Source organism: Hordeum vulgare, chromosome 4H, assembly GCF_904849725.1.
Source record: "Hordeum vulgare subsp. vulgare chromosome 4H, MorexV3_pseudomolecules_assembly, whole genome shotgun sequence".
NCBI lineage: Eukaryota > Viridiplantae > Streptophyta > Magnoliopsida > Poales > Poaceae > Hordeum > Hordeum vulgare.
In genome coordinates this window covers 129,394,792-129,466,880 of record NC_058521.1, presented here as the reverse complement: position 1 = coordinate 129,466,880, position 72,089 = coordinate 129,394,792, and the positions used below count along the sequence as shown (strand labels likewise).

General features: G+C 44.8%; 2 protein-coding genes across 3 annotated transcripts; both read left to right on the top strand.

Annotated features, from left to right (window-relative positions):
• Positions 1-39,417: 39,417 nt before the first annotated feature.
• Positions 39,418-44,023, top strand: LOC123448124 (probable receptor-like protein kinase At5g18500). Of its 2 annotated transcripts, none has more exons than XM_045124899.1 (8): positions 39,418-39,655; positions 40,651-41,327; positions 41,459-41,563; positions 41,697-41,819; positions 42,268-42,438; positions 42,578-42,707; positions 42,861-43,070; positions 43,353-44,023. In XM_045124899.1, the coding sequence occupies exons 2-8, from the start codon at positions 40,669-40,671 to the stop codon at positions 43,494-43,496; spliced, it is 1,542 nt and encodes a 513-aa protein (XP_044980834.1). In that variant the 5' UTR covers positions 39,418-39,655; positions 40,651-40,668; the 3' UTR covers positions 43,497-44,023. The 2 variants fall into 2 exon arrangements, with proteins under 2 accessions (XP_044980834.1, XP_044980836.1); XM_045124901.1 differs by having other exon boundaries at positions 39,655-39,865.
• A 1,154-nt stretch (positions 44,024-45,177) lies between these two features.
• On the top strand, positions 45,178-47,352 carry LOC123448123 (pentatricopeptide repeat-containing protein At3g06430, chloroplastic). The gene is made up of 2 exons (XM_045124898.1): positions 45,178-45,870; positions 45,997-47,352. The coding sequence occupies exons 1-2, from the start codon at positions 45,397-45,399 to the stop codon at positions 47,104-47,106; spliced, it is 1,584 nt and encodes a 527-aa protein (XP_044980833.1). The 5' UTR covers positions 45,178-45,396; the 3' UTR covers positions 47,107-47,352.
• The last annotated feature ends 24,737 nt before the right edge of the window (positions 47,353-72,089 follow it).

Sequence of the window (72,089 nt, the reverse complement as noted above, 5' to 3'; positions counted from 1 at the left end):
TGTACCACTGCAGGAAGCTTGTCCCCTTGCAGACAATCACCAATCCTTCTTCTCAATTCCCACAAGCGCATGATCATGATCCTGATTTTCTCAACCATGTCATGCACAGGCATGTTTTTCAACTGCTTCACCTTGTTGTTAAAACTTTCTGGCAAGTTGTTGTTGATATGATCACACTTGATGGCAGTGTTAAATCCTGACCTATACCATAATAGAGAATGGTAGGTGTTCACCCATGGACCAAATTCAGGGCATGTTGTCATTATCTTACCAAGATGATATGAATATGTATGTTTAGTGTAAGATCTTGCTGCTGGCCACATGCGACCAAATTCTGAACTTTTTGATCAAATTCATCCACATATGGCCGAAGCACTCTCTCTGCTCACAATGGGGAACACATTCTTGACTGCATTTTCTGGCCCTTTGCATGCATATGTGTGGACTGCCAAAGGTGACACTGGACCCATGCATCTCTTCAACTGCATCATGAACCATGTCCATGAGACCTCTGTTTTTGACTGAAACAAGCCAATAGCAACAGGGAACATCCAGTTGTGTCCATCTAAAGCATTGCAAGCTGCCAATTGACCATTCCACTTGCCGGTCAAAAACGATGTGTCTATGCTCAAATATGGACGACAACCTGCCTTGAAGCCATCGATGCAAGGCTTTAAAGCCATAAAAAAACTTTGAGAAAAGGATTGTTCCTTCCTCTGTTACCTCAGTATCTATCTCCACAACACTGCCAGGTGACCTCTTCTCCACCTCTGCTTTGAAATTATAAAGCATCCTAAATGTATTTGCCCAATCACCATATAATTCTTTCATTGCCCTTTGTTTTTCCTTCCACACTATGTTATACTTCACCTTAATTGGGTACTGCTTTTCCAAGTCTACTTTAAGTTTCTTTGCAGTAGTATTTGGTTTATTGGCTAAAATAGGAGTGATATTTTCTGCAATCCAAAGTTGTGATATCATGGTTGATACTCTCTGTGAACTTGTAATACAAGTATGTTGGTGTGGGATTTTATTGACCCTAATGGTACGTCCATCAGGTTGGCGTCTAGCAGATATGTACCACTTGCAAGGCTTGACACTTCCATCAAAACCTCTGCATCTTGCATAAAACTTTTTTCTGTCAGTCCACTTTGTCTTGGCATCAAACTCATGTTTGACGGCATAAGTCTTGAAACACATTCTAAATTCATCCATGTTTGGGAACAACTTCCCTACTGCAATAACAGGGTTTTCCTTGTCATAGACATTTACCAACTCATCATCATGTGCATCATCAACATCATCTGCAGCATCTTCCATCAGCTGTCCATCCACATCTTCACATATATCTCTTTGAGCATCAGTAAGCGAGTTAGTAGTTTCATCATTCTCTTCCTTATCTTCATCAGGTACTGGAATGCCAAAAAATTTGGCCATCTCACTGTCAGCCATTGGTGCAATGACTAAATCAGTTGGTTCATTTAATTAAACCGAATTCCAATCAACAGAAAGAACCCTTGCAACACCATCACAGCCCTCTTGTGCATCTGCATCAGCCCCCTCATGTAATATTGTCACCTCACCCGTACACATGGGCATTATCTACCTCTCTGAAGCCCAATCATCATCTACCATTTGTGCAGCCAATTTTGAGGGAACATATCCAACCTTAGAATCTGATTTCAGATCAACCAGCTCTGCACGAAACGTAGTTTGTTCGGTTGTCCAGCCATTTTGTTGATCAATTTCATCAACCATCTCTTCGCCATCCTCAATTCTCACATACTCTCCTTTCCAATTATCAAACCATAACAATGCTACCTCCTGCTCTGGACCCCAAAAAATGCTCTCCCCAATTTTTTCCACCACATTCCTCACGGCCTTCTCTTCCATGCTATGTAGTTCTTGTGGATCGATCTCTGATAATTCAACCTCCCATTTCACAATAGTATCTCCCTCTATGTCCCGCAAGCTACCATCACCTAGCTTCGCCTTAGAAGGAAAGAATTCGATAGTGAATTCAAATGTCCGAGCATCGTCGGCCCTGTTTTTCAATCACGCGCACTGTGAGCTAGCGGAAGCAGACGAGGCATCGCATAGGATGGAAAGGATGCACAGATTACCTAGTCAACATTGTTGTTGTCTCTGGAGGCTCCATCACCTTTAGCCCCCTCCGCCCCACCCAAATCTGGATCAAATCGCCCAAAAAACAGAGGAGGGAAACAAGAACTGTAGTGAGATGACACAGAAGGGAACGGGCTCAACAAGGGTTTCGGATTCACTCACCACAGCCGCCGCCATCGTCGAGATCGAAAGCTCCGCCGCTGCAACAAAAGCGCCACCGCCGTCTTCGGCTCACCGCCGAGAGCAACAGAGCTTCAGACGGGCGGTTCAGACAGATAGGCCAGGCACGGGGACAGATGCACTGTCAAGTGGGGCCTGTTAGTAGATGCACTGTCAAGTGGGGCCGTAAGTTGACGATCTGCCAAGTAGGACCCACATGTCTTAAACATAACCTCACTCTCGTTGACAACCATTTTAATTGCCCGAGTGGGCCTTTGGCTATTTGGGCCAGAGAAACGTCGCACATGATCCAATTCGCATCAAATATGTCGCATAGGATCCAATTCGCATCAAATGTGTCGCACAGGAGCTATTGACCCCCCCCCCCCGTCCATGTCGCCATCCGAGCTGCTCTTGGTGTGGGAAATGCAATGGGGGCCGACTTCAAAGATCAGGTCTGGTCTGCCATCCTACGGCCAATTACTCCATTCCGCCACAAAAGCTCTGGAATCCACCTCATGGCACGAATAGAGCGTGTCGGCCTAAAAATTGACAGCCTAATGCTTGGTTCTTATCTCCATGGCTGCTTAGGAGGTTAGTCCAACATGTTCATGTCCCTCCAGCTCTCTCCTTATGAATTTCGCTTCACCGTCTCGTCGGTTCCAGTGGCTCTTGCTATACTTCGGGAGGCAAAAATTGACACTCCTCCCATTCACATCTCTTTCTTGCCTTGCTTGACTGAGAATGCCGCTAAGGTACCCACTGCGAACATCGACCCACGCATCCTTGTCTCCCCGCTCCATCAGCCTGCGCCGCCGCTTGATCTTGCTCGCTCTGCTTTCCAACCAATCGACATCGGCGATCGCATGCAACATGCATTCAGTTACATCCATCAAATGCTCAAACTTGGTCCCAACATTGGACTCTTGTTCCAGTCTGCACTCTGGCGGGCAAAACGCTCCATGGTCTCGCCGCGTTGCCATGCCTCATCGGGCCCTCGAGACACCATCATCTTCTTCCACAATTGCCACCTACCTCTAGATTGCTTACTTGTAGCGGCTCTTCTGCAAACCAGGTTTGGCGGTAGGGCTGCATCTTTCGACGTCCAACGTGCGTCATCGTCGGCCTACTCCTTCTGCATCGCCTCGCCGGACGCGCAAGCTTGGATCACGGCCTGCTCTCCGCTATCATCGCCCTTTTTCTTCGCCACCATCATCGCCACCCCCCCCCACTTGAACATTGTGGCCGTCGTCCCGGTCATGGTTCCCGTGTTGCCTCCCGTCTCATCCGCGCCTACCTGCGCCCAGAAACTCCTGCCAGACTCGACAATGGCGCCACCTGTCTCTGCATATGAGGTTAGGCCTTTTCGTCATGGATTTAAATTCTTTAATCATGTTCTAAGCATGTACCACACAGAGGTCACTCGCCCTATATTTACACCTCGCCATGCACCGCAAATTCCTTTCTGGATAGTTTGCACTTCACAAAAGGTTATCCCAAATGAACTACTCATCTCCACTGCACTACATCACCACTTCTCGGTTAAACCAGATTTCCAGGCAACTAAGCTCTCGGACAATGTGTTTTGTTCCTCCGTTCTGACCAAGGAGGTTAGATTCGAAATTTTAAAAAAGTCATCGTTGGTATTCAACAGTTTCTCCTTGTACTTCTTTGACCAGTTGGACTCGGCCACTGTTTTCGAACATCAGCAGCTCCTGCGACCGGTTTTCGAACACCAGCAGCTCACACGATCGTTAGTGATCGCTCAAACAACGACCATGCAACCATCCATACTTGGACCACCACCTCCCATGCCTAACTCTCGAATCCTACCTCTGAAAATGCCCAAGCGAACTAGCACCACTTTGCCCAACGGTTCAAACCATGCACCCCACATCGCCAAACATTTACCATCAGCTGCTCTCTGCCTCAAACCTGACAAGAATCTAGCTACACCCATGGTCAAAACTTCTTTGACTATTGATGAAAAGGAGGGCTGTCACAAAAGCCAACACGGCGAAGATGACACAGCCAACCCATCCTGCTCGCTGCTGGCCTGCGTATCGATGGACAACCATACTGCAGGTCGCCCCCAACTGCTCCCCTCTCCTGCCATGGACGCAGTGCATACACCACTCCCACCTGCACATGGGCCACTCACTACGGCTCACACATTCGCCTCAACCGAACCAGTTGTGCATGCATGCATGCTTGCACCCATGCCGCCACTTGCCGCCTACATGCCTCCACAATCTCCGCCACCTGAGCCACCCGTCATAGAACCATGCCCTGCAAATCTGCCAAAAAACCAAGCCATGACCGACAACTTCTGTCCCAACAATCCTTTGACCGGTTGCATGACGTACCAAGCCACCATTCATCCAAAATCCTACCGAGACACACTTCTAGCTCCTCCCCCGCATGCACACGCTCTCCTCTCCACTCCTATACATATGGCATGCACCACCATTCCCTCCTCACCGCCCCCCATCTCCCAAACACAACGCTCCCCTCGACGCCGCTGTTTCCGCTCCCTAGCTCTCGATCACCAAGTCCAGGCCTGCCGTGACCCGGTGCGATGTGCTCGCTGCTGGCGCTCCGGCCACAAAGCTAGGCAGTGCACCTCGGTTCGCCTCCTCCCTTTCTTCCCATCCATGCCTCCAAACCCCACTTCCAACCCAGCTTTCTCGGTCCCATCCAGATCACCACAACCTGCATCAATGCCCAACTCCATCTCGCATGCTACTGAGAGCCAAGCCGCTGCTGCCTGGCCTCGCGCCGGAAGCGGCCCTTTCACGCCTCTCCTCGGCTTTCCCATTGGCCCCATTATTCACCCACAAGACAACTCCGCTCCGGTTCCTCCACCACCCACGCCTTCCACCCAAGCTGACCTTGACATGCTCCGCGCTCTGCTAACTGAGGCACGCACTACGGCACCAACCGCTGCTGCGCATTCTGCTCGCCAAAATCACCACCTCCTCCAGTCAAGTCTCCCACTATACGCCGCTCCCCTCATCGTCGCCCCACCATGCCTGGTCAATGACGTGGGACACCTCGCTTTCGCTCACCTTCGCACTCCTATTCACAACCCGGCGCCTTTCATCCACGCGGTTGTTCTCGAACACGCCGGCAACATCAGTGTTAGCATCGCCGGCTCTTGACATGGGGCTGGTTGCGTCACCTTTGAATCCGCAAGTGTGCGCGAGTTCCTTGTCGGCCTCGGCTCCATCAACTTTCTCGGCAATCAGATCACCTTCGAGCCAGTTGAACTTGCTGATCGAGCATCCCCTATCTTCGATCAGCTTATCGAAGTCAGGGCCGAGGGATTCCCTCACGACCTATGGCATGACGCAGGCATACGGTGGGCTCTCAGCCGTTTGGGAGATGTCTACTCGGTCGACCAATACTACGTCGACGGACGCGACTATATGGTTGTCCGCGCCCTTATCATGGTTAACCGCAACATACCCCTGTCGGACTCTCTCACCATCCAGCTTCTGCCGACCAACGACCTTAAAGTCATCAAGATCTCTAAGCTGGCCACGGTCCTCGACCAGATGGGTCCCAGCGACCCGTCTCCCTTCGAATCCGACTTGGCTCGGACAACATCCCCGCCATTCGCGCTCAACCTTTCCGCACGCCACCTGGAGTTGATGAGGAGCTTCCCCGGGGGCCGCCGTCGTCCCCCGTCTCCTTCCGCGCGCACGCTCAACCAAACGGCATTGTCGGAACGGTCAACATGCCTATCCTCGTCCCATCTAGGGACGAGGCTGCTGCAAACCAAGGGCCTCCCATCCTCAATGTCTCCTCCGACAGCGACTCCGCTCCTTTATCACAGCGGGCGCCGCCGCCGTCGGCGTTCTCTGTGACGGCCGTCGTCGACTCGTCTGACACCCCCTCCCGCAGCATCAACCGACCCACACCACGCCTCGCCACTATTGTCGGGGGGGTATCCCCCCCCCCCCCCCCCGCCTCCTTCCCGGGTGCACGATTAGGGCAAGGAGAATACCTCTCCTCCACCCTCCGGTGCACAGCTGCCGTCGGCATTCCACCCATATGAAAACTCCAACGCATCGGCTCTGGACTTTGACTCACCTATCGTGGCCTTCTCGGCTGGATCCTCCTCTGGTAAGGCTTCACAACATCCACCTCCTTCTCGTTCCGCAACCAATGAACCTCCTCCCTGCCTAACCATAGACACCCCGCAATGGAAATTGCAGATCCTGATCCGCACGAAGCTGTGCTTCGCAAGCTGCGCCATTTTGACAAACGCTTGACGGATAAGACCATGAACCTCCGCCGAAGCTCTCGCCTTGCAGCCAAAGAACCTAGAAGCTTCACCGACATGACAACCAAGGCTATTCGAGCCCGAGCAGCACGTCTCTCTGCCAATGATGTCCAAAGAGCACTTCAGGAGGCCATTCGCTCCACCCAGCTCGACATGCCAGAGGCTCCTCCTGCCTCTGCCGCAGCCCTCGTAGAACTTGCGGAGCTCTGCGGTGCAGATGCTGCGGCAACTGCGTCCGTCGCCAATGCTGACGATAACTCCGATGAAGAAGGTGCGGACGTCACTCCATGATCACCACAACCAAACCTCGACGCCTTGATGGCGCACGGATGGCGTCTCGCCGTCTCTACCATGGCCCTATCTCGCGGGTCTATATATTTCCCTGCATGTGTGTCTCCAGCGATCTCGTGATCTGCTTTGCCTTTCCTTTAATTTTCTCCGTAAACCTAGGTTATCCAACTACTATCATGTCCTCTCTCAGATGGCAAAACTATGAGTATGTGTAGTGCATCTTTATCTATTTGCTCGTGGAATGTAAGAGGACTTGGCGATGAGTCAAAATGTACCGATATTCTCTCTGAACTAATCAATATCAAGCCTCACTGCGCCCTTCTACAAGAATCAAAGCTAGACGACATCTCCGAACGTAAATTTAAATCCTTCTTACCACACTCTCTAGACCAAAGAATAAGTCTACCAGCAAATGGCTCGGCCGGCGGAATCATTTCTGCTTTTAACTCAAACCACCTCTCGGTTCTATCCCGCTCCCAGCATACTTTTGCCACATCCATTACTCTATCATCCCTCACCCACCCCCTCCCGTTTATCATCACCAACATCTATGCTCCATCCAACCAAACCCTAAAACAGGCATTCCTAGACGAACTAAAATCAATAAAGGTTGACGACGCCACACCTTGGCTCATTATTGGAGATTTTAATCTAATCCGCTTCTCTCATGAAAAATATAATACCAATTTCCACCAACGAGAAGCTGATGCGTTCAATAACTTGATAAATGAGCTAGCATTAATCGAAATACCCCTTCTTGATAGATGCTTTACTTGGTCCAACAAACGATCAACTCCAACTTTAGAACGTCTAGACCGAGCCTTTTTTAACCTAGCCTGGAATACCTGCTTCCCCAATACAACCTTGTCATCTCTGCCTCGTATCATCTCAGACCATGTTCCACTCATCCTCACCATCCAAACTTCTATTCCACGCCCGCCCCATTTTAGGTTCGAATCCTCCTGGATTACCTCCACAGCCTGTCATGACATAATTAAAAAATGCTGGACTAGTCAACACCGCACGCTCCAACCCCAAAACTCCGCTACTGCCCTATCAAACGCTCTAAAGAAAACACGTTGCGCTCTTAAAAAGTGGACCTTCACTCGATCATCTGCTCGCACTCGTGAGGCAACTGCCAAACAAGTAATCAATCTCATTGATTTAAAAGAAGAAGCTAGACCACTCTCAAAAGCCGAGAAAAAATTACGATCTGTCGTCACGGACGCTCTGCACTCGGCTATTTTCGAAAAAATGGCCTTCTGGAAGCAGCGTGCAAAGGTACGCGCCGGGATTGAAGGTGAGGAAAACACTAAATATTTCCATGTTGCACCCTCTCAGCGGCTTTGTAAAAACACTATCTCATCTCTCCTCTCTGAGGGGACTGAATTCCATTCCCATGCCCAAAAAGCGGAAATTCTAAAAGACCACTTCACGAAAATAATCGGCTCCCCCCCAAACACATCCTGGTCTTTCCAACCACAACAATTCTACCCCCATACGCTCCCCCAACTAAGCGCCCTTGACTCCCCCTTCTCAAGTGAAGAAATCAAAGATGCATTCTTCCAAATGAATCCCCTAGCCAACCCGGGACCGGATGGATTTGGGCCACAATTCTACCGAAAATTCTGGAGCCTCGTTAAAAACCACATCTTTTCATTCATGACGGAATTTCAAGATCAAAAAACCCAAACTGAATGTCTAAACCGAGCACACCTCGTCCTTCTGCCCAAAAAAGACCATGCAAACACACCTGACGCTTACCGCCCAATCTCCCTTCAAAACTGCCCAATCAAAGCGTCGCAAAGGTTCTAACCAACAGACTAAAACCATTAATACCACTGCTCGTCCACGGAAACCAGACTGGATTCATCTCTGGACGCTGCATCGCGGACAATTTTGTCTATGCTGCAGACCTCGTTGGAACCTGCCACAACAGAAAAGCCCCCACCATGGTCATTAAACTAGACTTCAGCAAAGCCTTCGATTCGCTCTCGTGGGACTCCCTCTTAGCTATTCTTCGCTGCCCTGGATTCCCGCCAAAATTTCTATCATGGACCCACGACTTGCTATCCACCGGAAAACAGTTGTTATGCTAAACGGGGTTCCCGGAAATTGGATCAACTGCAAAAACGGTCTGAGGCAAGGCGACCCCATATCTCTGTATCTCTTCATAATCCTTGCTGATCTTCTTCAGCAAATGCTCCAACAAGATTGCAACCTATTGCACCTAAGCCACCCCCTGTTTTCCCATCTTCCTCCAACCATCCTACAATACGCGGACGACACTCTTATTATCGCCAAGGCATCTCTGGACGGTGCTCACCATCTCAAAAATATTCTCCACAGTTTCGCCATGGCAACTGGCCTCTCTATAAATTTCTCAAAAACAACGTTTGTTCCTATGCACGTGACCCCCGACATGACCGAATCAATCGCATCCGCTCTGCAATGCCCAATCTCAAAATTTCCCCAGATCTACCTAGGCCTTCCCCTAGCTCCAACCCGCCTTTCTGCATGCGCCTTTCTTCCTATTATTGAACGTTGTAAAACATTTTTAACAAGTTGGCATGCAAAACTCCTCTCCAAAGGGGATAGACTAATCCTCCTATCGGCCATCATTGATTCTATCATGATATATTTTATGTCTGTCTTTCTCATCCCCAAAAGCGTAATTAAGACCATTGACTGCATTCGACGAGCCTTCTTCTGGTCTGCGGATGAAACATGCACTGGTGCCCAATGCTTAGTTGCCTGGAAAAATGTGTGCAAACCAAAAAAGTTTGGTGGTTTAGGCCTAAAAAACCTTCGTCAACAAAATAATTGCCTCCTAATGAAATTTGCTGCAAAAGCACTTGTCCCCGCTCAAACACCATGGTTAGATTAGCTAGACCTTCAACACCCACATATTTTCATTGCTCCACAAAACAGCCACTCCGTCCTTGGACGAATAATAAACCAACAACTCCCAGCACTTCATGCCATCTCTTTTGTCCTCACCAATTCTGGCACTCACACATACTTCTGGCTAGATACCTGGCTTCACCAGGAAACCATTGCTTCTGTATACCCTTGTCTCTTCTCCCACACCACTTCACCTCTTGCTCTTGTGGCTACTGTTTTGAATTATGGTTTAAAATCAATCCTTCGGAATCGCCTAACTACTAATGCGGCTACCGAGTTGTGCCCCTTGTTGTCTCTCCTGCAGGATTTCCAGGTGTCTCCAGGGTCGGATGAGCGCTATTTAAATGGTGGAATCACATTCACCACAAAGGCAGCATATGAACTAACCATGTCAGATGACAACGACACACACTGTGTGTCTATATGGTCCTCTTGCGTCCCCAACCGTGTGAAGATCTTTGCGTGGCTGCTTTTTCATGACCGGCTTAATTCCAAAAGCAACCTACTTCGCAAGCACATCGTCTCAGATTCAATTTGCCAGCAATGTGGGTTACATGGAGAAAATTGCGCACACATATTCATACACTGTCCACTCTCGAAACGTATATGGAAACGACTGGGCCTCTCTCCTTCGGACGACATCGCCAACCTTTGGGATTGTTGTTTACCTCCCCAAGTAGGCATGGGTATATGGCACTCAATCCTTCTTATTATTCTACGGAAGATTTGGGACTCCAGGAATGCCATGACCTTCAGACAGGAAAATCACCATAGTATCTTCACCATTAGGCGAATCATTGATGATCTCACACTCTGGACAAATAGGATGAAGAAAACAGAGTATAAACAGGACGCCTATTCTTGGCGATCTTACTTCTTATCACGTTTACACGTGTCTATGTAATTCACTATGTAATCTGACACTGGGTTACAGACTTGAGAAATATATTCAGGTGGGGAGCTCCCCCCCGGTGATTTTTCAAAAAAAAAGACATGTTGGTGTCTCCCCGTGTCTCGTTCGGTCACGGCTCAGACGTCGGTGTGCTTTATCATCAAAAAAGCGTACTCCCATAAGACGCCTTTGAGGATCATCCCGCCAGCTCATGGCCGAGCCATTGGATTGAGCCCAGTGGGCCTCGCGTAGCTAACTCGCACCCACTATGCGCTGCTACCATTCCAGTTGGCCCATTTGGTACCATTTCTTCTCCTTTTCTTTCCCAAAGACTTGTAAAATCACTAGTTTATTCATATTAGCTCCAAATTGATAGATTCAAAATCATACACTCTTCTAAGATCATGGCCTATCAAATAGTGTGCCATGCACAGTTTCTACGTAGACCTTCCTTCTCAAATAAAAATTTAGCCCATATCTTTAGTATTTAGGAGTCCTTAGAATCTTCATCTTAGTTCCAAAATCAGTGATTCCAATTTGTGTGTGCATCTAGTTCATAACTTAGTTGTGCACATTTTCCCGAGCACTGTTCCTTCACCATATACAATTAGGCCATTTTCACGCGTATAACCAACCTTGCAAATCCCTAGAAAAATTATTTAAATTCCAAATTCACTGAAACTAATTTCTAAATGTTTTTAAAATCATTTATTATTTAATAAATGCCTCCATTCATTTTTTACAGAAATGTTTTCTATAAATTTCTTATGCACTTTTACTACCCCACTAGTTTTTTTTTGAAACGGAGGCAAAAATTGCCTCATCTATTAAATAAGCAGAAGAGAATTGCCTAGTTAATTACGAAAAATCAGGCAAAAATTGAAACAACAAGGACAAAGCTCGCTCTCATAGACTAAAACACTCAGGGCAAAGCCCACCCTAAACTACGACATGTCGACCCGCGGCCAAACAACGCAGCTCTGACTCTGACGGAGAAATCAGAAAAACAGAACCAGGCACGGCTCACGCCATGGAAGGTCGCCGAACGGGCCACCTGCAGCCAGACATCATACATCAAAGGACCCCGTCGCCGCTACTTCAACTCCACAGCAACAAACAATCCGAGGCAATACCGTGGACACGCCGGAGAAGAGCCGACTACCGCAACCATTGCTGCGTTGCCGACCTTGCTCCCACCATCATCATTGCCACAGAAGTCTAGACGCCATAGTGATTCTCTCGGGGCCGCCACCCAGACATCCATCGCTTCGTCGCGCCCAGAACAAACAACCGGCACCGCCTTCCAGGGCCCCCGCCCCGACATACAACCGCTCCCCTCGAGAAGCAACACCGCAAAACCCAGCAGCCGCAGCCGACGCTGCTCAGGGCTAGTGCTCGCACACCACGAACGTCGCACCACATTCGGGGTCGCCGCCCCGATGTGAGGTCACACCGCCCCCTCTAGAGCGCATCGACCGAGCCGACACCCCTACCGCCCAAGTGGGACAAGGATGCCACCCCAACCAATGACGAGATAGAGCCCCACCTCATAGAGCTGACACTCACATTGTTCCCGAGATCGCCATCTTGATGCACAAACAGAAACCACCCGGAGAAGGAAACGACGTAGCCGTCATCGCCCGTGTAGGATCGAAAGTATGTCTAGAGAGGATGATTAGACTACTTGACAGGATAAGAACTTAGACTTTTTCCATCTTTGTTGAGGGCACGTTTTGGCAGTTACGACAAGTCAAGTACACCCTACACATGCAGAGTTAAGAGTATAGCAGCGGAATGTAAAACATCCAAGTGTAATGTAAAGAAGTAAGGTAGGAAGATCAAACGGATGAGGTTGACACTGCGATTTTTGGCATGGTTCTGATAGGTGGCGCTATCGTACGTCCATGTTAGTGGAGACTTCAACCCACAGAAGGTAACGGCTGTGAGAGTCCATGAAGGGCTCCACCCACAAGGGGTCCATGAAGAAGCGACCTTGTCTATTCCACAACGGCTTCCGTCCACACAGGACTGGCCTCACTCATGGTAGATCCTCACGAAGTATGCGATCTCTTTGCCCTTATAAACATCTTGGTTCAACTCCACAACACGAAGTAGGAGGCTCCCAAGCGACACCTAACCAATCTAGGAGGCACCACCCTTTAAAAGGTAACAGATGTGGTAGAACGATGAACTCATTTCTCTTGTGCTTCTAAAGATAGTCTCCTCAACACACAATCACTCTCTCACAGAATATGCATGGGTAGGAGAGATTGATTTGGTGGAACACAACTTGAGGAGGCTAGAGATCAAGTTTCAAATGGTTGGATTGGAATATCTTGATCTCAACACATCAGTAGGTGGATCTCTCTCAGAAAATGGATTTGGCAATGAAGTGTATGTTCTGAGTGCTTCTCTCTCGAATGAGAGATGGATGGAGTGGTATATATATGCAGCAGCCAAAATCCAACCGTTACACCTAAATTGGCCAACTCGGTGACACAGGACTCATGAACTCGATGGTGTCGATTTGCACTAAAGGTAGCAACTTTCGAATCTCGATGGAACAGATATACACAACTCGATGGCCCCGAAAAGGTGGCTAACGGTCAGATGATACAACTCGATGACACCGATACCCAAACTCAAAAAATCCTATTTTGTGTACCAAGGCAACAGAAAGTTGATCACCTAAACTCGGTAGCACCAACACGGTTTCGGTTGCACCGATTTGGTGGCTATGGCTAGGGTTATGTCTGATATGAAAATCGGTAGTGTCGAATTGGGAAAGTTGGTGGCACTGATTTTGTGTATGTGGCTTTGAACAGAATGATTATGTGGGAAAATGACTGAGTATTTTTGGTGGCTATCTCTGAGCACTTGAGCAGCCAGTTCATTTTAATACCTCACCGCCTTTTAATAGTATTGGCTTTCCTATGAACTCGAAAGTAATTTCTCATAAATATAAAAATGAAGAGTTTTCTGGCTTGAAGCTTGGGCCAATCTTATTCCTTTGTTGCATCAAGGGGCATCTCCACATAAGCCTTTAGCCAATGCATCTTTTGAACTTTTCTGAAATATACTTGCATAAATATATTAGTCCAGTGATGCATATGTCGTGATTAATTATGGAAACCATCCTAGGGCGCAATTGTGCTTTCAACCCGCTTCGACCATCCGAAGCTAGAGATTTCTCCCGAAGAGCCGTGCAATGGAGCTCCACAGCAACGCCTTCAAAAAGGGAAACGATGCCATGACGCCGCCGTTGCCGGCATCGACCCAAAGTCAGGGCTGGGCTTTTGCCCGGAGCTCCACCACACCTATGAATCAGAGAAGATACGAAGCACTACCCAACACACAATCCCATGATCGACGTCCACCGACTCCACCTCATGGTGCGGCGCCCTTGGCCTGCCCGCGAGCAAGCCCATCCAGCACAACCCGACAAACGCTTTCTTTGCCCCGCACAACACGCACGCACCTGTGTCCCGCACCAGATCCACCAGGGCGAGAAAATCCATCCCTCGCAAAAGGGGATCGAGATCAAGTCCGCCCCCACCGCACTGCAATAGCGACACCACATCCTAGCCATGGTGCCCCCGGCCTTGAGCCCCAGCCGAAATCACCCTCTTCTTCCTGGTCACACCCTCGCCCCCCAGCGCCACCGTGCGCAGGTGGTGACTGACCTTGACGCCGTGGACGTCGGCCGCATCACAAACCCCGCGCCGACCTGAGCCGCTCGCCCCTGAACGCGCCGCGACCTCCTTTGCGTGCCCTGCTGCCCGGAGTAGAGCAGCGGGGACGAGCCTCGCCAGATCAGCGCCGCCCGGTACCCGGGAGCGCCGACGCCGCCCCTAGCCGTCCAATCGACGAAGCTTCGTCGAGCATCCGCGGGGCCGCACCTTCAGAGGACCGAGCCGGCCCGCGCCACCCCAAGCGCCTAGCGAAGGAGGGGGAGAAGAGGCCCCTCGCCGTCGCCGTATGCGCGGGCTTTGCCCGACGTCGCCCTCTAACGGCGGCGAGGGAGGTGAGCAACGAAATGGATGCTGGCGGTGACGCCTACGGTTGCAACCGAGCCGCTTCGGTTCGCGATGTGTAATCTTATGAGACAATATTACTACCCCACTAGTAAGACAATCAGAAAAGGAGAGATACAAAAATAATTGCTCCAGTTTGTATTTTAGACTCGTTTCTCATTATGTATGCACATTTGCTCTTTTGGTAGTCGTATGCACACATCGAAATTGCATTAAATAAGATTTTGTGTTGAGCAAACTCGAGATGCAGCATATTGTCATAGTCATGAAATCAAAGGTGTTGCTGTCGTGAGATATGGAACGTCATCTAAATGAATGAAGATAATTACGTGTCTCGTGTAACTATTTGGTCCCTCGCTTAATCAGCTCTATTTAGTTGGTACTTTGTCGTCATCACAGCCCATGGCTGCACATCACCACACAATCACACAACAGTGTGCTTCCACTTTCCACACGTCAGTGGGTTTAAATATTTGCCCAACACGTATAAGCGTGACTAAATGTCTAAATCATTTCTAAATGTCCGCTCCCCCTCCCCCTCCCTTCCCCGTGTGGCGGCGCTGCGTCGCACCGGGGCACCCTCGCCGGCCGCCTCCGGCCCTCCCGAGGCGTTTCTCCTTGTCCGACTATTCAGATCAAAGTGACAGTGTTTTGCTTTGGTCGGAAGCGTTGTTTGGCGTTGTGACAACGTCAACAACATGCCTCACATGGTCAATGCGTTAGTGTCTATTCTAAAGATGGATCGATGAAAGATAGTGACGACGACCTCTCCGACGTGCGCATGTGGTGCATACTGAGAGTGAGTCGGACCAGTGATTATTATGAGATGGTGGCGACGATCTCTGCAACATGTAGAATATAAGATCGTTTTTGATAGGGGGAATACTTACTAAGAATTACCGCTTTAAAAATATATGATTCACTTTATACTCTCATAATGTTTCTTGAAGCCCGTGCTAAAAAAGGCTTTGCTTTATGGTATAGACTAGGAGTTGGAAAATAAGTCAGGCTAACGAAAAGAGAGAAGAAGGTATATATAGTCCGAATATCCATTTCTAAGTCGAGACTCATCTTCATTCGGTCAAGAAAAAAAAATCACAAAAATAAAAAATAAATCTTTTTATATGGTAGATAATTTGGTGCGTAAGGTGTGCAACAAATTTCAGAGCATTTGAACATATGAGTAGCTCTCAATAAGAAAGATAAATCGAATCCAAATAATACATGAACAGTAAACTGTTTTACATACCACGTACTTGTCTTTTTGCCAAGAGCTAATAAGGTGTTCAAATGATCTAAAATTTGTAGCGCATCTCAAGCACAAAATTACCATGCATTTTTTTTGGATTTTTTAGTATTTGTTTTGATTTTTTACCCTTTAACGTGGATGCAGATAAGTCTGGACACCGAATCACTCTTGCGTCTACAATCATTCTATCTCAACATTCTTAGGCCCTTTACGGACGACGAAAACCCCTTGGCTACACTTTACTTTTTGCCTCCGGCTATTCTGTTCTTTCCTTTTGGCTCGGCGGAGCTGTGCTGCAGTTGACTATTAATCTACAATCTGTTTCTCTTATTTTTTCCTTTCCCTTTCATCCAACTTAGCTAAAATATAATATTTTAATCGTTTACAGTCTCTTGACTTTACATTATTAGACTTACTCTAAGTTTGTGAAGCTAAAACTTAAGGACTCCTTTGGTTGGAGAAATTCTCTAGGAATTCCCGAGGATTGGATCTCTATAGATTTTTTTAGAGTCCTTTGATTTGTAGTAATAGAATCGTGTTCCCATGGAGAAATTCGTCCAACCCTACACATTTCATAGGCAAATAAACATTAGCCTAGAGTCAATGAATCTTTTTTATGATGTGAACCAAAGAGCATCTCTATTCCTATTTCTATTCATAGAATTCAAGATGCACGTCATCTCAATTCCCATGACTTTGTTATTCCTATGATTTTACTTCCTTATGAACCAAAGGAGACCTAAAACTTGGTGTGCCTTCATGCGAAATCCAATGATATTACAGACTGTGAAGCAATCTGCGACCGGGAACGGCTCTGTAGGTGCGTGCCTTCGCTCATTTACGAAATAAAATGGCCTAGATATGTTTTTGGAAAGCAAAATATATCCAACCATAAAAACAGAGCAACTTATAGAAGAATTTTTTTGGAAACTAACATATAGAAGAGCTTGCTATAATACCCTTGAGTTAGCTAACAAGTAAACACACCTCGCCGAGACTTTTTTTTCACCAAATTTTCCATTCTTCCTCATGTACGAGTAACATTTATTGTTAATATATTTTTATTTGTCGAATTTTCTGTGCCTGGTTTGCTGAAATGTGTCATACTAAGCTTACTTTCTAACCTGACATAAAAATGCGTCTTTAGTTAGTTATAAGCAATAATAAACAAGGTAAAAACTAAATGAAAAAATATTTTTAGGAATCAACGGGATACTTCTCTCACCTGAATATATCTACTATTAAAGGAGAATCTGCCGTCGTCGTGATGGTTCGACCTCGAGCGATTTCCGCTTCTACCGCTAGCGTTTTCACCGTTCCGCCGATTTTTTTCTATCCCTCCATAAACCAGGCGATAAACCAGCCGATTAGTTTAATAAAAAAAACACTAAAACATACCTCGTACGGTCAACAGGCAGCCAAACTAAACGGTTCGAAACAAACCCACTAAAACCTACCCCACGTTTAGCTCAGCAAAGAAAAAAATAGAAAAATAACTCCCACCTCCTCTACCTTCTCCCTCGACTCGCCGATCTCAATCTACACACCCCTCTCTCCTGAATCTGGAACCACCCGGCGGCCGACGTACTTCTCCTTCCACCACAGGCTATGGTTTGTCGCCTGATTTGCCCGTGCCATAGCACCTTTACGGGGACAGTCTACCACCCTCCACCCTCGTCGGCGGTGTATGTGCAAGCGTTGCCGCCTCCCCATTACCCCATGTCGCATACTACCTCGGCTTATCGAACCCGCCCGGCCTAGACCTCCCGAGAGGCCTTGTCTCCTGTCCCCAAATCCAGTAGATACGGCGGGGAGGTGTCCAAAGATGAGAGGCGGAGCAACCTGCAACTTGGTGGTTCGGCTACAGACGTCGGAGAGCCGAGATCGACAGTTCGCGACTAGAAGTCGTCGACACCAGAACGAAGCTACAAGAAGTGCACCAGGTAATTATTAAATTCATCAGATTTGTGTCCGTCCCTCTATTCATGTCCGGTTTTGGTCTTTTGGACCTTTTCTGATTCTAGCTATTGTTGACGTGGGATGCAGCCTACGTGGAGCTGCCCCTTGTAGCTGTGAGGAGCCCTAATTTGTAGGTGCTAAACTGCTAATCGCTCCTTTCACATGAGTACGTTCTAGATTTGGTTTGGTTCAGGAGGAAATGTTGACATCATTTTTACTTGGTCTAGCTCATTTTCAAGAGGTTTTCTTTTCTTCAGTTTTTGCAGGCCCTGGTATTGGTAATGTAGATTTTGGTTGGACGGCGCCGAACAGTAAGTGTTGACACTTAACGAGCATTAATGAACTGAATATTATTTTCCTATTTTTGTTAAATGAAGATTAACATTGAATGGAGCATCCAATATCTATGAATTTGTGTTGCTACCTATGTCATTTTAGGAAGTGTTCAGTTTACAACTCGGACATGGTGACATAGAGTATTCTTGAGCTTGTGCAGAAATCCTAACTCTGACGTATTTGCCATAAGCTGCATATTCCAAAACATGCAGTCCAGTTTGTGCATATTGTTAATTAATATGTTGTCTTTTGTGTAATTAATTGAGAAAATTGAAGGTTGCACAAAGCTCATTCAAACCACTACGGATCAGGCATTCAGGCTCATGTTGCAAGTGACCTATGTATGGCGTGTGCAAGGACGACAGTTGGCAGGTTTTCGCCGTTACACGCATTATCAGTGGAGGTAGTGGCGATTGCATGGTCGCAATGCGCTGCATGAGTAGGACAGTAGGAACAAGAGTGGGAAAAGACTTTAGGTGAGAAAATATGATGCCATTGCCATCTTAACTGAAGGTTGGGTATCTGAGTATGCTGTCAATTTGAATCCTGGAGGTACATGGTTTGATGTTTGTCAAAATTATGTTGACTGAGAAAAATGTATCCAATCATTAGGAACCTGTCCTTCTCTTCTTTTGGGAACAAGTATAAACCGTCATTCTTTGACTGGGTTTATCTGGTTCTGGAAATATTGTCCGTTATATTTTGCTAGCTAAAGCCTACCTGTAATTATATTACTTGCTAAAGCCTATGAGTAACTAAGTAAGCCAATTAAGTTCAGATTTACTTGTAAGCAAACAATGGTCTTCATATCCTTGACTTCAAATTGTAAGGGTATTTGTTATTTCTTGACTCATATGTTGTTCCTTTCTTGACTTTGTACATCTCTTGTGGCTTTTTGTTGGTTATTAATGAATAAGCAGAACAGAATAGCTAAACAGTTATTAACCATTTCTTTTGTTCCTATTTATTTGTGCATTTAGTCCATATATTAATAAAGAGCAATTATATTGAAGTAGGCAAGTGGACAGGGATTATGATTTCCTTGAGCATGAGAAGATTATGGACTACAATCTCCCGGTGTGTACATTGAACCAAACTGAGAGACGCTTATGACTTATGCCTGAAGTTTGTTTGGAAAACTCAAAACACTTATCAAAGAATAATCACTTCTTTATTTATACCTTACATACAATGTTCACTGCTTTCTTGCAGGTCGTTCTGACAATGATATGAACACACTGCTTTGAAGAGGATACATTGATAAGTGATGAAACCTGATTTTTCATATTTATGAATGATTTTTCTTCTCTGCAACTTCATATGCTGTTGGTGGAGGACACATTTACTAATTCTTCTGTATGAGCTAGAACTATTGCTTGTATATGTTATTCCATTTTTATTTTTTTATTCACATTACAATTTAGATATGATGTTTGGCTTCTAGAACCATCGGGTCGTTAGATGAGCAGTGCAGATATGAGAACTGCATAATGTGTGTTATAGGTCCAGTAATTATTTGTCACTCCATTTATATGCTTCAATAGTTCAGTGTGAGAAAAATGAAAGTAGGTAACTAGAAAAGTATTGGATTTGTGTGTTGGATGATACTTAAAATAACACACTAGCCTTGCACTTAATAATTTAAGTTTTCAAAATATATGGTTCCCTTGACAGCTTAGGTATATAATGCTTGAGGCTTCATTCTCTTGTTGTGCATAGGTTTAAGTTGGTATGCATGGTTGATACTTTCTATAGTGTTTAGATATGAACATGAATGTCCTGTACTAATTACCAACGTTAACATCCCCAGGATGCCGCGTTTAGGATCAACCCTTGATGTTTTTTTGTCCATCGCTCAGACTGATAGGAATAATAACGCTTGGATGGGACTTGTACATCCTTTCGTTGATGATTTGTCCTATATTGACTTTGTAATTGTTACTTGTGTTGGGTAATACATGTCTTTTTTACATAAAAACACTACATCTTTTGGAGAGCATCTTTAAAGATCAATGTTATATAGTTTTAATTTTCTAGATAGCATCTTAATGAAATTGTAACATAGAGTTGTCCTATCATATGCGTCACTAGGAAAATATTGAGGGGGTCATGTTATGTTCAGTAAAAGGAAACATAAATGATATGATAAGAAATTCATAGTATGTACGGTAAACTCCAGTTTGACCAAATGTGTGTTCTTAAGACGTAATCACATAATTGAGGCCACTGTAAATGTACTGTTGTACAACCAAAAACAAGTAAAATATATTCTAGATTCGGATGTAACAATACTTTTATATATAAATAGTAAGGAAACATTGACAATCAAGAGCATCATATTTCTAAAGTACTAGATGCTTCACTTATTTATTTATTTCAAGTAGGGGGTGAGAGGATATATGGTCATAATGCAAAGTCTTTTCAAAAGATGTGAATTGTTCCTTCACTGAGATTTGGAACATTAGTTGTAGATATGTTGCATTTTGATCAAAGGTTTACTTTGCCTAGGGATAGAAATCTCAAACCTTTAGTCTTGTAATCAAAGTAGCTTATGCCTGAATCAATCTACTTTTGGAAACTATTTATTTTGTGTGAAACTAAAATATTTAAAGCAATAATAAAATAGATATTGGTATTCATTCCAACGGCTAAATAATTCATTGGAGCTAGTGGCTACAACAGAAAATGTCAGGGAAGCAAGTTGGATAGGAAAATCTAATGCGCAGTAGGCAGTAGAGAGGACGATGATACAACAAGTAGTAGGCCGACCTGAATGACTGGGGTTCCAGAGGAGGATGAGAAAGGGATCGGTGATGGAGGTATGTCTAGCTTCTCCCTCGTCTCCGTAGACATGGAGGACCTCACCGACAAAGGTGCTTGAGGGGGCTTGATGCCAGCTTGAACGGTGGACCTTTGGCCAAGTATGGGGTCGCTCCACGCAAGAGGAATAAGTTTTCCTTTGCTGTTATCTTGCTTGCATGCTCCTTTCAGCAAGAACGTAACAACTTGATGTTTGAATGGTTCAAGGCTGATGCTTTCTTCTTTGTATCTCTCTGTCCGACAAGGTTTATGGTTTGTGTTCCAGCAGTTCCCTTCTTTTCCTATGTGAGGTTGTGATGAGGTCGTTCTTTTCTTTTGAGATTTGTAATATGAGATTAGATTCTATTATTTATTCTATAATGATCAAATGCACTTCTCTTGCATGGTTCCAAAAAATACCTCGATTTAATATTCTTACAGTTTTAATCATATATGAAATGCTAAGGAACCATACGACGACCTTTCTGTTTTACTGCTACAATTTTTTACTAGCTCTTTTACTAGAAGTAGTCGATTTATATTTGTTTTCTGAAACAAGTTGATTTATATTTATGGGCATGCATTTGCAGTTCAGTAAACTGGAGTATGGTAATTCATTCTCCATGAAGAAATGACAAAAATGTTGCACCTTAATTAGGTATTGTTTTCTATGTTTTTAAGTAAGATTTTTTGCACACATCTTTTCCTTGATATTCATATTTAAGGTCCACACCTATGTACCGCCAACTATTATTTGACTACCTTTTGTTGGTCTGAACCAATCTCTTTCAATATTGTGAGATAGTTTTGACCATAAATGATTTGTCGTAGAACTATATAATCACCATGATTAGAATGCCTCGATTTAATATTCTTACAGTTTTGATCTTATATGAACTGCTAAGGGAGCATATGACCTTTCTGTTTTACTACTAAGATTTTTTTACTAGCTATTTTATTTGAAGTAGTCAACTTATTTACGAGCATGCACTTTCAGTTCAGTAAACTGGAGTATGCATTAGTTCATTCTCCATGAAGTAATGATGAAAATGTTGCACCTTAATTAGGTATTATTTTTTATGTTGTTTGTAGTTAAGTTTTTGTTCTCACAGGCAAGTACCATAGATGAAGCTACCGAGGACATCAACTTTGAGGTCACTGAACTCCAAGAACATGAAATTAAATTGTTGGATCCAACGCAGACGACTTTGGCTACCTGCTTCTTTGTCGGTAGCATGGCTTTCGTCATCTTAGAGATGAATTTTGTTTCTGACCAGGAATTTCATCATCGATTTTTCAAGATTTTTATTTTATATATGTAGAATTGTTGTTTTTAATATGATAGCTAAATTTTCCTTCTTTGTGTTGTATTTAATTATTATCAATTGGCAAAGATGTGCATTGCATGTGCATTTTGTTTTATTCTTCCAGGGTTGGATATTATATGCTACTCGGATACTCAAGGATCTGTTTATGCTGAATTTAATAAAATCTTGTCATGTCACAAGAGATTGCCTATTTGCTGACATTGGATGAAATGGTCAAATCGGTTATATGTTTAGGGTTTGATTATCATTATGAGTTAGACAATCCTTTAGAAAAATAATCCGATGAAGCTAGCATTTTGTCTTGATATACCTAATAAGATTTTATCATTTTTTATGCTTACAATGTACTTTATATTATTTGTTTGTTGTTTTTTCAGCTGACTATTGCCCTGTTAGATTTAAAGGATATCAACGCTACAATTTCATTTTTATGGAGTGACTGAGCTACCGCCTTTTGCTGTAAAAATAGCTATTTTTTATCTTCTCCTTTGTTTATTTATGTAAATGGTATGTTGGTTATGCTGTCATGAATACAACAGAATTTTTGTTTGTATCTATTTGTTTTCCATCTACAATTGGCGAAGAAAGTAGATGGAGTGTTGATGCCATATTTCCTCCAGAATAATATATATATCAATTGTTGTCTGGTTCTACCTACATAATCGGAAGGTTGATTTTATTACATTGCATACATCCTACTACGTTTTTGAAAGTGTTGTGTATATCCTCATACTATCAAAGCTGTGTTCCTGATTCTTCATACATCCCCACCCCAAGGTAAAAAAGGTTACATGTCAATATCTTTGGGTAAGGGCCAGCTAGGGCAGCGATGAAGGCATGGTGCAAGAACCTAATGCTGCAAGGAGCCGCGGGCCGGTGACGTCTTTGTCGACCTACTCAGCTATGCCTTTCTCTTCGATGAGTCCCCACCCGATCCTTGTCTCTACCATTCTCCTCCATCGCAATGGCAATCATTGATTGCTGGTTATGTTCCTTTATGAATCGCATGTGCTGCCTAATCCCCAATTCGACTCCACCCACTTCTCTGCCATCACACGTGTCACCGCCGCGTCCAGGTCAGCATTAACCCAGGGGCCAATGGCCAGGACTGACAGAGGACAATGTATGGCATCACGCCTATGACATTAGTTGTTGGAGTGAAATTTGTGTTTGAGTCAATTTATGGGGCCCCGTGACGTGATGATGTGTATTGTAAGCCACTTTTTTGCATGTTGTTCCTTAATTCTTTAACTATACAAAAAACATGTGAGTCATTACGTAGGCTTTTACACACATTTACTCAAGTTTGATGCCATATTCTTTTATTAATTATCGTATACTAGACATGGACATAGCTGATGCAATTATGAAAGAAGTACGCGAGAGTGGATACTTGTCATTATATGATTGGAAACCAAATTCAATACATTTTGTGTTCAATGACAACGAGCGGGCACATTTCAACGACCTCGCACCCCTCCCTGATCGCTACGCAATTCCTGTTGGAATTATGCCCTAGAGGCAATAATAAATGTATAGTTATTATTATAATTCCTGTATCAAGATAATAGTTTATTATCCATGCTATAATTGTATTGAATGAAGACTCATTTACATGTGTGGATACATAGACAAAACACCGTCCCTAGCATGCCTCTAGTTGGCTAGCCAGTTGATCAATGATAGTCAGTGTCTTCTGATTATGAACAAGGTGTTGTTGCTTGATAACTGGATCACGTCATTGGGAGAATCACGTGATGGACTAGACCCAAACTAATAGACGTAGCATGTTGATCGTGTCATTTTGTTGCTACTGTTTTCTGCGTGTCAAGTATTTATTCCTATGACCATGAGCTCATATAACTCACTGACACCGGAGGAATGCTTTGTGTGTATCAAACGTCGCAACGTAACTGGGTGACTATAAAGATGCTCTACAGGTATCTCCGAAGGTGTTAGTTGAGTTAGTATGGATCAAGACTGGGATTTGTCACTCCGTGTGACGGAGAGGTATCTCGGGGCCCACTCGGTAATACAACATCACACACAAGCCTTGCAAGCAATGTAACTTAGTGTAAGTTGCGGGATCTTGTATTACGGAACGAGTAAAGAGACTTGCCGGTAAACGAGATTGAAATAGGTATGCGGATACTGACGATCGAATCTCGGGCAAGTAACATACCGAAGGACAAAGGGAATGACTTACGGGATTATACGAATCCTTGGCACTGAGGTTCAAACGATAAGATCTTCGTAGAATATGTAGGATCCAATATGGGCATCCAGGTCCCGCTATTGGATATTGACCGAGGAGTCTCTCGGGTCATGTCTACATAGTTCTCGAACCCGCAGGGTCTGCACACTTAAGGTTCGACGTTGTTTTATGCGTATTTGAGTTATATGGTTGGTTACTGAATGTTGTTCGAAGTCCCGGATGAGATCACGGACGTCACGAGGGTTTCCGGAATGGTCCGGAAACGAAGATTGATATATAGGATGACCTCATTTGATTACCGGAAGGTTTTCGGAGTTACCGGGAATGTACCGGGAATGACGAATGGGTTCCGGGGGTTCACCGGAGGGGGGCAACCCACTCCGGGGAAGCCCATAGGTATTTGGGGGGGTCACACCAGCCCTTAGTGGGCTGGTGGGACAGCCCACCAAATCCTATGCGCCAAAGAAGAAAAATCAAAGAAAGAAAAAAAAGGAGGGGAAGTGGGAAAGGGGAAGGACTCCCTCCCACCAAACCAAGTAGGACTCGGTTTGGGGGGGGAGAGTCCTCCCCCCTGGCTCGGCCGACCCCCTTGGGGTTCCTTGGACCCCAAGGCAAGGTCCCCCTCCCTCCTCCTATATATATGGGGCTTTTAGGGCAGATTTGAGACGACTTTCTCACGGCTGCCCGACCACATACCTCCATAGTTTTTCCTCTAGATCGTGTTTCTGCGGAGCTCGGGCGGAGCCCTGCTGAGACAAGATCATCACCAACCTCCGGAGCGCCGTCACGCTGCCGGAGAACTCTTCTACCTCTCCGTCTCTCTTGCTGGATCAAGAAGGCCGAGATCATCGTCGAGTTTTACGTGTGCTGAACGCGGAGGTGCCGTCCGTTCGGTACTAGATCGTGGGACTGATTGCGGGATTGTTCGCGGGGCGGATCGAGGGACGTGAGGACGTTCCACTACATCAACCGCGATCTCACATCGCTTCTGCTGTACGATCTACAAGGGTACGTAGATCACTCATCCCCTCTCGTAGATGGACATCACCATGATAGGTCTTCGTGCGCGTAGGAAAATTTTTGTTTCCCATGCGACGTTCCCCAACAGTGGCATCATGAGCTAGGTTCATGCGTAGATGTCTTCTCGAGTAGAACACAAAAGGTTTTGTGGGCGGTGATGTGCGTTTTGCTGCCCTCCTTAGTCTTTTCTTGATTCCGCGGTATTGTTGGATCGAAGCGGCTTGGACCGACATTACTCGTACGCTTACGAGAGACTGGTTTCATCGTTACGAGTAACCCCCTTTGCTCAAAGATGACTGGCAAGTGACGGTTTCTCCAACTTTAGTTGAATCGGATTTGACCGAGGAGGTCCTTGGATGAGGTTAAATAGCAACTCATATATCTCCGTTGTGGTGTTTGCGTAAGTAAGATGCGATCCTACTAGATACCCTTGGTCACCACGTAAAACATGCAACAACAAAATTAGAGGACGTCTAACTTGTTTTTGCAGGGTATGATTGTGATGTGATATGGCCAATGATGTGATGTGATATATTGGATGTATGAGATGATCATGTTGTAATAGAAATATCGACTTGCACGTCGATCGTACGGCAACCGGCAGGAGCCATAGGGTTGTCTTTATACTAACATATGTGCTTGCAGATGCGTTTACTATTTTGCTAGGATGTAGCTTTAGTAGTGATAGCATAAGTAGCACGACAGCCCCGATGGCGACACGTTGATGGAGATCATGATGATGGAGATCATGGTGTGGCGCCGGTGACAAGAAGATCGTGCCGGTGCTTTGGTGATGGAGATCAAGAAGCACGTGATGATGGCCATATCATGTCACTTATGAATTGCATGTGATGTTAATCCTTTTATGCACCTTATTTTGCTTAGAACGACGGTAGCATTATGAGGTGATCTCTCACTAAAATTTCAAGACGAAATTGTGTTCTCCCCGACTGTGCACCGTTGCTACAGTTCGTCGTTTCGAGACACCACGTGATGATCGGGTGTGATAGACTCAACGTTCACATACAACGGGTGCAAAACAGTTGCGCACGCGGAACACTCGGGTTAAGCTTGACGAGCCTAGCATGTGCAGACATGGCCTCGGAACACATGAGACCGAAAGGTCGATCATGAATCATATAGATGATATGATTAGCATAGGGATGCTTACCACTGAAACTACTCCCGACTCACGTGATGATCGGACTTGGGATAGTGTAGGTGGATCATGAACCACTCAAATGACTAGAGAGATGTACTTTTTTAGTGGGAGTTTAGCATATAATTTGATTAAGTTGAACTCTAATTATCTTGAACATAGTCTAAGTCCACTTTGAATATATTTGTGTTGTAGATCATGGCTCACGCAAGTGTCATCCTCAATTTTAATACGTTCCTAGAGAAAGCTAAGTTGAAAGATGATGGAAGCAACTTTGTAGACTGGGCTCGTAATCTTAGGCTAATCTTACAAGCTGGAAAGAAGGATTATGTCCTTAATGCTGCGCTAGGAGATGAACCACCCGCTACGGCTGATCAGGATGTTAAGAACGCTTGGCTAGCACGTAAGGAGGACTACTCAATAGTTCAATGTGCAGTCTTGTATGGCTTAGAGCCGGGACTTCAACGTCGCTTTGAGCGTCATGGAGCATTTGAGATGTTCCAGGAGTTGAAGTTTATCTTTCAGAAGAACGCCCGGATCGAGAGGTATGAGACCTCCGATAAATTCTATGCTTGCAAGATGGAGGAAAGCTCGTCTGTCAGTGAACATGTGCTCAAGATGTCTGGGTACTCAAACCGTCTAGCTGAACTAGGGATTGAACTCCCGCAAGAAGCTATCACTGACAGAATCCTCCAACCACTGCCGCCAAGCTATAAAGGCTTTGTGTTGAACTACAACATGCAAGGGATGAACAAGTCTCCCGGCGAGTTGTTTGCGATGCTGAAAGTCGCAGAGTCTGAACTCCGTAAAGAACATCAAGTGTTGATGGTGAGCAAGACCACTAGTTTCAAGAGAAACGGCAAAGGCAAGAAGGGCAATTCGAAGAAGAGCGGCAAGCCAGTTGCCAATCCGTCGAAGAAACCCAAGGCTGGACCTAAGCCTGAAACAGAGTGCTTCTATTGCAAGGGTATGGGTCACTGGAAGCGCAATTGCCCCAAGTATCTGGCAGATAAGAAGGCGGGCAAAGAAAAATCAGGTATATTTGATATACATGTTATTGATGTGTACTTAACCAGCTCTCGTAGTAGTGCCTGGGTATTCGATACCGGTTCTGTTGCTCACATTTGCAACTCGAAGCAGGAACTGCGGAATAGACGGAGGCTGGCGAAAGACGAAGTGACGATGCGTGTAGGAAACGGTTCCAAGGTTGATGCAATCGCCGTCGGCACCGTGTCACTTCAACTACCATCGGGATTAGTGATGAACTTAAATCATTGTTATTTAGTGCCTGCGTTGAGCATGAACATTATATCTGGATCTTGTTTATTGCGAGACGGTTACTCTTTTAAGTCTGAGAATAATGGTTGTTCTATTTCTATGAGTAACATCTTTTATGGTCATGCACCGAATGTGAGAGGATTGTTCATATTGAATCTTGATAGAGATACGCATATACATAACATTGAGACCAAAAGAGTTAGAGTAAACAATGATAGCGCCATATTTTTGTGGCACTGCCGCTTGGGTCATATTGGTGTAAAGCGCATGAAGAAACTCCATGCTGATGGACTTTTGGAGTCACTTGACTTTGATTCACTTGACACGTGCGAACCATGCCTCATGGGCAAGATGACTAAAACTCCGTTCTCCGGAACAATGGAGCGTGCAAGTGACTTGTTGGAAATCATACATACCGATGTGTGTGGTCCGATGAGCGTGGAGGCACGCGGCGGATATCGTTATTTTCTCACCTTCACTGACGATTTAAGTAGATATGGTTATGTCTACTTGATGAAGCACAAGTCTGAAACATTTGAAAAGTTCAAGCAATTTCAGAGTGAAGTGGAAAATCATCGTAACAAGAAGATCAAGTTCCTACGGTCTGATCGTGGGGGTGAGTATCTGAGTTTCGAGTTTGGTACTCACTTAAGACAATGTGGAATTGTTTCGCAGTTAACACCGCCTGGAACACCACAGCGTAATGGTGTGTCCGAACGTCGTAATCGTACTTTGTTAGAAATGGTGCGATCTATGATGTCTCTTACTGATTTGCCGTTATCGTTTTGGGGTTATGCATTAGAAACAGCTGCATTCACTTTAAATAGGGCACCATCAAAATCCGTTGAGACGACACCATACGAACTGTGGTATGGCAAAAGACCAAAGTTGTCGTTTCTTAAAGTTTGGGGATGTGATGCTTATGTCAAAAAGCTTCAGCCTGAGAAGCTGGAACCCAAAGCGAAAAAATGCGTCTTCATAGGTTACCCAAAAGAGACAGTTGGGTACACCTTCTATCTCAAATCCGAGGGCAAAGTGTTTGTTGCTAAGAACGGAACTTTTCTCGAGAAGGAGTTTCTCTTGAGAGAATTGAGTGGGAGGAAGATAGAACTTGACGAGGTTGTCGAACCTCTCATCCCTCTAGATGGTGGCGCAGGGCAAGGGGAAACCCCTGTGATTGCGACGCCAGTTGAGGAGGAAGTTAATGATGATGATCATGAAACTCCAGTTCAAGTTTCTGTTGAACCACGCAGGTCGACGAGATCACGCGCTGCTCCAGAGTGGTACGGTAATCCCGTCTTATCAATCATGTTGTTAGACAACAATGAACCTGCAAATTATGAAGAAGCAATGGTGGGCCCAGATTCCAACAAATGGCTAGAAGCCATGAAACCCGAGATAGGATCCATGTATGAGAACAAAGTATGGACTTTGGAGATACTACCTGAGGGCCGCAAGGCTATTCAGAACAAATGGATCTTTAAGAAGAAGACGGACGCTGACGGTAATGTGACCGTTTATAAAGCTCGACTTGTGGCAAAGGGTTTTTCACAAGTTCCAGGAATTGACTACGATGAGACTTTCTCTCCCGTAGCGATGCTTAAGTCCGTCAGAATCATGTTAGCAATAGCTGCATTTTTCGATTATGAAATTTGGCAGATGGATGTCAAAACGGCGTTCCTTAACGGTTTTCTTAAGGAAGAGTTGTATATGATGCAACCCGAAGGTTTTGTCGATCCTAAAAATGCTGACAAGGTGTGCAAGCTCCAGCGATCCATTTATGGACTGGTGCAAGCATCTCGGAGTTGGAACAAACGCTTTGATGAGGTGATCAAAGCATTTGGGTTTATACAAGTGGTTGGAGAATCTTGTATTTACAAGAAAGTGAGTGGGAGCTGTGTGGCGTTTCTAATATTATATGTGGATGACATATTACTGATTGGAAACAACGTAGAGCTTTTGGAGAGCATAAAAGGTTACTTGAATAAAAGTTTCTCTATGAAGGACCTAGGAGAAGCTGCTTACATTCTGGGCATTAAGATCTATAGGGATAGATCAAAACGCCTGATAGGACTTTCACAAAGCACATACCTTGATAAAGTTTTGAAGAGGTTCAAAATGGAACAGTCCAAGAAAGGGTTCTTGCCAGTGTTACAAGGTACGAGATTGAGTAAGACTCAGTGCCCAGCAACTGATGAAGATAGAGAGAATATGCGCTCCGTCCCCTATGCTTCAGCCATAGGCTCTATCATTTATGCAATGCTGTGCACTAGACCGGATGTTAGCCTGGCCATAAGTATGGCAGGCAGGTTCCAGAGTAATCCAGGAGTGGATCACTGGACAGCGGTCAAGAATATCCTGAAGTACCTGAAAAGGACTAAGGAGATGTTTCTCGTGTATGGAGGTGACGAAGAGCTCGCCGTAAAAGGTTACGTCGACGCAAGCTTTGACACAGATCCGGACGACTCTAAGTCGCAAACCGGATACGTATTTATTCTTAATGGGGGTGCAGTAAGCTGGTGCAGTTCCAAGCAAAGCGTCGTAGCAGATTCTACATGTGAAGCGGAGTACATGGCTGCCTCGGAGGCAGCTAAGGAGGGTGTCTGGATGAAGCAGTTCATGACGGATCTTGGAGTGGTGCCAAGTGCACTGGATCCAATAACCTTGTTCTGTGACAACACTGGTGCCATTGCCTTAGCAAAGGAACCAAGGTTTCACAAGAAGACCAGACACATCAAACGACGCTTCAACCTCATCCGCGACTACGTCGAGGAGGAGGACGTAAATATATGCAAAGTGCACACGGATCTGAATGTAGCAGACCCGCTGACTAAACCTCTTCCACGACCAAAACATGATCGACACCAGAACTGTATGGGTGTTAGATTTATTACAATGTAATTCACATGGTGATGTGAGGGCTAGATTATTGACTCTAGTGCAAGTGGGAGACTGTTGGAATTATGCCCTAGAGGCAATAATAAATGTATAGTTATTATTATAATTCCTGTATCAAGATAATAGTTTATTATCCATGCTATAATTGTATTGAATGAAGACTCATTTACATGTGTGGATACATAGACAAAACACCGTCCCTAGCATGCCTCTAGTTGGCTAGCCAGTTGATCAATGATAGTCAGTGTCTTCTGATTATGAACAAGGTGTTGTTGCTTGATAACTGGATCACGTCATTGGGAGAATCACGTGATGGACTAGACCCAAACTAATAGACGTAGCATGTTGATCGTGTCATTTTGTTGCTACTGTTTTCTGCGTGTCAAGTATTTATTCCTATGACCATGAGCTCATATAACTCACTGACACCGGAGGAATGCTTTGTGTGTATCAAACGTCGCAACGTAACTGGGTGACTATAAAGATGCTCTACAGGTATCTCCGAAGGTGTTAGTTGAGTTAGTATGGATCAAGACTGGGATTTGTCACTCCGTGTGACGGAGAGGTATCTCGGGGCCCACTCAGTAATACAACATCACACACAAGCCTTGCAAGCAATGTAACTTAGTGTAAGTTGCGGGATCTTGTATTACGGAACGAGTAAAGAGACTTGCCGGTAAACGAGATTGAAATAGGTATGCGGATACTGACGATCGAATCTCGGGCAAGTAACATACCGAAGGACAAAGGGAATGACTTACGGGATTATACGAATCCTTGGCACTGAGGTTCAAACGATAAGATCTTCATAGAATATGTAGGATCCAATATGGGCATCCAGGTCCCGCTATTGGATATTGACCGAGGAGTCTCTCGGGTCATGTCTACATAGTTCTCGAACCCGCAGGGTCTGCACACTTAAGGTTCGACGTTGTTTTATGCGTATTTGAGTTATATGGTTGGTTACCGAATGTTGTTCGGAGTCCCGGATGAGATCACGGACGTCACGAGGGTTTCCGGAATGGTCCGGAAACGAAGATTGATATATAGGATGACCTCATTTGATTACGGAAGGTTTTCGGAGTTACCGGGAATGTACCGGGAATGACGAATGGGTTCCGGGGGTTCACCGGAGGGGGGCAACCCACTCCGGGGAAGCCCATAGGTATTTGGGGGGGTCACACCAGCCCTTAGTGGGCTGGTGGCACAGTCCACCAAATCCTATGCGCCAAAGAAGAAAAATCAAAGAAAGAAAAAAAAAGGAGGGGAAGTGGGAAAGGGGAAGGACTCCCTCCCACCAAACCAAGTAGGACTCGGTTTGGGGGGGGAGAGTCCTCCCCCCTGGCTCGGCCGACCCCCTTGGGGTCCCTTGGACCCCAAGGCAAGGTCCCCCTCCCTCCTCCTATATATATGGGGCTTTTAGGGCAGATTTGAGACGACTTTCTCACGGCTGCCCGACCACATACCTCCATAGTTTTTCCTCTAGATCGTGTTTCTGCGGAGCTCGGGCGGAGCCCTGCTGAGACAAGATCATCACCAACCTCCGGAGCGCCGTCACGCTGCCGGAGAACTCTTCTACCTCTCCGTCTCTCTTGCTGGATCAAGAAGGCCGAGATCATCGTCGAGTTGTACGTGTGCTGAACGCGGAGGTGCCGTCCGTTCGGTACTAGATCGTGGGACTGATCGCGGGATTGTTCGCGGGGCGGATCGAGGGACGTGAGGACGTTCCACTACATCAACCGCGATCTCACATCGCTTCTGCTGTACGATCTACAAGGGTACGTAGATCACTCATCCCCTCTCGTAGATGGACATCACCATGATAGGTCTTCGTGCGCGTAGGAAAATTTTTGTTTCCCATGCGACGTTCCCCAACAATTCCCTCGCTAAAGATTATCCATGATTTTTTCGCTTCAGCGGTTTTCATTCTTTCCCGTCGCAGGTCGCATGCCCTTTCCCCCACCCGCTCGATCTGGATAGAGAGTGGTTGGTACCCATTCGTTCCTTGCGCTAGCATGAGAAAGAGAAAGGGCGGAGAGGAGCTTGGTGGCGGTGACGGCCGTGGAGGAGATAGCAGGAGAAACCGAGCTACGGAGGGACGGAGAGCATCCCTCCATCTGTCTTCCTCGCTTCCTTCAGCCCGCTTGGACGTCTCGGGCGGTAAGGGCTGGTCGCCGCCGCCCGCCACCCGTCGTCGTCGCTGGCCCACTCCACACCCCATATTCCCTGCATCGGTGCCTTCACGACGTGTCCCTCGACGACCTCCCCTCCCTCCGATGTCTCCATTGGTTCGTCCGCTAATGCCGCCTCTCTCCATTGCATGGAGGCATCGAGCTGGATGCATGGACGTGGAATCCAAGAACACAACGGCCTGGAAGCTATCACCCAGCCCGCTCATGACAAGGGCCTATAGGAGGACCTCCACCTGGTCCTGTATCATAGCCGACGGCGCCACCCTGGATGCTAATGTCGCACTGATCTCCTACTACGCCATCGTCCTGTAGGGACAACTGAGGGCCTGTAGGACAGGGATGACCTAACCCTTCATTCGCATGTGTTTAAGATTGAACCGCACCAAGTCATCAGTTGAATTATTAGATGATGTACTCAACTATACCATCTACTTGTAGTTGTCGCACATTGCATATCTTGCGAGAAACAAGACCGTCGTGCTACATGTGCCTTCTCTGAATGTAGTCAATGCAAGTTCTCACGCTGGAAACAAGATCACCATGCAGGTAATATTGCTTGCAAGCATGAATGCAATTTCTCACAGCATGTCAGAGATAATATGCGATTATTCTCAAATAATTATGTGCAGGATATCATGATTCTCCCAAGTGACGCTTCCTGGTTAACGGAGGCCATGAAGATGGAGTTGAGGTTTGACAATGCATCTGTACTTCGGAATATGCAGTTCGAATTCTGATGTTGTTCATATGTAGAGCATCATCAAAAGAAGTATGACCATTATGCCACAAAGGCCGGGCATTAAGATAGACACGTTTCTATTGTGAGTGCAAGCCAACATCTATATTTCTTTCACGAAATAAAGTAGAATCTTCACAGCATGGAGCGTTTTATGGATTATGATTTAATGAGTACAGCTAAATTTTCGGTTTCTGCAACTTGTAACAATGAACCTTGATTGTTTTCCGTTGACTTATGTTGAAGCTGGATACAAGAGCCTGAATTCTTATATATGTTTTGTTTTGATTTTAAACTCATGTAGGGAAATAAAGACAGTCTTAAACTCTTGATGACAATTATTGCTAAGGCTTGCTACACTCGCAAAGTAATTTATTTTTCTTCTGTTTTACTTAGCTCATGATTCAGAGCTTGTATACAATTGATATGTTTCGTGTATAGCTTAGTTAATATTACAACTTTGTATTAGTGTGACACCTTTAATTACATTATTTCAGGGAAGAAATATATTTCAACCGAAGTTGAATTTCATTGTTTTTTGAATAGGTATGTGGCTATCTTTTTTATGTATAATGTACTTTTTACTACATCATGTTTATGTACGCAATAAGAAAAATAAATAAACGATCCGTGGCAACGCACGAACAGTCAACTAGTATTGTTCAAAAGCGGCAAAAGCTGAGGGCCATCTCTTAGGCTTTGGCTGATCTCGTTTATGAAAAAACTAGGTTAAAAACCTTAACAAGTGGGCACGTTTATGAAAAAATCTGGGTCAAAAATCAGACAAGCATCAAAACTAAAGAAGAGAAATAATAAACACCCGTAAGAAGGCATGCATTGACTAGCAGAGAGAAGGATCATCATCACAAGAAGCACACGTATCATGCGACGATGCGCGGGGCTCCCTGCCTCAGTTCCCCGATCCAGCTGACCTGGATGGGAAGGGGTGTCCCGCCACTGCTCGCAGGCTTTGCGCTAGCCCTCCTCTACAGGGGAGGGGCTAAGATGTGGTGCTGCTGCTCGACATTGTCGGCGGCAAGGTGTGGTGCTTCGATCTGGCTCGCCGGGGTCTGGCCTCATGCGGTGGTGCTTCTCAATGACGGTACAACAACGACAACGAGTGTGATGGTGGATAATGTGTGGCAAATGGCGCGATTGTTGTGTAGGGGCACGGGTCAGCGGAGGTGTTGCGTGGGAGTGGAGGTTTGCTTTTCCGAGGGAAATCTTAGCTGGTTCTTGCTGACCGACGGCGGCTGTGCCCATGGGCGTCGCTACTTGTAGTCGAGGAGTCTTGTGCAACCTCTTCTCTGGGGTCAAGATCTTTAGGCGAAAGTCAAGTTCCTATAGTTAGATCGGGCGAACGTGATGGCCCTACATCATTTTCCCCTCTTGGCAGCGTCGTCTATGAGATCTTGGTCCGATTTGCATTTCTAACAGTCTGGACATGCATGGCATCGCGGTCGGAAGGTGCCTGATCGACGGCGTGGCAGATTGGTTCGGCGTTGCGACTAGTGTGGCACGGCGATGGTGGCCAACAGAGTCGGACCATAGTTTGTCTTTTTGATGTCAATGATCTGGAGCGCCTATGTTGGTTTCTTGCTGTGACAGAGAAGTTCAAGTTGCGGTCGGCTGGGCCACTACGAGAATCGTGATTCCATGAGGGTGGTGTACTGGACAAGGTTGGTGTGAGGCTTGCAACTTTCTCCCGTGAAGATCTTCAACAAAGTCGGAGATGCCATGTCCTCGTGGCTTCGGTCGACTGTTTGGTGCTGCTTTGTTGCTTGGTGCAACCTCTAGGCAAGTGACAAGTTTGTGCTTGTCCTATGTGAAGTTAAAGTCATCAATCACCTCGATGGATGATGTTGATGACACTCTCGGTTAGCATTGATTGTCCGACTTTGTCGGTGATGGTGTCGTGATCTTTGTGTCCAGCTCGTACATGTGTGCCCTATGTGGGATTTGTAATTTAGGTTTTCGCTTGGTTTTGTTGTACTTAATCGAGTAAATTGCCAAAAACTACCACATTTCACGCAACCGTGTCCAGCAGCTACCATTTTACAATTATCAGCAAAAAACTACCAAAAGTTTTCTAATCTGTGGCAAAAAACTACCAATTTTTCTAACTGCCCTATTTAGTTCTTTTAACCGTTTTTCTGGCAATAGTGGCCCACATGTCAGGTGCCAGCGTGGCCAGCTTTGACGGACCCCCGCGCGGACGGCCGTTAACGGCGCCCGCTCGCCGTCTCTGTCGACGCTGGCGGTAAATAGGTCAGCTCTGCTCCCTCCTCACTCACTTATCCTCTCCCTCTCCCTCTTCCTCCTGCTCTGACCCTCTCACCGTCGCCGCCAGCGCCATTGTTGCCGCTAGAAGTTGAAGATGTCGTTCTGCAAAGAGGAGGAGAGCTCGGACGACGACATCTGCATGGTTTTCATGGATCAACAGCTCTTTGTAAGTACATCACAGTGGAACGAAGATAGGTTTAGGGTTAGGTCATCCAAAATGTGGATTCGAAGTTTATTTTGGTTTGATTCCAAGCTTCATTTGCAGGAAACCCCCGACACTGTGGTGGATCCATCTTTCTGTGGTTCTTTCCCTGAATCTGAGCCTACATGCATGATGCATCATCAGAGGCCGAAGAAGATGGTAGCTTTCGAAGGTTCTTTGACTCGGAGACGATTTCTAGGTTGTCCTGTGCAGCAGGTATTAAATCTTGCTGGTGGGAGATGTTAACTGCTAAATAAGTTGCTATTTGCTTAGTTTTCAGAGAGAATGAGTTAGCTAAAAACATAATATATTCAGTTTGAATGGTTAGCTGTGGTCATTTAGGTTAGCTGTGGTCTAATAACTGTTTTTATATGTTTCCTGAATTTAGGTTAGCTGTGGTCTAATAACTGTTTTTATTTTGCAGGAGAATAGAGCAATTTTCAATGGTTCCTCTAGTGCTACCCAATTACCTCCAGAAAGAGCACATCAAGACCAAAGTTCACACATCCCAGCCTCATCTGCTCCACCACTTGGTCCTAACACAACGAGAAAGAAAAAAACAGCAGCTCCAAGAGCAACATCATCAACATTTTCAACAACAGCTCCAAGAGCACCAGCATCAACAATTTCAACAGCAGCTCCAAGAGCACCAGCATCAACAACAAGGGCATCAAGAAGGGGATTCAGTGCACCTAGAACATCCAGTGGAGTTGTTGTGATATTATCAGGCAAGAGGAAGAGGAAACCTACTAGCAGATCAGCAATAAGATACTCCAGCTTCTTCTTCTCTTCCTTAAGTAGGTCCCTGTCCACCTGCACTTTCTTCATGGCCTTCCTCATGTTCTGAATGATATCTGCTTGGCTTTGAAGAATGCACCTCTGCTCCTTGGCAAGCTTCAGCTTTTCCATACTTATCTCAATCCTTGCTTGATCCTCAAGTTCTTTCTTCTTTTTATTTATTGCCTCACTGGTATAGTCCATGTCATGAGACATCTTGCCATCTTGATAGTCAAAAAGTTTGGATACATCTTCCACCAACTGGCTGTAGCTGTTTGATAGGAAGTCAATTTCCTTCTTTAGCTTCACCACCTCTTTGTCATGAGCTTGTTGATCCTTCACCCTACCAAAGTCTTGCTCCTGGTACATTTCCCAAAGCCTTGCTAGGCACCTTTGTAAAATGTCTGGCCAAGGAGCATCCACCCACTCCACCACCCCACAATTCACACCTTCATCCTACGCCCGCGGATACGTCCGGACGTGTCCGCATACAGTGACCAGGCATGGCTTAAATTTGCTACTCTGCATAGTCTCTCATATTTCAACTCCTAGATCCATGCAAAGCATAGAAAAAAACCCTATGTACTACATACTACGTACTACCCTAACTATCATCGCCGGAGATGCCCATGACTTACAGTGCTGGGCGCCGGGTAGACGGCCGCGTAGGAGGGCTCCAACTCCGTCTCCTCCTCCTCCACCTCCTCTATGTAGGCGAGCATCTCCACCTTCTCCATGACCTTCTCCGCCTCCATCTCCTACCGCCGACGACGTCTGGCCTCCGCATCTGACTCTGAGCAAATGGAATCGAGGATAGCCTGCTGCTCCACCTGTAGATTCGCGTCCCCAGCGTCCCCCACATCCTTCGCCATCTCCTTCATCAACTCCTTCCCCCCTCCTCCAACTCCTCCTCCGGATCCACGAAAGGTAGTCCTGTGGCCCTTCGGATCCAGGTCTACTCAAGGAGCCAAAGCCAGCGCTCTGACGTTAGAAAGTGGAGGCGACGCAGTGGCATGGCTTATTGACGTTGCGGCGGAGGGGATGGGGAAACGTGGAGGGGGTAGGGTTTGAGTGTCGGAGGTCGGCTTAAATAGCCATGCTAGGGACTACGTGGCCCGCCAAAACGGCGCCACACAGCGTTCACACCCTCCCACCGGAGGAGCGTTCGTGGGACCGGCGGGTTTCCGAACGATTCCGCGTGGATCCACGCTGTCAGACCGACGTGACGGGCACGGTCGGACGTCCCCATATTCGTCCCAAATTTGGGTTGGATATGTGGGGTGTCGGTCCGTCTGGGCGTTTGAGACTCGTTTAGGACGCCCATATGAATCATATTTTTGTGACCGAACGGACGGGCTCTATGGGTATTTGAGACGGGTTTGAGAGATTCAACTGTAGATGCTCTAAGGACATCTCTAGCAGATCCCTTAAAAATGATGAAATATGTAAAACGATGTTTTTAGTTTCGCGGTGTAAAAAGAACACCATAAATAGAGCCCTAAAAATAATCAAACCCGTAAACTTATTTCAGCCCCGTGAGAGTTCACTCCACGAAGCTCAGCACGCTACACCGGCGGGCGTGTCTCCTCAACCCCTTGACACAACATGAGAAGAAATAATTACCAAACCATAGGCAGCTTCGCTCATCACCTAGCCCACATCTGGTACCACTGCCACCACCTAGCGCATGCTGTCTGCACATTACCTTGCTCTTAGGTCATTGTGTTTTCATTTCTAACAAAATACTCCCCCTCTCTCTATCTAAATATTTGTAGTTAGAGATCTAAGACTATTTTTCCCTAACTATAAGTATTTAGATATAGAGAGAATAAAACACAGCCATTTACCGGATCAGTCATAGAGATTACGTACTACTTCCTCTGTTTTTAAATATAAAAACATTTTAATTTTTTATTAGAAAACTATATACAGATGTATATAGATATACTTTAAAATGTAAATTCATTCATTTTGCTTCGTATGTAGTTCCTTAATGTTATCGTTAAAAAAAACATATTTAAAAGGAAGTACAATTAATAAATTCGCAGCTTCGTATGTAGTTCCTTAATGATATCGTTAAAAAACTTATAATTAAAAGGAAGTATAATTAATAAATTCGCAGCTTGCTGTCTGGAAGCTCTTACAAATTATTAATTCCAGTTTATTGGTTGGAGCACTAGAGGGAGGTGCGGTGCGGTGCGAAGAGGGAGGAAAGGAAAGGAAAGGGTGGAGCGTGAGCGTGAGCGTGTGCGTGTGCTTTACTTTGCGTTTACCACTCACTTCGCTTGGCCGGGGTGCTTTCTTCCGCGTCACTCCCGTCCGCCCCGACCGACTGACTGCTCCTCTCTCTCTCTCTCGCCTCGCCAGTCCACTACCAACCACGCTGACAACTCCCCTTCTCCTGCCGCCACCACCTTCCAATTCCATCTCCAAATCCCCTCTTCCTTCCGCATACATTCCCTCCCCCCACTGCAATTGGGAAGCTGCCATCCTTCGTCCTCTTCCTCCTCCCGCTGCTGCGCTGGATCCCAGGTACCATATCCACCCAATTCCCCTCCATCTCTCTCTTCTTCTCGGAATGCGAGCGTCTTGGCTTACTGGATCTCACCCCTCCCCGAGCTCCTCGTTTCCCTGCTCCTCCCCCCCTCACCCTCCGCCATTACCCCTCAATGCCCGCGCTGATTCGATTTCGCCGTCCAGATTTCAGACCACAAACACTTTTCATCTCATCCTTCTCTCCAGGTTGCTCTTCAGATTTAGGAGTATATAAGTTTGGTTAACTTTGGCATTTAGGATTGGTAGCTTAAGGTAGTAATCTGTAATCCACCTCCCCTTCTCTTCTAGCTTTGCGTAGCTTGCGTGCGGCCAGCTGCTTTGTCTTGTCGGTTCCCTGAACCGTGCCCAATTTTCTGTTCCTGTGGAGAGATAGATGGTATACATCTATATCTGGTATCCATACTCAAAGGGCGGGTAGGCCTCATGTTTATTTTCTACTCTACTTATACTTCTTTGCTCTAGTGTGAACCGCATCATGATGTCTCTTCACGCTCTTTCCTTATTTAAGCCTGTAGCCATTCGATTGGACATACTTAATTCTCAACACCAAGTAAGCTCTAGGTATGGGAATGGTGGTTGGCACGTCAGTCCGCTCCACTTCATCTTGGCCACATGTCACTGCGTGTTGTTCTTTCTGCATAAGTAATAATACTACTCTAGTTTGAAGCTACATTCTTGTGCAAACTTACTTGATTTGCATTTGCTTTGCTTCCCCTCTAAATGCACGCCCAACACGCCACCTTTTGCGTGCTCTTCAGCTTGGTGGTTGCAATATAGCTTTCTCATTAATTCCCAAATCAGCAAACAGTTCCACCATTTCTTTTATACTCCGTATTAGGGTATCTCCGTGGGAACGCTACAAACAGTTTGGGACAGATGATATTAAGTGTCCACAGACCAGGCAATCAAGTTAATACAGGCAAGTGTTTCTTTGCATCTGTGACTAACATCTTCTTATCCTTTGAACGCAGGTATTTGATGATCACAACATGTCATCAAACTCCACGCTCACAGAATCACTTCATGAGAAAACAATCGTCTTTGGGCTTAAACTTTGGGTTGTGATTGGGATCTCTGTTGGGGCATCCCTCCTGGGTATTCTTCTTATCCTTGTTATATGCCTTACCGTCCAAACCTGGATCAGACGCTCACGTAGGGCATTCAAGGAGCTTCCCATGACCCAGATACCTTCTGCATTCAAAGACATCACAGAAGTCAGGGTGCCTGACCAATTTTCACCGAATGATTATGTCGTACATGATGGGCTTCTACTCGCCATTGAGAATGGACCTGTTGAATCAACGGATAAAGATGCACTTCAATCGGCGCAGGAGGACAATTCGAGACATAGAGAAGAGAACAATCTTTCAGGTTCTTTTGTTCAAACTGATGGCTGTGATGGAATTCAGCCTGTTTCTGTCTGTGAACAGCCTTCTGTACATGCTACTGCCGATTCTGCGCCGTTGGACGGCCTACCTGAGTTTTCTTACCTTGGTTGGGGCCATTGGTTCACTCTCAGAGATCTAGATGTTGCAACCGACCATTTTTCAAAGGACAACGTAATTGGGGAGGGCGGATATGGTGTTGTGTATCGCGGCAGATTATCAAATGGCACCCCAGTCGCTGTCAAGAAAATCCTTAACAATTTGTGAGTTTTCCTACAATGATATTTCGGTGACGAAATGGATGTCTATGGGTTTATTGTGTTGACTTTTTGGCTGGAAAGTTTATTGTGTCACCTCCTTTCTGCTTATACAAGAATTGCTTGACTTTGTGTAGAGGGCAGGCCGAGCGGGAATTCAGAGTGGAAGTTGAGGCAATTGGTAATGTTCGCCACAAGAATTTGGTCCGGCTTTTGGGATATTGTGTTGAGGGTACCCAGAGGTCAGAACATGTCTTCATCTTTTTTCTTCTTCCATTTTTTCTCTAAAGCATAGCCTGTCATGTTTCTATTGTTTTAGCATCAAATAAACAAGAAAGTCATAACATGAATTGCTTAATGTGTTTGCATAACCAGGATGCTTGTATACGAGTTTGTTAACAACGGGAATCTTGAAAGTTGGCTCCATGGAGAATTGTCCCAGTACAGCTCTCTCACTTGGTTAGCTCGCATGAAAGTTCTTCTGGGGACTGCAAAGGCGTGAGTAGCTCCTTCACTAAACTCTCTGTACTTCCAAAATTCTGTTCATGACGTGATAGTGTGCAAGAGCTAACAAATGATAATTCCATAACGGCACATGTTTCGGTCATAACGGCATCTGGGTTTAACTATCGTACCGAGTTGTTAGCCACTAGAAATTATTGTATATACTGTTGTGAACAGAAACAAGTTTGGATTTGGATCAGCCCTGAAATATGATTACAGTAAAGATCGAGACTACACAAAATTTTGGCCAGTCCTTGTCGGTACTGTATCACAATGGCTTTACTAGTGCTTCTTTTTGTAGTTGCAAGTAACTAGTGTTCTTTTTTTTTAAGAACATGGCGGTGTTCTGTTCGGTCATTAGATATACTGTAGTTCTTAATTTTACCTATAGCCTTGGCGCTCTTGGAAACATCAATTTGATAGACTCCACGTTTGCCTGCAGCCTTGCATACTTGCATGAGGCACTTGAACCAAAGGTTGTGCATCGTGACATCAAGGCCAGCAATATCTTGATCGATGATGAGTTTAATGCCAAAATATCTGACTTCGGTTTGGCCAAGATGCTTGGTGCTGGTAAAAGTCATATTGCTACTCGAGTTATGGGTACCTTTGGGTAAGATTTTCATGCGTCGGTGTATATGAGTCAGTTTCCTTTTTCGTTTCCTCCAAAACATGTCCATTATAGTTCAAGAGGTAAGTTGTGGATGCTAACAATTGTTTCACTGAATAACTATTCTATTCTTGTTGTGCAGCTATGTTGCGCCCGAGTATGCTAACAGTGGGCTTTTGAATGAGAAGAGTGATGTCTACAGCTTTGGGGTTCTTTTATTAGAAGTTATTACAGGTAGAGATCCAATTGACTATGATCGTCCCCCAAGTGAGGTAATACTTGCAAAATCTTCTTCTGTTATGCTTGAGATCCCTGATTGTTGTCTTCATCTCTTCTTTTTGCTCATTTTTCAATCTCTCCTCTTACCAAACAACTCAGTGCCCTTCATTTCTTTCTAACACACTGCTATTGCTATTCCCGTGTAGGTAAACCTAGTCGACTGGCTTAAATTGATGGTCGCCAACAGACGGTCTGACGAAGTGGTGGATCCACACCTTGAGAGAAGACCGTCGACAAAGGAGCTGAAACGTGCCCTTTTGACAGCACTGCGGTGTATTGATCTGAATGCTGAGAAGAGACCAAGGATGGATCAGGTCGTCCGGATGTTGGATTCCAGTGAAACCATACCTCAAGAGGTTTGTTTCACAAAATAACATCATTCACATATGATTATTGGGTTACCTGGAAATCATGCATTTTCCTGCTATTTTCATCCACTGTATGATCAATTGGTCATTGCACAGTATACTTGTGCTGGACTGATATGCTGCCATTGATGCCATCTTATTTGGTTAACCTATATGCTTGTTCTACTGACTCCATTTGGTTTAGAGAGGATTGTTTAGCTTGGCTTTGATGCCTATTGCCTACATATGCACAATCACAAAAGTTGAGCATGCAAGTGACTGGATTTGCAGGAACGAAGACCACGACAGAACCGGATCTCTGAGAATACTGAAACTGTGCCATTGAGGGGCAAGAACAGCACCGAGAAGAGTGATGCCCCTGAGCATGAGGAGAGGCCTCCTCGGCCAAAGAGTCGTCCATTTTCATCCAAATGAGGTAAAGAAGAGAAGGAAAGCCCAAACATCTTCTGCAGATGTAAAGATAGAGAGATACCTGCGCACGGAAGAACATCATGGAGAATTCTTCTGAATACGTAACAAATTGATCGATTTTTATTTTTCACTCCTCGGACGGGGATTTTTGCATTTGTTGATACATGGAATGTACAGTGGTGTGTATGACGGCTGAGGGGTGTACAGTACTACTAGCTTGTAAAACGGTCTGAAAAGCTCTCAGCTGGTGTGGTTGCTGGTATGAGCTACAGGCTTCTCTTATCTCTACTATCATATTGTACACACCATGAGTATAAAAGAAAAGAAAGAGAAGGAAAAAAAAAGTCTCGTGGGCGGTCAGTGTGTGTTTCTGGCGTCTGAATCTGAAATTTTCAGCCTAGAATAGAGAGTGGTGTATCAAGTAAAAGGAAGAATTCTTGTCATGTGAGTTAGATCATTGTTTGTGACCAATAAGGATTGGCTATGCTTCTGGAGTTAAATACGATTCTGTGATTGTTTCAGAGATAAAATGCACTCCCTAAAATGATTTGCAAAGAAAGGATTTTATTTGTCACCAGCCTTTCAGGATTCAGAAATAAAATGATTATTTTCAGAGAACGGAATTTTGGTCTTAAGAACTGAAAGGGTTCATTTGCCACTTATATGTTGGGATTAGAATGAATAAAGTTTTTTTTTCAGTTTTGCTATTTTTAGGTGTATGATTATTTTTGGTTGCATTAGTCACCTTCTTATTTTCTTTCTTCCTACATGCTGGACCTTATTGGAGAAGAATCAACCCCACTATTCACCGGAGGGAGAAACCATACCCTTATTATCTATCTTAGGGGTGGAAGGTGCATGGGATAACCGAAGTTGTTCACTGGTGTGGCAGGGCTTAGAGGGATGATCGGGGCGGCGGCTAGCACGACGGTGGGAGGAGGTCGAGGGGAGGGCAAGGTGGCAAGGCGGCGATAGCTGCTGGCCGCGTGGGTGGAGGCAGACGGTTAGGCCTTGGTTGGCCGACTACTGCATGAGGAAGACGAAGGTGGATGTTGAAGATGAACAATACCGATCTATTTTTGACCGTTGAGCGAAAATCTAATGGCCTTTGATAAAAATGACTGATAAAAAGACTGATAAAACAGTTTTATCCGGATACATGACAAACAGATGGTCTCATATTTCTTTCCAAATGATAATTGTCACACATGTGGCACGGAATACTTTGGCCCTGTTTGGTTCCATAGGTTAGAGTTAGTTTGAGCTAGTTTGGGTTCAACTAGCCCTAAAGTATCCAAACATAAGGGTTAGATTGGAGCTAGTTGCAGCTAACTCACCAAAAAAAACTATCCCACCCAAGAAGTGCTAATTGGAGCTGTTCATTAAAAAAAAAATTCTCTCTCTCCCATCAGCCAAGAGATGCTAATTGGACCTAGTTCTCATGGGCCTATTAAAAAATTACTTTTCTCTTTTCATAAAATGCATCTATTGTCAATCTAACCCTTCCATCCAAACATCTATTTGGCTAGAGTTAGTTTAGGGTTAGTCATGAGCTAGAAACTAACTCTAACCACTAGCTAAGCTAGAGTATCCAAACAAAGCCTTTGTGTTTTTTACAACTAAAGTTGTCATCGGAAAAGAAGAAAAAACAAATAAAAAAACTAAAACCTTGTCATTTCAAAAGAAAGTTGTCAATTTATATAATTAAAGGTATCATCCTTACATCACTCATTTATCATAAAAATATACTATTGAGGTTTATCATGTGTTGGTGTCACATGAATGCCACTTATCATGGTCCTATTTCTTTTGTCACTGGTCTCTTTTGGAATTATCTTCACTAGCTCTATCTTACCTTCTTCTCAGCGCATTCGCCTCCGAATTGCCTGCCAACTCCACCTCCATGGCGCTAGCCGGCGCCGCGAACGCCACCTTCCGCCCCCGCCTGGTCACTGCCGCCGCCGACACCTCCGACACTCATACACGCCGCCGCCACTGGAAGGCCGGCGAGTTCCCATTCCCCACCACCTCCCCCTCCTCCGGCACGCAGCAGCGCCGGAGACCCCGGACCACGGAGCGTCCGCCCCCACCTCCACCGTCCAAGGGGGAAGACCCGGAGGGGAGAGGGCGCCAGAGGCACTGGAAGGCGGGGGAAGACCCGGAGGGGAGAGGACGCCAGAGGCACTGGAAGGCGGGGGAGTTCCCGGCGGCGGGCGAGTCCCAATCCCAGTCCGGGAGGAGGGGCCGCGCTCGCACCCCCATCAAGAACGTCCAGAAGAGGCTCGACGCGCGCGCCGATGCCAAGGCCTGGGCCTGCACCGTCACCGAGGCCCTCGCCGACCGCATCGCCGCCAAGAACTGGCAAGGGGCGCTTCAGGTAATACAGTCACCAACCAACCAGCTATATACTACTAAAAATTCCTTATAAATTTGTAATTTCCCTTTTACTTTGCATCGCACCATTTTAGATTTGATTCCCTAAAAAATGAATAAATATGTGTAGGTCTTCGAGATGCTCAAGGAGCAACCTTTCTACTATCCTAAAGAGGGCACCTACATGAAACTCCTCCTGTTGCTGGGGAGATCAGGCCAGCCTTCTCTAGCACAAGACCTTTTCACCGAGATGCAGCAGCAAGGATGCCAGCCAACTCCCGAGCTTTACACGGCCTTGATCGGGGCCTACTGCCGGAACGGCCTCCTAGACGAGGCACTCAAGCTTCTCCAAGACATGAAAGCCAACCCGCTGTGCCAGCCTGATGTCTACACCTATAGCATACTCATCAAGGCCTTCGTCGACGCCCCAAGGTTCGACCTCGTCGATGCTATGTACAAAGAGATGGCTGAGCGCTCCGTGGCGCCAAACACGGTCACGCAGAACATTGTTCTCAGTGGCTACTGCAGGGCCGGAAGGTTGGATGATATGGAGAAGCTACTCTCCGCGATGCTCGAAAGTGCAAATAGTAAACCAGATGTCTGGACCATGAACATTATCCTAAGCTTGTTTGGGAACAGTGGCCAGGTTGAGCTGATGGAGAAGTGGTATGAGAAATTCCGAGGCTATGGGATCGAGCCGGAGACTCGGACGTTCAACATTCTCATTGGTGCTTACGGGAAGAAACGGATGTATGACAAGATGTCTGCGGTGATGGAATACATGCGCAGGCTAGCGTTTCCATGGACGACCGCCACTTACAATAACGTGATCGAGGCATTTGCTGAGGCAGGCGATGCAAAGAACATGGAGGACACATTTAACCAGATGCGCTCAGAGGGGATGAAGCCGGATACAAAGACCTTCTGTTGTCTCATAAACGGGTTTAGCAACGCAGCCCTTTTCCACAAGGTGGTAGGCATGGTAAAGCTTGCTGAGAGGCTCGATGTACCGCCAAACACATCTTTTCACAACTCTGTTCTTGCGGCATGTGCGAAAGCAGAGGATCTGATGGAAATGGAGAGGGTCTTCAGGCACATGAAACATATGCAGTGTGAACCAGATGCCATCACATACTCCATCTTGTTGGAAGCTTATCGGAAGGAAGGAATGACCGATAAGATGTACGCTCTGCAACAGGAGAACCCAAGTTTGGTTTCGACTGAGCTTGTCATGGTGTAACCGACCTCATGAATTGATTATGGTGTGAGTTCATCTGACTGAAATAAAAAATCTGTTCCTCTACATGTCTGGAATCCATAATGCAACCTAGCAAATTAACTAGTGCCAGAATTGTTTCATTTCTGTTGACCTACAAGATTAGTATGTATATCTCTTGATGACTGTATTGCTGTAAGTACAGAGAAGCTTCATTATATCAACTCTCAAGTGATATTCTTCTATTTTAGTATATACATTTTGATCCTAGCAGTCATAGTCATTTGGTTTTGGGATTTGTCTGTAAGCTGATTCAGACAGAAGTTTGTGTGGGGTGAATACCCTTCTAGGCTCTAGCTTGTCACGTGAAGTTAAGATTATATCAGGTTCATTTTCATGTTAAGAGTAATAACTGCTAAAATAACAAATGGTCATTTTATTTGGCACCACACCGAAGTAGACACCTATTTTTATTGCTAGGTGAACGATATGTGCTCTTGATTTACTAACCATGGTTTTCTGTAATAGCATGTACTTTATTATGTCAGGAGAGTTGCGGCACTCATCTCATAGGTCTGCAGTCTGTTCAGAAATAATTTTTACTACTATTTGGTTTGAGAAGGTACTGACGATAAACCCTTTTCTCTACCACCCTTAAATCCTCTGAAGTACTCTGTTTGTTTCTTGTTTGCCCATCCCCATGATTGAATCAATGGTCCAGGAACTAGAAAAATATGATCTGTAGCCCATCTGGAACTAGAATATAGGGTTAAAAAGCATATGTTCGTACCATTTCTAATTATAACACGCCTGCTTGTCTTCTACAGTATAAGTATAGATTTGGTGTACTAAATCAGTGGCGATTAGTATGGATCGGAGGGAGTAGCATACAGCCCTGATATACATTCTGAAATTTCCATTCGGTTGCTATAACATGCGTTGTGTTTCCTCCGCATTTTTTTTGTCTATACAGTTTTAGTGAACACAAGTATAAACTGGGACCCACTTATGATAAATATTCCCGATGAAGGCTGAAGACATACGATTAGCCAGCTAGTGTGAGGATGGTTGCTACAGATATCACTTGGCAGGCCAGAGTAAATCTTCGTCCATTTACCTACTTTGGAGTATAAGCGCAAAGATAAAAAGGGGAGAGTTAGAGAAGAGAAGCCACCATTGTTATGGTTGGCAGTAAATTTTGACTGGGAGCCACATGATACATACTACGTGGGTAACTGCGCATGCTACTCTATCTTAACCAGTCTGAGAATTTCTAAAGCATTCTTTTGAGTATCCAGGTGCTTGTAGCCAGTATGTGCAAAATCTATTTTTTTTAAACAAGGCAAAAGATTTGCCATTTCATTACTTAAGAGAGGGTTGTAACAGGGTCCGGAGACAACAGCCATATAATGGCGAAGTTAAAACAACTACTCGCTATGTGAAGTTACACCTAGCCCTAAAATCTATTTCTAGCTGCATTCCTGTAAGGTAACATCCGTCAATACATGTTACCAGATTTGTAGTCAACCCTAGTTCTTGGCACCCCCTGAAGCTATGCTTGCAGAACCAAATGTTAAGAGCACGCTGTAATGTTTGCAAGCATATATGGTCGGAAAGCTGTATAAATACGTACAGTAGAACCGAAGCTAACTTACAGGAAGAACTCGATCTTTGGGTTACCGTATCATACTTATCAGTTTTTCTTTTTTGACAACTCATCCTGTTCCGCAGCTTCGGTCAAGACGGTCGCCGCCGCCAGCTGATTGAGTATATGTGTGACCAGCGGATTGACATAATTGCCATTCAAGAGACAATGCGTACGGAATTCTCTCTTTCTGAGCTCGAGCCCCTGAGCTTCCACCTGTTTGCCTCGCATCGACTCCCTTCTAATGGGACCACTGGCCACTCGGATGGCATCCTTTTAGGTGTGAAGGATGCCACCTTCGAGGTAGGTAGCATGGACCGGGGAGAGTTTTATGTTAGCATGGAGCTCTTTGAATGGACGTTGAACTTCAAATGGGAAGTTATTGTGGTGTACGGGTCGGCCAACCACCGGTTGTCCAGGGCTTTCTTCGATGAGGTAAGTAAGAAAGTTTCCGCGACACAACTCCTCGTAGTAGTTGGCGGTGATTTTAACCTCATCTGCTTGGTGGATGACGAAAGCAATAATTTGGTCAACCTGCCTCGGATGCACCTGTTCAATGACCGCATCACGGACCTTGGCCTTAGGGTAGGTGTAACGACTAAGATGCGACCATTTCCTTATTTGGGGGGAGGCCTCAAAAGGGGAAAGGGGCGCATCTATGCGTTTCGCAAACGGGATAATCATCACAATACACAATTAAAGATTAACAAGTAGGGCATACACTTGCCATCTCTTAAGAATATAACATATGGCTTACACACACACATTATTCAGAGTAGCAGCAAGTCCAGCTACGAACTTAAACAGAAAAACAGATGATCTAACACATCCCGTATGCAAGCCCACGATCACGACCACGGCCTCAGTCTTCCGGATAGTTCACATACAGACGGCCAGAGTCCTCATCGAACTCCCACTTCAGCTGGTTGTCATCAGGATCTCCTGCGGCGGGCGTACCTGTACCTGTTGGGGTTTGTAGTAATCTGTGAGCCACGAGGACTCAGCAATCTAATGACCTTGGTACTGAATCTAGTCAAGTTATTAGGTGAGGAAGGTTTAGTGTATGGGTTTGCAGCAACCTAAGCACATATGGTGGCTAACTTACGATGATCAGAGTAATTATATGGTGGTCTACGCGAGCGTTCGAAGACTAGATGATCACTAAGTGATCCTGAACACCTACTTACGTCAAGCATAACCCCACTGTGTTCTCGATCGATGAGCGATCTCCGAAGGAGACATTCACGGTTACGCACACAGTTGGCAGTTTTATTAGAGTTACTTTAAGTTGTCTAGAACCGGATGTTAACAAAATATCCACATTTGCCACATAACCGCGGGCACGACTTTCTGAAAGATTAAACCCTGCAGGGGTGCTCCAACTAGTTGTCACTTTTATGCCTTCCTCATCACAGGTTCGTACAAAGCTTGTTTTCCACACACTAATAGATCATACATATTAGGGAGCAATTTTTATTGCTTGCACCGATGACAACTTACTTGAGGGATCTTATTCAATCCATAGGTAGGTATGGTGGACTCTCATGGCAAAACTGGGTTGAAGGTTTATGGATGCAAAAGTAGTATCTCTACTTGGTGCGGGAGTTTTGACTAATATGAGGTGGAAGCAATCGTCACATGCTAAGGGATCTCTAGTCATATAACATTGTTCGGAACCAAGCAAACACAATTCATTATGTTGTCTTCCTTGTCCAACATCTACTTCTAAGCATGCAATAGTGTAGTGAGTGTTCACAATCATAGATGGTGTCAAAGATGATGTATTTATATGTGAACCTCTCCTTCTTTATCACTTCCTATTAATTGCAACAATGACCAAGGTCTACGTTTGTCTACCCTCAACAAGTTTCAATCATCATCCTTTTTATATGTGAAGCCATCACTTCCCATAAGATAATTGCATGATCTTTCATGCTTTTGTTCTTTTCTCATTCTTTTGATCATGGCAAGAGGCAAAGCCCTCAACTAAGACACTCTTTATTATATGGCTCACGAGTTCGAATACATCGGGGGTGACACAAAGCAAAACTCAAGCCTAAAACACTAAGACCTTTAATCTACTAGAGAAAGAGAAAACTGAAAAGGAACAAACTAAAACAAAGGTAAAGACAAAAGATGTGATGGTGATACGATACCGGGGCAACTCCCCCAGCTTGGCACAAGCCAAGGGGATTGCCCATACCCATGCTCAGTTGTCTTCCTTTGGAGGTGATGGTGGTGGAGTTGTTTTGTCCTTTGATTCCAAAAGGGCCATCAATCTTTGATTTATACCTTGGAGATCTGTGATATGTTTCTCCAGCAAAACAACTTCACGAGTGAGATAAGTATTGCGAGCACGAGTTGTTTCACAAAACCTCAAGAGTTCAATCAAGGATGGAGACAGTAGGTGGAGGTAGGGTTGGAGGAAATCCACTTCTTCAACTTCTTCCTTGTTGAACACAGATTGTGCTTCGTCCCACGCCTGATTCTTCTCCTTAGTTTTGCCCTTGGTTTCTTTAGGTAGCCTTTCCCTGGCCTCCATGACCTCCATTCTTTTCAGATCAGCATTTACTTCTCCATAGACTTGAGGGAGATTGTTCTCCCCCACAGATTCCTGGGACGACATCTTGCTCTAAATCTGCGGCAGAAAACAGGCTCGAAACGAAAACAGAGGAAATCTGCGTGATACGAGGGTCAGACCTTACGGGAGAATATATAATGATTTTTTTCCAGACCAGAAGGAGTACTCCGCAAGAAAACGGAGTCCGGGAGGCACACGAGGTGGCCACAAGCCCCCCAGGCGCGGCCAGGGGGTGGCCCGTGCCTGGCAGGCTTGTCGCCTCCTCGTGCGCTTTCCGGACTACTTCCAATTTTTCTATTTTTCTAAATATTCCAAAACGGAGAAAAATTCCTACTGGAAAAAGTTTTGGAGTCTGTTTACTTACCGAAACACATACCTCTTCGTTTTCGAAGTCTGAAATAGGCTGATAAATATCCCTTAGGTATTCCTCCGGAGTTATGGTATTGATAATATTGCTTTCAACATTTATGGGAGTACCTGAAATATAATGCTTGATTCTCTGCTCATTTACCACTCTTGGACAATTACCTTCCGTGTTGTTGATCTTGATAGCACCGGAACGATATACTTCCTCAACAATATAGGGACCTTCCCATTTAGGGAGAAGCTTGCCTGCAAAAAATCTTAAACGAGAATTATATAGCAATACATAATCACCTACATTGAACTCACGCTTTTGTATCCTTTTATCATGCCACCTCTTAACCTTTTCTTTGAACAACTTGGCATTCTCATATGCCCGAGTTCTCCATTCATCAAGCGAGATAATATCAAATAACCTCTTCTCACCAGCAAGTTTGAAATCAAAGTTGAGCTCTTTGATTGCCCAATAAGCCTTATGCTCTAGTTCAAGAGGTAAATGACATGCTTTACCGTACACCATTTTGTACAGAGACATGCCCATGGGATTCTTATAGGCAGTTCTATAAGCCCACAGTGCATCATCGAGCTTCTTAGACCAATTCTTTCTAGACCTGTTGACAGTCTTTTGTAGAATCAGTTTAATCTCTCTATTGCTTAGCTCTACTTGACCATTGGACTGAGGGTGATAGGGAGACACAATTCTATGGTTGACATCGTACTTAGCAAGCGTTTTACGGAAAGCACCATGAATGAAATGTGAACCATCGTCGGTCATTAGATATCTAGGGACTCCAAATCTAGGGAAAATAACTTCTTTAAGCATCCTGATAGAGGTGTTGTGATTAGCACTACTAGTGGGGATAGCTTCTACCCACTTAGTGACGTAATCAACAGCAACTAGGATACGAGTATACCCGTTGGATTTTGGAAAAGGTCCCATATAATCAAAGCCCCAAACATCAAATGGTTCAATAACGAGTGAATAGTTCATAGACATTTCCTGACGTTTACCGATATTACCTACTCTTTGACATTCGTCACAAGACAAGACAAACTTACGAGCATCCTTGAAGAGAGTGGGCCAATAGAAACCTGATTGCAATACCTTGTGTGCAGTTCTATCTCCCGCATGGTGTCCTCCGTAGGCCTCAGAGTGACACTTCTGTAGGATCTGTCCATGTTCATGTTCAGGTACACAACGTCTAATAACGCCATCTACTCCTTCCTTATAAAGGTGAGGATCATCCCAGAAGTAATGTCTCAAGTCAAAGAAGAATTTATTCTTTTGCTAGTATGTGAAACTAGGTGGTATATATTTGGCAACAATATAGTTTGCATAATCAGCATATCACGGTGCACTACGTGAAGTGTTGATGACATTCAGTTGCTCATCGGGAAAGCTATCATTAATAGGTTGTGGGTCATCAAGAACATTCTCCAACCTAGACAAGTTATCTGCTACGGGGTTATCATCACCCTTCCCGTCGACAATGTGCAAATCAAATTCTTGTAGCAAGAGAACCCATCTGATAAGTCTAGGTTTAGCGTCTTTCTTCTCCATTAGGTACTTAATAGCAGCGTGATCAGTGTGAATAGTGACTTTGGAATCAACTATGTAAGACCTGAACTTTTCACATGCAAACACGACTACTAAAAATTTCTTTTCCGTAATAGCATAGTTTCTTTGGGCACTGTCTAGAGTTTTACTAGCATAGTGAAGAACATTCAACTTCTTATCGACTCTTTGCCCTAGAACAGCTCCAACAACATAATCACTAGCATCACACATGATTTCAAAAGGTAAGTTCCAATCAGGTGGTTGAACAATAGGCGCAGTTATCAAGGCCTTCTTAAGTATTTCGAAGGCTTCCTCACAATCATCGTAAAAAACAAAAGGAATATCCTTTTGCAAGAGATTGTTAAGAGGCTTAGAAATCTTAGAGAAGTCTTTAATGAACCTTCTATAGAAACCAGCATGACCAAGGAAACTTCTTATACCTTTGATATCTGTGGGGTATGACATTTTCTCGATCGCATCAACCTTAGCCTTATCGACTTCAATACCTCTTTCAGAAATTTTATGTCCTAAGACGATGCCTTCATTAACCATAAAGTGACACTTTTCCCAATTCAAGACAAGGTTGGTGTCTTTACATCTCTGCAAGACTCGATCAAGGTTGCTGAGGCAATCGTCAAAAGAAGACCCGTAAACGGAGAAGTCATCCATGAAAACCTCAACAATCTTTTCACAAAAGTCAGAGATTATAGCCATCATACATCTTTGAAAGGTGGCAGGTGCATTACATAAGCCAAAAGGCATACGTCTATAAGCAAAGGTACCGAAAGGGCAGGTGAAAGTGGTTTTCTCCCGATCAGATTGTGCAACTGGTATTTGGGAGAAACCAGAATAACCGTCCAGAAAGCAGAAGTGTGTGTGTTTAGACAGTCTTTCTAGCATTTGGTCGATAAAAGGCAAAGGGTAATGATCTTTCCTAGTGGCTTTATTCAATTTCCTAAAATCGATCACCATCCTATAGCCAGTAATAATCCTCTGTGGGATCAATTCATCCTTATCATTAGGGACAACGGTAATGCCTCCTTTCTTAGGGACGCAATGCACCGGACTCACCCAATCACTATGAGCAACATGATAGGTAATACCTGCTTCCAGGAGCTTTAGTATTTCTTTTCTTACTACCTCTTTTATCTTAGGATTTAATCTCCGTTGATGATCAACAACTGGTTTGGAATCAGGATCAGTTTTAATCTTGTGCTGGCATAGAGTGGGACTAATGCCCTTAAGATCATCAAGAGTATATCCAATAGCAGCACGGTGCCTTCTCAGAGTTTTTAGTAACTTCTTTTCTTCATGCTCTGAGAGGCCAACACTAATAATAACAGGATATATCTCTTTCTCATCAAGATAAGCATACTTAAGAGTATCAGGCAACTATTTAAGCTCGAACACAGGATCACCCTTTGGTGGGGGTGGATCCCCAAGTAGTTCAACATGCAAATTATTCTTAAGGATATGATATTGTTCTAAGACAACTCTATCTATATCATCCATTTCATCCATATGCATATCATTTTCATGCTCAAGAAAGTATTGGTCTAAGGGATCAGTAGGAGGCACGGCAATAGAAGCTAAGGCAATAGTTTCATCCTTACTAGGCAACTATTTTTCATGAGGTTGTCTACCAAACTTGGAGAAATTGAACTCGTGTGACACGCCTTCAAAGCCAACAGTGACAATTTGCTTCTCACAGTCAATATGAGCATTGACAGTATTAAGGAAGGGTCTGCCAAATATGATGGGACAAAAGCTATCTTGTGCGGTAGCAAGAACGAGGAAATCAGCAGGATACTTCGTTTTACCGCACAAGACCTCAACATCCCTAACAATTCCCACACGGCAGATAGTATCTCTATTGGCAAGCTGAATAGTGACATCAATGGGTTCTATCTCGACAGGTGCAATCTCGTCTTTGATTTCATCATATAAGGATTGAGGTATTGCACTAACACTAGCACCCACATCACATAAACCATGATAACAATGATCTCCTATCTTAACAGAAACAACAGGCGTGCCAACAACACGCCTATGTTTGTCTCTAGCGTGTGGTTTGGCAATTCTAGTAGCATGTTCACAGAAGTGAATGTGATGCCCATCAACATCGTCGGACAGGAGATCTTTGATAATAGCAATGCTAGGTTCAACTCTAATTTTTCTCAGGGGGTGTAGGTGTTCTAATGTAGCCCCTACGTATCACAGTTGAAGCTTTAGAATGATCCTTTATCCTAACAGGGAAAGGTGGTTTCTCAATGTAAGCACTGGGAACAATAGGATCATTATAGGCAATGACTTTCTCTTCGACTGGATTGGTTTTAACTACATTGACTTCTAAGGGTGGATGATATTTAAACCACTTATCTTTGGGAGATCAATATGAGCAGCAAATGATTCACACAATGAAGCTACTATCTCAGAGTCAAGTCCATATTTAGCGCTAAAATCACAAAAAGTATTTGTTTCAACAAAGGATTTAACGCAATCAAACTTGAAATTCATACCTGACTCCTTACCTTCATCAAGCTCCCAATCTTCAGAGTTGCGTTTAATTATTTCCAATAAATTCCATTTGAAGTCAATATCTCTCTTCCTAAAAGAACCGGTACAAGAAGTGTCAAGCATGGTGCGATCATCATGAGAAAGCCGAGCATAGAAGTTCTGAATGATAATATCTCTCGAGAGCTCATGGTTGGGGCATGAATATAACATTGATTTAAGCCTCCCCAAGCTTGAGCGATGCTTTCTCTGTCACGAGGCCAAAAAATATAAATATATATCCGATCACGATGTACTAGATGCATAGGATAAAACTTTTGATGAAATTCCAATTTCAACCGATTGTAGTTCCATGATCCAGTATCATCACATAGCCTATACCATGTCAACGCCTTATCCCTCAAAGATAAGGGAAAGACCTTCTTCTTGACCTCATCCTCGGGCAAACCTGCAAGCTTAAATAAACCACAAACTTCATCTACATAGATTAGATGCAAGTCTGGATGTGATGTTCCATCTCTTGTAAAAGGATTAGCCAGCAGTTTCTCAAGCATACCCGAAGGAAATTCATAGCAAATATTTTCAGTAGGTGCAGCAGGTTGAGGAGAAACTATTTGTGCTTCCGTTCGAGGTGAATATACCCCGAACAAGCCCCTCAAAGGATTAGTTTCCATAGTGACAAGTGACAATAAATTTCAGCACACTATATAAATGTTTCCTTACCAAATTCCACTTACCAAAGGCGCTTCACTCCCCGGCAACGGCGCCAGAAAAGAGTCTTGATGACCCACAAGTATAGGGGATCTATCGTAGTCCTTTCGATAAGTAAGAGTGTCGAACCCAACGAGGAGCAGAAGGATCTGACAAGTGGTTTTCAGCAAGGTAATATCTGCAAGCACTGAAATTATCGGTAACAAGTAGTTGTGTGGTGAGATGATTCGTAGCAAGCAACAAGTAACAAAAGTAGCAACGGTGCAGCAAAGTGGCCCAATCCCTTTTGTAGCAAGGGACAAGCCTGGAGAAAGTCTTATAGGAGGAAAAACGCTCCCGAGGACACATGGGAATTTCTGTCAAGCTAGTTTTCATCATGTTCATATGATTCGCGTTCGTTACTTTGATAGTTTGATATGTGGGTGGACCGGCGCTTGGGTACCGCCCTTACTTGGACAAGCATCCCACTTATGATTAACCCCTCTCGCAAGCATCCGCAACTACGAAAGAAGAATTAAGACAAAGTCTAACCATAGCATTAAACTAGTGGATCCAAATCAGCCCCTTACGAAGCAACGCATAAACTAGGGTTTAAGCTTCTCTCACTCTAGCAACCCATCATCTACTTACTACTTCCCAATGCCTTCCTATAGGCCCAAATAATGGTGAAGTGTTATGTAGTCGACGTTCACATAACACTACTAGAGGAAAAACAACATACAACACATCAAAATAACGAACGAATACCAAATTCACATGACTACTTATAGAATGACTTATCCCATGTCCTCAGGAACAAAAGTAACTACTCACAAAGCATAATCATATTCATGACCAGAGAGGTAATGAGTAGCATCAAGGATCTGAACATAAACTCTTCCACCAAGTAATCCAACTAGCATCAACTACAAAGAGTAATTAACACTACTAGCAACCTTACAAGTACCAATCGGAGTCGCGAGATGGAGATTGGTTACAAGAGATGAACTAGGGTTTGGAGATGAGATGGTGCTGATGAAGATGTTGATGGTGACGAGTCCCATCCGATGAGAGGAGTGTTGGTGATGACGATGGCGACGATTTCCCGCTCCGTGAGGGAAGTTTCCCCGGCAGGATCGTCCTGCCGGAGCTCTACATTGGTTCTGCTCATATTCCGCCTTGTGGCGGCGGTGAATCCTCCGAAAAGCCTCCTCCTGTTTTTTTTGAGACCGAAACCCTTCTTGTAGCAAAAGGGGGGAGCTAGAGGGCCAGCTGGGAGCCCACAAGCCCCCTAGGCGCGACCAGGGGGGTGGCCGCGCCTAGCAGGCTTGTGGCTACCTGCTGGCGCCCCTCCGCTACTTCTTCGGTCCATTATTTTTTATAAATCCCAAAAAAAAATCCACGTTGATTTTCATGGCTTTTAGAGTTGCGTAGAATAGACATCTCAAACTTGCTCCTTTTTCAGGCCAGAATTCCAGCTGCCAACATTCTCCCTCTTCATGTAAACCTTGCAAAATAAGAGAGAAAAGGCATATGTATTTTAGCGTGAAGTGAAATAACAGCCCAAGAAGCGATAAATATCAACATGAAAGCATGATGTAAAATGGACGTATCACTAGTCCATCACAAAGTGCAACGGCCCGCAAAGTAATCCTCTATCACGAAACTCGTGATCTCGTCGGATTCCTTAGAGGAAAACCTCAACTTTGAGGAGACCCAAAGTTTCACCTGGATTCCTATACGCAAGATATATCGCTAAGGTAAGACAAATCTAGCAGGACCTCCCGACGTGTTGACGAACCCGATAGGAGCCGCGTATCTCGTTCTCAGGACACGACGGATGGGAAAGCCTACAGGAAACCAACCTCAAGTTTCCTTGTGGTGGCCCCGCAGTCTTCCCAATTTGGACCAACACTCATGAGGAGCACTGGCCCGGGTTGTTGATTAAGTCCTCGGGGTAGCTGCTCCCTATGCAAATTATTATTAGGTGATTAGCAGATTAAAACAAAGGTCCGGTCCTGCCGAACAAGCCTTAACACTACACGATTTATCAAGGGGGTCCCCATAACAACCCCGAACGTCTTAGGAGCGATCAATTATGGAATCAAACACCGGTAACCGAAACTAAGGCGACAACAATGGAACAAATCACCCCGCAAAAGGCTAGGCCTTCCGTTATTTACCAAGTATATAGGTGCATTAATTAAATAGCAGTTTAAACATAACGATATCAATATACTCATGTTATCACATGAGACAACTCGCACCTGCAACTAGCAAAGCTATTCATTAGAGGTTGAGCACGCCTACTTAGCCAAACAACATTTGCTAGGAAAGGGGGGTGTTTGGGTTTCATGGCAAAGACAGGAGGCATTATATCAAGTGGTAGGCAGCGAGCATGTATCGAAGGAAACGTGAATCTAAGCATAACAAAGCTAGATACGGTATCAAGGTCACGGTCATCTTGCCTGTGATGTCTTCAGCTTGGAACTGCTCTTGATCTTCGTGCACGTACTCTCCAGAATCCACGTACTCGCTTTCCGATCCCGATGCTACCCAAGAAAAGATAACAGCCAATGAACACCAACACAACATGATGCAACAAGCAATATGATGCATGTGTGAAGAAGGAAGCATGCATCACTATTCTAATCACATTCAAATGCATTAGCTGAGTTTATTGAATTCTGGATAGAACCTCATATTAAGTTATCTTGACATGCATGAATATGGCATGAACATGTGCATCACGAGAAAGCGATGCAAAAACATATAAAGAACGTAGGACTCGGAGTTACGGATCAACCGAAAACTACGAAACAAGTTATGGAGACCTATGGTTCAAATCAGCCACAAACTCACTCCAATGGCACTCCCCTGGTGTTACCAGGTTGCCACATGATCAAGAAACAAAATATAAGTGGGGTGGTGCATGGGAACACACCATACCACCAACAATACCCACACAAGCTTCAAATCAACAAAAACATGCAATCTGTTTTCAACAACATCATAGCAGTTTGTCCACAACATTTAATGTAGCTACAACCATCCAAATGTAGCAAGCAAGATATGAGTAAAAAGCCATCCAAAAGCTCTACAACCCTGAACAAGAAGTTAATACAAAGGGATCACCCATGAGCAGATATATGGACACAAACTTGGACAAAATATCACAGATTCTGGGACTTACTGAATATCACAGATTTTCACCAGCTGCTTATGCTCTGAAGCATTTTGGCAGCCTCCAAAATGATATCTACAGGAAGTGAAAAATCTTAACAGGGAGCTAGACAAACATAAAAGCTCACAAACTTTAGTTTTTTGCCTGGGCTAATTCCCAACACACGAGCTAATTCAACCAAGACAACATGGGGAGAAACTAACACCAGATTCTCAGACTCAGTGAAAATCACAAGGTTTCACAAATCTGCCAGATTCAGCCAAGTGTCAACTTTGATAACGCACAATAAGTGCATACAAAATCCTAAGAACAAAACAAAGACCCCATGCTGTAGAGGGGTTCACCCACTACCACTACATCAAGGATTCATCCCCAAAGGGTCAAGGCACCACCTTGTTAGAGCATATATCTCCATATGTGGTTTTGGTACTTGATGACAATTCCTATGGACTAATGGTTGCCTTAAGTTACATTTATAGGATTTGTCCATAGGCACTTCTTGAAGTCCATCTGTTGGGTTCAAGGAGTTTATATGATGACCAAGATGGTATTCAAGGTATTATCCAAAGAATGGTCATAGAGACACATGGTTGATCAAGATCTCAGACAAAGAGTAAATCAAGATGATCAACACACAAAGCGTACAAGATGTTCCGAGAGGGATCAAGTGATCCCATGGTATGGTAAGCATTGTCCCTTACGTGTTTGTGTACTAACCCATGGTCTTCGTGAGAGTTCTATGTGGGGGTTAGGTGTGTTTCCATGGGCTTGCGTCAAAGGAAAGATCTCATACAACCCATGGAGTATGACGTCAAGTTGTGATCGTCATCAATGGTCGATCAAGATCTCAGACAAAGAGTAAATCAAGATGATCAACACACAAAGCGTACAAGATGTACCGAGAGGGATCAAGTGATCCCATGGTATGGTAAGCATTGTCCGTTACGTGTTTGTGTACTAACCCATGGTCTTCGTGAGAGTTCTATGTGGGGGTTAGGTGTGTTTCCATGGGCTTGCGTCAAAGGGAAGATCTCATACAACCCATGGAGTATGACGTCAAGTTGTGATCGTCATCAAGATTGCGATGTGCAAGTTCAAGTGGATCAGCACGAAGATAGCATGCTTGAAGCTTGCCGTCCATTGTGGTGGCAATGGACTTGTGAAGATATGCTGAAGAGTGGCTCACCCATAGTGAGTATGGGGGAGCAATCAACTAGTCTTCATCAAGTCAATGCAATCAAGAAAGGTGGTCCATCTTGAGGAAGCCAAGATCATCATCATCTAGCTCAAGAGGACGAGGTGCAAGGTATAGGTTTGCCCTTGATAGGTTTTCTGGTTAGGATAGATTGCTGTACTATCAAGGGGGGCTCTCAAGTAAGTAGCTTGATCGTATCATTCGTTGAGAGCTCAAACCATTTGCATCCTTGCATCATACTTCTTGGTTCTTGTTTGGTGTTTCTCTTTGTGAGTTTTAGAGCTTATGGTCATCTTCGTGACAAGCTCGAGTTCATCGAAAACGGAGTCCATATGCATCTACTATGATGTTTTCGATGTTGGAGTTTTTGCCGGTTCTTCATTCATAGAGATCTCACATCTCTATATCATTGGCATTTTCATATCTTCATGGTCTTAAGATTTCCAGTCGCTGTTTGGATAGCTCTTGTCATCCTGAATCCAACAAGCTTGGGTTTGCTCGATTCGGAGCTCGTATGCAAAAGTTATGGCTGTTTCAGTGGCGAGCGGTAGTACCGCTGGACCTAGCGGTAGTACCGCTAGAGTTGGCAGTAGTACCGCTGGCTGGCGGTAGTACCGCCACTGGTCAGCGGTAGTACCACTCCAGGAGCTTAGTACCGCCTGCCTTGCGGTTGTTCGTGGACGGACCTTTTTGCGAAGACTTTCTTGGCGCTGGTAGTGCCTTTGCACTACCAGGGCCAGCGGTAGTACCGCTGGAATGCCAGTGGTAGTACCGATGCAGTCAGCGGTAGTACCGCTAGCTCACGGTAGTACCACTGCAGTCAGCGGTAGTAACGCTGGAGTGCCAGCGGTAGTACCGCTGCAGCGAGCGGTAGTACCGCTGGAGCTCGGGCAGAGAGTGGGGGTAACGGTCTGATGTTGGAAATATGCCCTAGAGGCAATAATAAATTAGTTATTATTATATTTCTTAGTTCATGATAATCGTTTATTATCCATGCTATAATTGTATTGATTGGAAACACAATACTTGTGTGGATACATAGACAAAACACTGTCCCTAGTAAGCCTCTAGTTGACTAGCTCGTTGATCAAAGATGGTCAAGGTTTCCTGGCCATAGGCAAGTGTTGTCACTTGATAACGGGATCACATCATTAGGAGAATCATGTGATGGACTAGACCCAAACTAATAGACGTAGCATGTTGATCGTGTCATTTTGTTGCTACTGTTTTCTGCGTGTCAAGTATTTGTTCCTATGACCATGAGATCATATAACTCACGGACACCGAAGGAATGCTTTGTGTGTATCAAACGTCACAACGTAACTGGGTGACTATAAAGATGCTCTACAGGTATCTCCGAAGGTGTTCATTGAGTTAGTATGGATCAAGACTGGGATTTGTCACTCCGTATGACGGAGAGGTATCTCGGGGCCCACTCGGTAATACAACATCACACACAAGCCTTGCAAGCAATGTGACTTAGTGTAAGTTACGGGATCTTGTATTACGAAACGAGTAAAGAGACTTGCCGGTAAACGAGATTGAAATAGGTATGCGGATACTGACGATCGAATCTCGGGCAAGTAACATACCGAAGGACAAAGGGAATGACATACGGGATTATACGAATCCTTGGCACTGAGGTTCAAACGATAAGATCTTCGTAGAATATGTAGGATCCAATATGGGCATCCAGGTCCCGCTATTGGATATTGACCGAGGAGTCTCTCGGGTCATGTCTACATAGTTCTCGAACCCGCAGGGTCTGCACACTTAAGGTTCGACGTTGTTTTATGCGTATTTGAGTTATATGGTTGGTTACCGAATGTTGTTCGGAGTCCCGGATGAGATCACGGACGTCACGAGGGTTTCCGGAATGGTCCGGAAACGAAGATTGATATATAGGATGACCTTATTTGGTTACCGGAAGGTTTTCGTGCATTACCGGAAAAGTTTCGGGCTCATCGGTAGTGTACCGGGAGTGTCGGGAGGGGTGCCGGGGACCATCGGGAGGGGTGTCACGCCCCAAGGGGTCTCATGGGCTATGGGAAGAGATAAACCAGCCCCTAGTGGGCTGGAATAAGTTCCCACTAAGGCCCATAAGGTTTGAGAAGGAAAAAACACAAGGTGGAAAGAGTTTCCAAGTGGGAAGGTGGAATCCTACTCCAAGTAGGATTGGTGTAGGACTCCTCCACCTCCAATTTCGGCCAAACCTTTAGGTTTTGAGGCTGCCTCCTCCCCTCCCTCCCACCTATATATACGGAGGTTTTAGGGCTGATTTGAGACGATTTTTCCACGGCAGCCCGACCACATACCTCCACGGTTTTTCCTCTAGACCGCGTTTCTGCGGAGCTCGGGCGGAGCCCTGCTGAGACAAGGTCATCACCAACCTCCGGAGCGCCGTCACGCTGCCGGAGAACTCTTCTACCTCTCCGTCTCTCTTGCTGGATCAAGAAGGCCGAGATCATCATCGAGCTGTACGTGTGCTGAACGCGGAGGTGCCGTCCGTTCGGTACTAGATCGTGGGACTGATCGCGGGATTGTTCGCGGGGCGGATCGAGGGACGTGAGGACGTTTCACTACATCAACCGCGTTTTCTCTAAACGCTTCTGCTGTACGATCTACAAGGGTACGTAGATCACTCATCCCCTCTCGTAGATGGACATCACCATGATAGGTCTTCGTGCGCGTAGGAAAATTTTTGTTTCCCATGCGACGTTCCCCAACAGTGGCATCATGAGCTAGGTTCATGCGTAGATGTCTTCTCGAGTAGAACACAAAAGTTTTTTTGGGCGGTGATGTGCGTTTTTCTGCCCTCCTTAGTCTTTTCTTGATTCCGCGGTATTGTTGGATTGAAGCGGCTTGGACAGACATTACTCGTACGCTTACGAGAGACTGGTTTCATCGCTACGAGTAACCCCGTTGCTCAAAGATGACTGGCAAGTGTCGGTTTCTCCAACTTTAGTTGAATCGGATTTGACCGAGGAGGTCCTTGGATGAGGTTAAATAGCAACTCATATATCTCCGCTGTGGTGTTAGCGTAAGTAAGATGCGATCCTACTAGATACCCATGGTCACCACGTAAAACATGCAACAACAAAATTAGAGGACGTCTAACTTGTTTTTGCAGGGTATGCTTGTGATGTGATATGGCCAACGATGTGATGTGATATATTGGATGTATGAGATGATCATGTTGTAATAGATAATATCGACTTGCACGTCGATGGTACGGCAACCGGCAGGAGCCATAGGGTTGTCTTTATAACTAACGTTTGTGCTTGCAGATGCGTTTACTATTTTGCTAGGACGTAGCTTTAGTAGTAATAGCATGAGTAGCACGACAACCCCGATGGAGACACGTTGATGGAGATCATGATGATGGAGATCATGGTGTGACGCCGGTGACAAGAAGATCGTGCCGGTGCTTTGGTGATGGAGATCAAGAAGCACGTGATGATGGCCATATCATGTCACTTATAAATTGCATGTGATGTTAATCCTTTTATGCACCTTATTTTGCTTACAACGACGGTAGCATTATGAGGTGATCTCTCACTAAAATTTCAAGACGAAATTGTGTTCTCCCCGACTGTGCACCGTTGCTACAGTTCATCGTTTCGAGACACCACGTGATGATCGGGTGTGATAGACTCAACGTTCACATACAACGGGTGCAAAACAGTTGCGCACGCGGAACACTCGGGTTAAGCTTGACGAGCCTAGCATGTGCAGACATGGCATCGGAACACATGAGACCGAAAGGTCGAGCATGAATCGTATAGTTGATATGATTAGCATAGAGATGCTTACCACTGAAACTATTCTCGACTCACGTGATGATCGGACTTGAGATAGTGGATTTGGATCATGTACCACTCAAATGACTAGAGAGATGTACTTTTTGAGTGGGAGTTCTTAAGTAATATGATTAATTGAACTAATTTTCATGAATATAGTCTAATGGTCTTTGCGAATTACGATGTAGCTTGCGCTATAGCTCTACTGTTTTTTATATGTTCCTAGAGAAAATTTAGTTGAAAATTGATAGTAGCAAACTTTGCAGACTGAGTCTGTAAAACCGAGGATTGTCCTCGTTGCTGCGCAGAAGGCTTATGTCCTTAATGCACCACTCGGTGTGCTGCACCTCGAGCGTCGTCTGTGGATGCTGTGAACATCCGACATACACGTTTCTGATGACTACACGATAGTTCAGTGCAAAGTACTTAATGGCTTAGAAGCAAGGCACCGAAAACGTTTTAAAACGTCACGCAACATAAGTGATGTTCTAAAGAGATGAAATTGTGATTTCATGCTTGTGCCCTTGTTAAGAGGTACGAGACCTCCAACAAGATTCTTTGACCACAAAGTAAAGGAGAAAAGCTGAATCGTTGAGCGTGTGCTCAGATTGTCTGAGTACGACAATCACTTGAATCAAGTGGGAGCTAATCTTCCAGATGAGATAGTGATGGTTCTCCAAAAGTCACTGCCACCAAGCTTTGAGAGCTTCGTGATGAACTATAACATATCAAGGATAGATACAATGATCCTTGAGCGATTTGCGACGTTTGACACTGCGAAAGTAGAAATCAAGAAGGAGCATCAATAGTTGATGGTTTGAAAAACCACTAAGTTTCAAGAAAGGCGAGGGCTAGAAGGGATACTTCGTGAAACGGCAAAACAGTTGCTGCGCTAATGAAGAGACCCAAGATTAAACCCAAACCCGAGACTAAGTGCTTCTGTAATAAGGGGAACAGTCACTGAGGCGGAGCAACTCTAGATACTTGGTAGATAAGAAGGCTGGCAAAAGTCGAGAGAAGTATATTTGATATACATAATGTTGATGTGTACTTTACTAGTACTCCTAGTAGCACGAGGGTATTGGATACCGGTTCGGTTGCTAAGTGATTAGTAACGCGAAATGAAAGCTACGGCATAAACGGAGACTAGCTAAAGGCGAGGTGACGATACGTGTTGGAAGTGTTTCCAAGGTTGATATGATCAAACGTCACACGCTCCCTCTACCATCGGGATTGGTGTTGAACCTAAATAATTGTTATTTGGTGCTTGCGTTAAGCATGAACATGATTGGATCGTGTTTATTGCAATACGATTATTCATTCAAAGAGAATAATGGTTACTCTATTTTGCTTGAATAATCACCTTCAATGGTTTATTGAATCTCGATTGTAGTGTTACACATTGGTGCCAAAAGATACGAGTTAATGATGATAGTACCACTTACTTGTGGCACTGCCGCTTGAGTCATGTTAGTGTAAATTGCATGAAGAGGCTCCATGCTGATGGATCTTTACTCACCTGATTTCGAATCACTAGTGACATGCAAATCATACCACATGAGCAAGGCCTTGTTTTCATTGAGATGAAACAAGATAGTAACTTGTTGGAAGTGATACATTTTGATGTATGCAGTCCAATGAGTGCTGAGGCACGCAGTGGATATCATTATGTTCTTACTTCACTGACGACTTGAGTAGATACAGGAGTATTTACTTAATGAATCACAAGTCTGAAATATTGAAAAGTTCAATTCCGTTTCAGAGTGAAGTTCGTCGTAACAAGAGGATAAACTGTATACGATATGATCATGGAAATGAATATCTGAGTTACGAGTTTTGGTACGCAGTTAAGACAATGTGGAAATTGTTTCGCAGTTCATGCCACCTGGAACATCATAGTGTGATAATGTGTCTGAACGTCATAGCCACGCACTATTTGGTATGGTGCATACTATGATGTCTCTTATCGAATTACCACTATCGTTTATGGGTTATGCATTAGAGAACCCCGCACACACTTTAAATAGGGCACCGCGTATTTCCGTTGAGATGACACAGTATAGACTGAGGTTTAGAGAAATCTAAACTGTCATTTCTTGAAAGTTTGGGGCTTCGACACTTACGTGAAAAAGTTTCAGTCTGATAAGCTCGAACCCAAAGCGGATAAATGCATCTTCATAGGATATCCAAAACAGTTGGGTACATCTCCTATCTCAGATCCGAAAGCAAAGTGTTTGTTTCTAGAAACGGATCCTTTCTCGAGGAAAGGTTTCTCTCGAAAGAATTGAGTGGGAGGGTAGTAAAACTTGATGAGGTTATTGAACCATCACTTCAACCAGTGTGTAGCAGGGCGCATGAAGTTGTTCCTGTGGCGCCTACACCAATTGAAGTGGAAGCTGATGATGGTGATCATCAAGCATCGGATCAAGTTACTACAAGCCTCGTAGGTTGACAAAGTCGCATACTACTACAGAGTGGTACGGTAACCCTGTCTTGGAGGTCATGTTGTTGAGCAACAGTGAACCTACGAGTTATGGAGAAAGCGATGGTGGGCCCAGATTCCGACAAATGGCTGGAAGCCATGAAATCCGAGAGAGGATCCATGTATGAAAACAAAGTGTAGACTTTGAAAGAACTACTTGATGGTCATAAGACTATTGAGTAAAGATGGATCTTTAAAAGAAGACAGACGATGATGGTGATAAGTCACTATTAAGAAAAGCTCGACTTGTCGCAAAGATGTTTTCGACAAGATCAAACAGTTGACTATGATGAGACTTTCTCACTCGTAGAGATGCTAAAGGTCTGTTAGAATTATGTTAGTTGTTGATGCATTATTTATGAAATATTGCACGTAGGATGTCAAAACATTGTTTTCTCGACGGTTTCCTTGAGCAAACATTGTATGTGATACAACCAGAAGGTTTTGTCGATCCTAAAGATACTAGCAAGTATGCAAGCTCCAGTGATCCTTCAATGGACTGGTGCAAGCATCTCGGAGTTGGAATATACACTTTGATGAGATGATCAAAGATTTTTGGGTTTGTACAAGGTTTATGAGAAACTTGTATTTCCAAAGAAGTGAGTGGGAGCACTATAGAATTTCTGATAAGTATATGTGGTTGACATATTGTGGATCAGAAGTAATGTAGAATTTCTGTAAAACATACAAGGTTGTTTGAAAGGGTTTTTCAAAGGAGTACCTGGATTGAGCTACTTGAACGTTGAGCATCAAAGATCTATGGAGATAGATCGAAAGCGCTTAATGGAAGTTTCAACAAAATGCATGCCTTGACAAGTTTTTGAAGGAGTTCAAAATAGACCAGCAAAGAAGGAGTTCTTGGTTGCGTTGTGAGGTGTGAATTTGAGTAAGACTCAAAACCCGACCCCGGTAGAATAAAGAGAATAGACGAAGGTCGTCTTCTATGCCTTAGCCGTAGAATCTAAAGTATGCCATGCTGTGTACTGTACCTGATGTGTGCCTTGACTCAAAATATGTTGAGAGGTACAGAGAGTGATCCATGATTGAATCACTAGCAGCGGTCAAAATTTATCCTTAGTAACTAATGGACTAAGGAATTTTTCTCGATTATGGAGGTGGTTAAAGAGTTCGTCGTAAAGGGTTACGTCGATGCAAGCTTTGACACTAATCCGAATAACTATGAGTAGTGAAACGGATTCGTATAGTAGAGTAGATATTTGGAGCATTTCCGAATAGCACGTAGTAGCAGCATCTATAAGATGACATAAATATTTGTAAAGAACGCACGGATCTGAAAGTTTCAGAACCGTTGACTAAAACCTCTCTCACGAGCAAGACGTGATCAGACCCCATAACTATATGGGTGTTGGATTCGTTGGAATCACATGGTGATGTGAACTAGATTATTGACTCTAGTGCAAGTGGGAGACTGTTGGAAATATGCCCTAGAGGCAATAATAAATTAGTTATTATTATATTTCTTAGTTCATGATAATCGTTTATTATCCATGCTATAATTGTATTGATTGGAAACACAATACTTGTGTGGATACATAGACAAAACACTGTCCCTAGTAAGCCTCTAGTTGACTAGCTCGTTGATCAAAGATGGTCAAGGTTTCCTGGCCATAGGCAAGTGTTGTCACTTGATAACGGGATCACATCATTAGGAGAATCATGTGATGGACTAGACCCAAACTAATAGACGTAGCATGTTGATCGTGTCATTTTGTTGCTACTGTTTTCTGCGTGTCAAGTATTTGTTCCTATGACCATGAGATCATATAACTCACGGACACCGGAGGAATGCTTTGTGTGTATCAAACATCACAACGTAACTGTGTGACTATAAAGATGCTCTACAGGTATCTCCGAAGGTGTTCGTTGAGTTAGTATGGATCAAGACTGGGATTTGTCACTCCGTATGACGGAGAGGTATCTCGGGGCCCACTCGGTAATACAACATCACACACAAGCCTTGCAAGCAATGTGACTTAGTGTAAGTTACGGGATCTTGTATTACAGAACGAGTAAAGAGACTTGCCGGTAAACGAGATTGAAATAGGTATGCAGATACTGACGATCGAATCTCGGGCAAGTAACATACCGAAGGACAAAGGGAATGACATACGGGATTATACGAATCCTTGGCACTGAGGTTCAAACGATAAGATCTTCGTAGAATATGTAGGATCCAATATGGGCATCCAGGTCCCGCTATTGGATATTGACCGAGGAGTCTCTCGGGTCATGTCTACATAGTTCTCGAACCCGCAGGGTCTGCACACTTAAGGTTCGACGTTGTTTTATGCGTATTTGAGTTATATGGTTGGTTACCGAATGTTGTTCGGAGTCCCGGATGAGATCACGGACGTCACGAGGGTTTCCGGAATGGTCCGGAAACGAAGGTTGATATATAGGATGACTTTATTTGGTTACCGGAAGGTTTTCGTGCATTACCGGAAAAGTTTCGGGCTCATCGGTAGTGTACCGGGAGTGCCGGGAGGGGTGCCGGGGACCATCGGGAGGGGTGTCACGCCCCAAGGGGTCTCATGGGCTATGGGAAGAGATAAACCAGCCCCTAGTGGGCTGGAATAAGTTCCCACTAAGGCCCATAAGGTTTGAGAAGGAAAAAACACAAGGTGGAAAGAGTTTCCAAGTGGGAAGGTGGAATCCTACTCCAAGTAGTATTGGAGTAGGACTCCTCCACCTCCAATTTCGGCCAAACCTTTAGGTTTTGAGGCTGCCTCCTCCCCTCCCTCCCACCTATATATAAGGAGGTTTTAGGGCTGATTTGAGACAATTTTTCCACGGCAGCCCGACCACATACCTCCACGGTTTTTCCTCTAGATCGCGTTTCTGCGGAGCTCGGGCGGAGCCCTGCTGAAACAAGGTCATCACCAACCTCCGGAGCGCCGTCACGCTGCCGGAGAACTCTTCTACCTCTCCGTCTCTCTTGCTGGATCAAGAAGGCCGAGATCATCATCGAGCTGTACGTGTGCTGAACGCGGAGGTGCCGTCCGTTCGGTACTAGATCGTGGGACTGATCGCGGGATTGTTCGCGGGGCGGATCGAGGGACGTGAGGACGTTCCACTACATCAATCACGTTCTCTAAACGCTTCTGCTGTACGATCTACAAGGGTACGTAGATCACTCATCCCCTCTCGTAGATGGACATCACCATGATAGGTCTTCGTGCGCGTAGGAAATTTTTTGTTTCCCATGCGACGTTCCCCAACATCTGATCCCTTCCCCCACTATATAAAGGGGGTCTTCTTCTCCCTTGGCTTTATCCATTCGTTGAGCTCTTGTTCTACCTCCATTGTTGACATTCTTAGAGCTTGCTTACTCTCAATCCCTCCAATGATTCTTGCTTGTTCTTGAGGGAGAAGAGAGAGGAGATCTAGATCCACATCTCCACCAATCACTTTCTCCTCTATGTGAGGGGAACCCCTTGGATCTTGATCTTGGAGTTCTTTGTGAGCTCCTTGTTCTTCCTCTCATATTTCTCCATAGCTTTCGTTGTTCTGGAGGGATTTGAGTGTGAGGGACTTGACCACTTCGTGTGTTCTTGCCATTGCATTAGTTGCATTGGTTTGAGTTCTCCACGGTGATACGTGGAAGTGAAGTTTGAGAAGCTTATTACCTTTGGTACTTAGTACCCTAGATATTGTTCTTCGCGGATGCTTTGGCATCCTAGAAGCTTGGTGGTGTCTCGGAGCTCAATCATTGTGGTGTGAAGCTCCGGGCAAGCGTTGGGGTCTCCAATTAGGTTGTGGAGATTGCCCCGAGGAATTTGTACGGGTATCGGTAACCGCCCCCAAGGGTTGCCACGTGTACGGGTTCGGTGACCGCCCCCAAGGTTTGCCATTTGTACGGGTTCGGTACCGCCCTCAAGGGTCCCTTAGTGGAATCACGGCATCTTGCATTGTGCAAGGGCGTGAGGAGATTACGGTGGCCTTAGTGGCATCTTGGGGAGCATTGTGCCTCCACACCGCTCTAACGGAGATTAGCATCCGCAAGGGTGTGAACTTCGGGATACATCATCGTCTCCCCGTGCCTCGGTTATGTCTTACCCGAACCCTTTACTTATGCACTTTACTTTGTGATAGACATATTGTTTATTGTAATATATCTTGCTATCACTTAGTTGTTTATCTTGCTTAGCATAAGTTGTTGGTGCACATAGGTGAGCCTAGTTGTTTGTAGGTTTTGTGCTTGACATATTAAACGTTAGTTTTATTCCGCATTTGTTCAAGCCTAAACCTTAATTATTTTAAAGCGCCTATTCACCCCCCCTCTAGGCGACATCCACGTCCTTTCACACCTAATACAAAGCACTAAACATGGCATCATGACAGAAAATAACAGTTTTATGAAGTTGCTCTAAAGTGAAATCTGATTGCATCAATGGATTCCTAGGATGATTCTACCCCAAAATCATATATAATACATGTGCACTTGCATGTAACCTCAAGGCACAAAGCTAGCTCGAAAATAACACCAAGAATCACATGAGCTACAATTGCCTACTAGACACATGTAAAAGTTGTCCTATGCATCACCTACACATGCACTTGCACTAGGAAAAGATCATTCTAACTAGGCATAGCCTTACAAACATAAATAACCACAAGTAGGAATGTGTTCATCCACACACCCCCATGATCACACACACACACATGAGCACACACACGCACATGAGCACACACACACACATGAGCAGACACACTCATGCACATGGATATATGGAATCATACCACACACTCCTACACCTACACACACACATGAGCACACACACACACAATGCATGTGAGATGCACACATGTATGTGTTTGTGCACACTCCCACAAGTGTGGGTGTGCAAACACATACATACATACACACACATGCACATCAACCTACACCTACACACACATGCATAGATCAACACCTAGCATCAAATAATATCAACAAGCCATGGCAGTGTTTTATTTATAAAGAAAAACAAGACA

Bases quoted from the DNA above. Each gene is read 5' to 3' on its own strand.
- LOC123448124 (XM_045124899.1), top strand. From the start codon at position 40,669: ATGTCATCAAACTCCACGCTCACAGAATCACTTCATGAGAAAACAATC. The intron at 41,820-42,267 runs GTGAGTAGCTCC...GTTTGCCTGCAG, and splicing joins CTTCTGGGGACTGCAAAGGC to CCTTGCATACTTGCATGAGG. The intron at 42,439-42,577 runs GTAAGATTTTCA...CTTGTTGTGCAG, and splicing joins CGAGTTATGGGTACCTTTGG to CTATGTTGCGCCCGAGTATG.
- LOC123448123 (XM_045124898.1), top strand. From the start codon at position 45,397: ATGGCGCTAGCCGGCGCCGCGAACGCCACCTTCCGCCCCCGCCTGGTC. The intron at 45,871-45,996 runs GTAATACAGTCA...AAATATGTGTAG, and splicing joins ACTGGCAAGGGGCGCTTCAG to GTCTTCGAGATGCTCAAGGA.